Here is a 71,135-nt window from a genome sequence, read left to right as displayed (position 1 = left end):
ATTTATTTAACTAACAAGCAACTTAAGCAAGTTAAATAAAAGCAACCTATAAACTGGTTCTAAGCGAGATTAACATGATTTACACAGGAACAAGAATCAAATTGCTGAATGTGAGCTTGCAAAAGAGCATTTATTAGCAACAATAATAAAAGGAAACCTATAGCTAGGAACCAAACAAATGCAAAAACATAACTTGCATGTATAAACGGGTAACCAAATTTTACCAACATGATAAGATATGGATAAGGCATGTAATAAATATTTATCAACATTTATTGACGACATGAGCTATTTTATTTAGCCTTAGCAAGATAAACTAACCAATTAAAGATCTACAACATGCACACCTCTTCTGGTCATGAAACTTTTACAGCGAAATATAAATGCAAAGACTAGGCTAGTGTATAAATATTGCATGCTCAGAATTTATAAATTAATTAGCACCAACACAACAAGTTTTAATTAAAATTAAGCATGTGAGAGCAAGATAAATGTATAGATCACTATATTCTGTAGATACATAGCCAAATTAAGTGTTTGGAAGACATCACAACATCATACAAGAGCAGTGGAAGCACATTTTCCATTTTAGCATTTATATATTATTTATAAACTATTTACTTAGCATTCTACGAGTTAAATCAATAACTCAGTCATACTGCACTCAATGAACTTGAAATTTTTACCACAGCACACACATCACAAGAATAGCCTACCATAAAAATTTCATATCATTTAGAGCATTATAACTGCAGTTATGAAAAAGACAAGCAACACTAGCATTAAAACCTTAACAAGCACAAATCTATTTTTACAGCAAATATTTTCAACTAACATCCATCATATTATGATTCCACTGCATAGATCTACTCACAAGGATTCCAAAACATCTTAATTTGCTATTTTACAATTTTTCTACTATTTACTATGCATTTTCAAAGTTTCAAGCGATTTGGTCCCTGAAACACTATTTCTATGAGTCTATGACAGTGCAGAAACCCCCCTGCATTTGTCTGAATTGCTGCACGATGCCCTCCACGTGAAGTTGGAACAGAGGAGGTGCTAACGAGCTCGGTTTGGCAAGGGGAGGCCATGGCGGCTGCAGTGGGGTGGTGGGAAAGCAAAAGGGGCTCGCCTAGGGCCGATTTGAAGCAAGAGCCGGGGTCGGAGGTGGTCTGTAGGGGGGCAGCGGCGGAGCAGCAGCTCGAGAGCTGCGAGGGCGAGTTCATTCCGGTGAGGGGGCAGCCGATGTAGGTTGGGGAAGGGGCCAGGGAGGATGAGGGCGTCGAGAGGGAGCTCACCACGGCCTTGATTCGGGCGGAGGAGAACCGGAGGAAGGGCTCGACGTGCAGGGCAAACGACGGCCATGGCGAGCGACGTTCTTGCCAGCGGCGAGGCCGGTCGACGGCGCAGCGGAGCGGCGCGGAGATGAGCCTGGCCAAGGGCGTCTGCGGCGCGTAGTGGCTCGCAGAGGCGCGGCACATGGGCTTGGGGTGGCCGCCGACGGCGACAGCGGCAGAGCAGGGGAGCGGCAGCTTGGCGCTCGGCTCGTGGCCGTAGCAGCCATGGCGCGGCGCCGGGCCGATTCGGCCGGGGAGAGGCTCGGTCGGGCTCGTGGAGAGGCTGCGGAGCTTCGGGGCGAGGCGAATCGGCTCTGGGGAGTGGAAACGGGGCGGGAAAGTGAGGGTGGTCGGCGCGACGTCGACGGCGCTCCGCTCGGCTCTGCTCGTCTCGAGCTCAAGGAAGGAGAATAGGAAAGACGAAAGGGCAACGTGGCCTCGCGGAGAGGATAAGGACGTGCTCGAGCGGAGGCCGAGGATCGCCGACGCGTGGAGTCGTCACTGGCATGGGCGTGCAGCATGGGCGCCGGAAGCTGTGAACAGAGGGAGAAAATGGTTCAACGAAACTTAGCTCGATTTTGACCGTCCAAAACTCAAAATTTCATATAGAAACTCGAAAAATTCCAAGAATAAAAGTTGTTCAAAATTTGATTTCCTCCAACTTTTGTTTTAGGCAAAACTTCATTTGAAAATTAAATCATGGTTTAAAATTTGAAATGTTAAAACCAAAGCATTAATGTCCTATTCAAAGCAAAATTAAAAGTTTTCTTCACTTTTTGCATAGCAACATCAAAATCCACCAATATGAAAGTTGTTCACAATATAAAACTCTAAACCTTTGTTTTTAGGCAAAGGTTTATTTGAGCAAAAATTTAAAAGTTATTTTTAAAACATGTTTTATTGGATTTGAAAAATAGTCATCATTTCATGTGTTAACAAGCTAGCAAAATGTAATTAAATTTTTTTTTTGCATGCACGGTTAGTGTTAATGACGATGTTAAACACATGATTACTCCTAATTACTAGGAAGTAACACATGAGGTGTTACACCAGGCCCAGCCGGCCCATGCGCCCGAGCTGACGCAGCCGCCGCCGATGATCACGTATCAACGCCGCCGTCGCACTAGTGGCTAAGATCTGCTCCTTTAGATATTTTAATTGTTTCCATAAATTAGTTGGTTTGTAAAAGGATATAAATATCCCTAAACAATAGAGAGAGAATCAAGCAAGAGCAATCATATCGCTCGGCTTCCCTTAGGGAGCCGGGAGACCCCCAAACCCTAGCCGACATCTCGTGAACAGTACACACGGGTGAACAGTACAAGAGGGGAGGAAGAAGAAAAGAAGAGGAGGAAGAAGAAGAGAGTGGATATGATCCCCCTCTATATTTTCGGGCTAGATTCGCCAATGTCAGCAGTTTGTGTATTGCTGCAAAAAAGTTGGGACGGAACTGTTCCAACGTGATGTACTGTAGATCGAGGCACCATCGCACCTTCAGGCTTCAGCTCTGTACACATTCGGAGGCTCTGCTAGCGAGTAGCGACTGATCCCAAGAGCAAAACGGCCCTCAGGCAGTTAGGCCTCAGTTTCCGAGAGCTCAGGCTCTCCATTTCAATTTGCAGAGCCGCCCCCACAAGGCGGCAACAGATCAGGATAATTGGTGTCTCGCTCACTGACATTCTGAAACAAAAAATCCAATCGTATAGTCACTCCATGCTTTGAACTCTCTGGTATTTGATCTTTTCTCAGCAGCTTGTGTGACATTAGGCTGATAATGCGCCATGACTCTAGTAGCCTCTTCACAATTCAATAAGACTCTTAAATATTTTAACTCAAAATTATATAGAATTAGAGTCCGACCCTTTTGGGGTCCAGCTCTTAGATTTTCTAGACTAAAATCTAAAGCCCTTTTACCACCACTAGGCATTATGTAAACATAGGGACACTTGTTCGTTCATAATCAAATGCTAGCTTATGCTAGGGATGTACTCTCTTACTTGGCCAAAACATAGGAACTTTTCCAAACAATATATTCCCAGCCCAAGTCGGACATTTTAGCAAAATTTTGTTCTAGACTTGGGATTGAAACCACACATGCTACTAAATTACAGTTTGGCTTAGTGGCAGTAGTATATGCCACGAAACATTTTGCATACATTCGAGGAAAATCATGCTTATATGAAAAAAAAATTAAAAGAAATGTTACCCTATAGATAGCTTCAACCCTATAACGGCATAATGCATTTAAAATCCTTTATTTTCGTTTTAAAAGAGAGATAAATATTGGTCAGGGACTCAACTGTAATTTAGTCCCCAACACTGATGAGCCGAAACTCCAGCAAGTGAAGGTGCCTCTCCCTCTTCCTCCGCCTGCATCCCACGCGCACCGCCGACTCGTCGGCGAGCGCCTCTCGGCGATCTCATGGTCTCCGGCGGCAGGTGAGTTCCCCCGACCGGGAACGCCCCCCGTATTCCTCCCTCTCCCGCTCATCCGCTCACCTCCGGCCGTCTCCTCCCTTGGCAGCGATATGGATTGCCGCAACCTCAGCGAGGTCGCGGTGGCCTGCCCCTCCGACGACGCCCTCGTGGAGATCCTCTCGCGCGTCCCCGCCAAGTCCCGCTTCCGATTCAAGTGCGTCTCCAAGCCCTGGTGCGACCTCATCGCCGACCGCCTCCGCTGCGGGAAATTTCCCCAAACCCTAGAAGGGTTCTTCTTCGGAGGCAGCAGCGGCAACAACTTCAGGCATTTCGTCGACCTGTTAGGGAGACCTTCGCCTCTCGTCGACGCTTCGCTCTCCTTCCTCACTGAATTGCTTGAGATTGAGAAGATCGACCTTCTGGGCTCCTGCAATGGGCTCGTCCTCTTTGGGCACAGACGGGTTTCAGACATGTATGACTCCCTGGGCTATATTGTGTGCAACCCTGCGACCCAGCAATGGGCGGCCGTGCCTAGCTCTGGCTGGACTCCATTTCCATTGGACGATTTGGATGATGAACGCACCTGCACCTATCTGATTTTTGATCCGGCTGTCTCCTCGCACTTTCAGTTGGTCCAGTTCAAGCAGGATGATGAGGGAGTGTGTCTCCAGTTCAGGCGAAATAATGATGATGATGAGGGAGTGGCAGAGGTGCGGACCTACTCGTCTGAAAGCGGGGTGTGGAGTGATAGGGCAAGCGAATGGGGGGCACATGGATGGATAGTATCATATTTAGGGAGTGCACTTGTTAATGGCATGCTGCATCTCATGGTTGGTCGTGATTATGAAAGGGAGGATCAGATAGTTGCAGTGGACAGGGAAGGGAAGAAATGTAGGAACATCCGCTGGCCAAAGGAGCGTGGTGATATTGTTTTTGTTGGTCAATCCCAAGGGCGCCTGCATTGCTTTAGTGCACGTATAAATGGCACTATCGAGATGGCTGAGCTATCTGTCTGGGTTCTTGAGGACTATGATACAGAAGAATGGGTTCTGAAGCACACTGTGAACTTTGCACATCTGTCTGGAAAATCGGATTGGCCAGATGTCTTGAACTGCTATTTTGTTTCCATTCATCCACATTGCAATTTGGTTTTCTTTGTCCGGAACGGGAGCCAGAAACTGGTATCATATAACATGGATAATAAGGAAGTGCGTGTTCTCTGCACTGTTGGACGCGACTTTGAGTGTATGACCCAGTATGTTCCATATTTCTCGGCGATATCAGTGCTTGCTAAGAAGTACTGAAATTGTTCGTTGCGGGATACTCCTCGGTATGTTTAACAAGAAATCAAGAATCGATACCCTAATAAGTTTAGACCAGCACTACCAACTTGGATATATCTACTGCAATTAGATGATGTATTTTTGCTGCTGCTTGAATCTGTCCCTTATGCTATTGGTCCAAGTGCTACTGCCAGTTAAGGCATGCATGTAAGGTAGCTTTATGCATATAGCTATCTAAATGCATGACAAACTTGTGTAAGATGCTACCCAGCATTTCAGAATTGTAACCATCTTACATGCTTAGATCATTTTTTTGTGGGACTTGCTTTTAGCGGCTGATTACTGATAATGAAAATTTCTTATCTATTTATTTATGCTGAATGAACACGTGTATCTTGCATATGCTGCAACTGATGCATGTATCGGAAATGTTTGGACTAAAAGCTGTCAGAGCAATCCTAGCTGATGTTGATAGCACGGTATATATATAGAGAGTATAATCTGTAGCCGGCTACAGAATAGTTTATTCCGTAGCCAGATCATGTGACCAGCCACACCCACCGAACCGGAAACTTTGGGTGGGCGCTCTCCGATCCAGCCTTCATTAATTGCACCAGAGCCAAGCGCAGGGATCCATGCAACCCCATCGACCATGCACGCTGATTACTGGAAAATCAAAGCAGCCGTTTAAATATCGTTGATTAGCTCACGACGAGATTTTGGAGATTCGAAATTTGCGTTGCAGGGTGCATGCAAAGCATACGTGTGTACACGTTGATTAGCTAGTGGATTGTGGCCGGGTTGGTTACGGGAATATATGAAGCTGGTTTAGTAGTTACCATACTTATTCGGAACGAAGTTATTCGGAAAAGGCCAGAGTGGCACTAATTGAAGAGAAACTTACCTAACATCGGTTGAGATGGTTTGGACATATCCAACGGAGGCCTCCTGAGGTGCCGATACGTAGTGGGGTTCTAAAGCGTGTCGATAAGGTAAAGAGATGTAGAAGTAGACCTAAACTGACATAGGACGAGTCAGTTAAGAGAGACCTTAATGATTAGAATATCTCTGAAGAGGTAGTTTTAGATAAAAGCGCTTGGAGACTAGCTATCAGCGTGCTTGAACCGTGACCTTTGTGTCTTTTGGGTTTCATCTTTAGCCTACCCCAACTCGCTTGGGACAAAAGGCTATGTTGTTGTTGTTGTTTAATAGTTACGATAGTTAAGTTACGGGAATATGTGAAGCTGTCACAAGTAACCGGTTACTAAAATGAAGAAACCTATTTACTGTTAAATATTTATGATAATTTGAATGGATTACGTCAACATTTAGGATAGGAGTTACCATACTTTGGTGTGGAGCGTTTCCGAGGAACCTCATGCAATTTTTTCTTGAAATAGTTACGACAATTTGAATGGATGAAAAAGATCACAAGGATAAGACTTACGACAATTTGATGCCAAATTACTATAAATGACAAGAGGCAAATTTATTTTGAAATAGAATATGTTGTACTGAATGGTTTTGAGATGAGATTAAAGTGTATTCTGAAGTAATCTTTTCCTGTAATATGGCCCCTGATTCTGAATTGAAGAAGTTCAAAATGATTGTTACGTTGATGACGTTATTCTGGTAAATACCTTTGTGGTAAACTAATGATGCTATTCTGGTAACTACGATTGTGGTAAAATGAAGAAGCTATTGTCATAAATAATTTTGTGGTAAATTGATGAAGCTATCCTGGTAAATAGACTGTGGTAAATCGATGACTCCATGCTAGAAAATATTACCATCACATGGCACTCAGCTTCTCGTAACTATTTAGTAGTAAATTTGTTCCGTCTTATATATAGACATATAGTATTTGGTCCATCGTAACCTTTTGATGCTAACTTTGTGGCCTGGTACATCCCTCACGTCAATATAGTAAATGCTTCCTTGAAACAACGTGACGCCTAATTGTGGTTGCTCCCCATCCTACCTTCCTAATGTAATTTGCACAAAATATACTGGCATGCACATGTATAAAAAAGATCAGTAGGGGGCAGGCATGTTTTCTTTAGTAGTAAGATAAATGCAGCGGTAATCACGGACATGGATTATGCAAGCGCAGCTCATACATAGCATGCATCACGTCGGCTTGTTCTGCATGGCTAGCTGGCTGCCTGGCTCCATTGCATTATTATGGTAATTAAAGCGGAATGGACGGGTTAGCCGTGTGAGGACGCGCCACTGAGCTAGGTTACTGGGTTTGGTTCAGTCAGTTGGACTGGCTATAGAATAAGTTACTCTATGGCTGGCTACAGAGTATATGCTCCCTATATTAAGAACTACTTAATGGCCTGTTGGAATATGGGAATTTCGGTTATCTAGGGTTTAATTCAAATTTGTGCTTCCTAAAAATTCTGAACAATGCCTGCCCCCTACCCAAACAGGGGAGTAGAAATGGGATTTCAAACACTTTCAAAGAATAACAGGGGGTTAATGTATAAATATAAAATTTAGCTCTGTACAGTTCGGTTCTCATCTGATGTTTTCTTATTATACAGTGCATGTATGGGAAAGGTTTACAATGAAAGATCTGTCATGTTAATCTCAGAAGTTGGCTACTAACTGTCGATTGTGCGGTATACCTGGTCTTTCTTGCAGACCAAAATTTCGTACAGTGCTGACAACCAATAACTGAAACCTTATAGTAGCAGACTTTTGTCCCGAGCAGAGCTTGATTGTAGGTGCTGATTACTTAAGTGTTTTAGCAAAAAAAATTTTGTGTGGGAGACTACTGTGTTATTGTCAGCCACAGATAATTGCTCTTTGTTACAGCAATCTAGGTGGGCATCTATGTTGTGTCATTGTGTGCAAGTACAGCTGTACAAATTTGCTTTATCTGTGCACTCCTCTGCTGGTGTGGTACTTGAGAAGTTTGAAGGTGCTCCTCCTGAGATTGGATCGTAAAAGGATTCATCATAGTTCTTCGTTGCTATGAGCTTAAGGGTTTGGAGGTTGTTCTTCAGATAGAGTTGTACAAGATAAGAGAGGGGTGCCTAGGGAGCAAAATTCTGGAAGTTACAGTAAAGAATTAGAGAAAAAAGGTCCCCCATTTTCATGTGGTGCTGAGATCATGTTGAGTCTTGTCAGCACAAGTTAGAACTGGAGGGAGTATCTATCTTCCTCTATGTGAAGCAACTTGAATCCTATTTCAACACCCGTAGCTTCTGTACACACAAATATCCAGCATCTCTTAGGGCCTGTTTGGATCCCCTGAATTAGGCTGATTTGGAATCAATTTCATGCCTGGCCTGTTTGGCTGCCCCACGAATTGGAAATGGAGATTCTAGCCCTTTCCATAGTTTCGAATGTTGGCTTGGATCAAATTCGCGGCCTGAAAAGCGGAAACCGATTCCTTCCGACTCGCCTCCATTCCCGAGTGGCGGCTCCTCGAATCGCTCTGCTCTCGCCTCTCCCTCACGCCATGGCGATTAGGGTTTCCTATTGCTGCCCCCTCTATTGCCCCCATCCTCTAGCTACTTCCCACCGGATCTGCTCTGCACATCCTCAGGCCAGCGACCTCCGCTATCGCATCATCCTCACGCCGGCATCGCGGAGATGCACCTTCTGGTGGCTGGACGACAATAAGAGCGATGTCATCTTCGGCTAGCTCAGGTAATCAGTTTGTTGGTGGTTGTTGGGTGGGATTCGAGGTGGACATGGTTGGTTGTTGCCTAGGGTGATCTAACTTGGAACTAATCAATCGATTTGGGTTGTGCTGGATGCTTTCTGAATTTTATAATTTCACACTCCACTTGCTGGAGTAAAAACGCCTCTGCTCTAGTAGATCGTTAACTTATATTTCGTGATTTTATATCCCTAACCCAGTAGATAATTGCATGGTTTTCATGGCGTTGCCTAGGCGACAAGGCACTCTCGCCTTAGCCCGCCTAGGCCTCTGGGTGGTGGTGACTCGCCACACCTCACCTTACCGCCGTAAGAACAATGGATAATTGGTTTCCAGTGACAATGGGTGTCGAGTGAAACACTCCTAGCTTGGGTTTAGAATTCAGCTTGGCATCTAAATTATGATTGCTTGATGTTACGACCTGTTCAATGCATATCTAATTTGAACTGTACCACAGGTTCTAAAACACCCCCTGCCAAGATTAATTGCCTTGGTTATTTCTGAATGTCGTAGGAATAATTCATTCCAAATGCATGTTCAAATTATCCAGAATCTCGTGTGCCCTCTCTCATTTGTTGTTGCATACATAAAAATATGGCTAGTGTTCACACAGTGTAAGGATCGTGACCCAAGAAGGGGTTTGAATTGCGATTTTTTCAAATTTCTATCTAGTCCTTAACCTAGACTAGTATTGCCCAATCTATAAATTTGAAACCTAGTCACTAGAACATGCTAACAAAAGGTCCTTAGGTAGTTAAACACACTATCATGATCATTTTGTCTAAAAGGTTTCACACTAGCAAGATTAAACCTAAGCAAAAGATCACACTACCAAGCAAGTTGTTCTAATCAATCTATAAGCAATCAAAAGCAAGAATAACAACAAAAGGATTTAATTGCTTGAAATAAAAGTAAGAGACACGAGACAACCAGATTTTTTCCCGTGGTATCGAGGAGTTGACGCTTCCCCCTAATCCACGTTGGAGCACCCACACAAGGGTATAGCTCCCTGTAACATCCCAAAAAAATTTACTAAAATAAACCGTGCGCTAAAGTTATTTTTCGTCGTTGAGCTCGACTCCCCCTTAAACCCCGAACCCTAGTCCTAGAATTTCTCCTGAACAACCCGACACCCGATTTCAACGCACATCCCATCCATTTCCCATCTAGCGCGACGTGTCGCGTCCGACCGCCGCGAATCTCTCCCTCTCTTTCCCCTTTTTCCTCCCTCTCCTCCCTGGCGCGCACCCGACCGCGCACGCCGCCCGCTGGCCCGCGCACCCCGCGATCGCCGCCGGCGCGTGCCCGCTTTTCCCCCTCCCTCTTTTTTTCCCCTTCCCATTTTTTTCTCTTTTTTCTCTATTTCTTTTCCCTTTTCCATTTTTTCTTTTCTTTTCTTTTCTCCCTCCCTTCCTTCTCTCTTTCGTCCCTTCCTTCCCCGTCGCGCCTGCCCGAGCAGCACCCCGCCACGCCTCTCTGCTCCGCTCCCGCGCGTGCGCCCGAACGCCGCTCACCCCCTCCCCGCTCCGCACGCCCCGGCCCTCCGCTCGCCTGACTCGCACGCCACCCCGTTCCCCTCACGCGCGCCCCACTCCCTCCCAGGCCGAGCACCGCGCCGCACCAGCCCGGCTGTGCACGCGCGCGCGTGCGCACGCGCTCGCCGCGCCGCGGTACGCCGAGCCGCGACACCGGCCGCCCGCACACGCAGCCGTGCCGAGCCGCCGCCCGAACGCGCGCGCCACCCGCCGCCCGAACGCGCGCGCCACCCACCGCCTACCCCCGCTTGCGCGTGCACCGCGTGCCCGCACCCCCGCCGCTGCCACCTCCGCGTGGCCACGCTGCACACCGAGCAGCAGCGACGCGAGCTCCGCCGAGCCATGTGCGCCGCCCCGCCACCTTTGCTGCCGCCTTCCTATGCCGCACAGCGCCGCTGGCCCCGCTCGCCGCCTGCCCGAGCGGTCAAATCGCCGATGTGCCACCTCGCCGGCCGCGCCGCCGCGTCCCGATGCCAGCAAGCGGCCGGAGCGCCATAACTCTGCCCCGCACCGCTCGCCGGACGCATCTACCCGCCACCACCGCGCTCGACCTCCCCACCGCCTTCCTGCCGCTATAAATAGACCCCAGCCCCGTCCTCAAGCTCCACAACCGCCTCGAGCCGCGCCTCCTCCCAAGCTCCAGCGCGCGCCGCCTCAGCTCAAGGTGAGGCCGGGGATCGGACCCCGCACCTCCCCATTCCGTTTTCCCCCTCCCTCCATCCGCTATCATGGCCCAGGGCCACCGGCCAAGCACCACCGCCGCCCATTGCCGCCGGCCACCGTGGCTAGGCCACCCCGGGCCGCCTCGGGTCGAGCCACAGCAGGGGACCGGGTCCTCCCGCCTCACTCCTCCTTTTCCCCTCACCCCGAGGCCAGGCCCGCGCCCTGAGCCGCCGGTCGGGCCGCTGCCGGCGAGCCCTCCCCACTCCCCTGTTTCCCAGCGCGGGGGGGTGGAGGAAGAGGGCAGGGCATTTAGCCCAAAGGCCCCTCCCCTTCCCTTATTTAGTAAAGAAACCCCCCACTCTTTGCTATTTTGCAAAAGAAACCCTGCTCTTTACCCTATTTCAAAATAAACCCTTTTCACATACAAACATAATTCCAAATATATCCTTAACCCTTCCAGAACAGCCTAGATGTTTTCAAAAATTACAACCAGGCCCCTACCTCCTCCGGAATAATTACAACTAGGCCCCTGACCCCTTATCCGACCCCGAACCTTTACTAAACCTATCATTTCATGTACCAAATGACCTCTGATCAACCCGAAACCTTACCACGCCTCACTTAACCAAGTCTCGGCCATGCCATTAGGAAGCCACTCAAAGATGTTACTTCTATCTCCATATCTTATGTGTTCCCGATTCGAGCTCAACGATAGATCTTTGTTTTTCTGTGTATTGATTGTGTGCCTGTTTGTGTGCGCTGTAGATCACGGAGTGAACGAAGAAGAGCCCGTCAATGAGCAGTACTATGAGCAAGTGAACGAGGACCCGTTCCGCGACCCCGAGCCCGAAGGACAGGACCTCCCCGAAGGCTACGAAGACGGCAAGTTCAATCCCATCCTTTGATGCATGGTTCTGTCCTAGTTTTTATAAACACAACCCAATGGCATGCTTTATAAAATTGCATATGTTTTGCTTGCATGAAAACACGGTTGGTTAGCCACCCCTTGATTTGTGATGATCATTCCTTGACCACCTAGATTAATGTCTGATTTTTGCTTGGACGTTAATCGATATTAGAACGCTTAGGACTTTACTCGTAATATGTTTTATTTAATAAAGAAAATGTGTGCGTGTGGGATGGGATAAATGTGGTGTTTTTGTAAAGAAAGTTCAGACGGGATGGATGGCATTTCTACGGATTTGCCAATTGGTGTGCTCGTGCCAATGTGGCAGGGCAAAGAAGGGAGATATCCATCTTGTCGTGTCTAAGGACCGAGTTGGTGTGTCATCTCACCTAACTCCTCTATCGTGCAAACCACTCGACCGTTGAATGGGCAACGGCGTAGCATGAATCCCACTAGTTGGTGTGATAGCCATCAGGAGGGCTGAGAGCAACGGGTGACCAAGGAGAAGGGATATGCTCAGTGTGACTTATACCCCGGTTATACCTCAGAGTTAGGTCGATGACCCCTTGGTGAATCCCGTGATGGCTAGTCAGGCTTAACTAAGGTGGGTAATGGCTATGTTGGGATCTACACCGACACGACGGTGTTCGAGATGTGGTATCCTACTTGTGGGTAAATTTGCACACCTCTGCAGAGTTAAAAGCTATTCGAATAGCCGTGCCCACGGTATTGGGCGAGTTACGGTGTGGTCACATAACTAGTGTTTCTTGGGATGGGATGGTGTGAGTTGTTTTGGAATTGTGTCCGGCAGTTGTGCCGTGTGCTACGACGGATGGGGAGTCCGGTAGCAGTTTAAAACTTAAAACTCCGTGTTAATCAAAACTGGTTTCTGAAAGGTTTTCTGCTAAATAAACCCCTGCATAAAATTTTGCTTTCTGCAAATTAAACTGTAACCTTATCCTTGATATACCTATGCATATTATTCTGATATAACCCCCTCCATGGGTGTGATTGGACTTGCTGAGTACGTTTGTACTCACCCCATTCTTACTTTTTACAGAGGAAGACCCAGACTTCGTACCAGTCGACGCTGAGTAGGGTTATCGTTCTACAGCCAACCTTTCCTGTGGGACCGGCCCTGTCCGAGATGTTTTCGCTGACGCAGTACTCTGAGCCCGAGTTAGACCCCATGTGGGTTGCAGTCTGGTGTTATGTCGTAGCTTGGTCACTTTTCATTATCATCTGTATCGAGTGTCCTCCAAGGTTTGTACGGTTATGAACCATCTGATGTAATAAATGTGGCATCAGCCTCCAGGGACTGGTGCTTTGTATCACATTTAAGTTCTCTCTTATGAGGGGACGCTTCACTCCCTTGCTTCACCAAGGAGAAAGAGATCACTAAGAATGTTCCTTCTCCATCTCCGGAACGGCGAGCTTCACACCGTGTACAATCTTCTTGTCTTGGGGCTCCCACAAACTCCAAGAGCTCACCAAGAACCTCCCGATCACCAAGACTGGCTAGGTGCCATCAAACACCAAGAGTAACAAGCTCCTAAGACTTCACTTGACCTACACTCAGTTGGCCCTAGCTCAAGCACACTTGCTACACTTGCTAAGGATGAATTCTTCAAGGTTGAAGCACAAACAATGTACTAGATCTTTTCTCTTTTGCTCAAAACACTTTCTCTTCATCTCAAGGGTGGCCTCAGGTATTCAAGGTGTCAAAAGGCAACTGAAATGAGCCAGGGGGTGCCCTTATATAGAGTGGGAAGAGTTACATAGCCGTTGGAAGTCCACTGCAAAAAAAACGTGACCACTGGAAGAACTGACGGGTGACAGATTTGAGGCGTCGGTTCAACCGGTCTCTCTGTGTCCAATTAGTAACCGTTGGGGTTTCTGACACAGTATCCAGGCTTGCGTCATTGCACCGGTGCATGCTCCGTAGAGGCATCGGTTCAACCAGTGCTGAAGAGGTTCACTGATCAACTCAAACAAGTTCCCTGGAACATAGTACATCCAATGCACCGGTGCTTTGATTCTAAAGCGTCGGTTCAACCGGTGCTGAAGAGGAGTTGAGGTCCACCAAAACATGCTCTCTGGAACAAAATACTTCCATTGCACCGGTGCTTATCTTTTGACCATCGGTTCAACCGGTGCTATAGAGTTTTTGACTTGATTCCTGCCTTCATCCAGATAAGATAGACCGACAGGGCATCGGTCCTTCCGCCAAGCATCGGATGCTCCGATGCTAGGGCATCGGTTCAACCGGTGCTGCTGTTTTTCTTTGATTTCAACTGAATTGACTTGGATTCGAATGTGACTTCGATTGTATCTTCTTCCAAGCGTTGTGTTAACTTCTATTGACCATCTTGGGCTGTTTTTGAGCGAGTGTGCAAGATTTCTAAGGCCAACTCAATTTCGGTCAAGCTACTAACTCATGAACCCCTCTTAATAGTACGGTCAAGAACTAAAAACTATAAACCCTAGCTAAATCAAGTGTCCTTCATCTCCTTGTGACACTTGAGACTAGAAAGGTCCTTAATCTTTCAAATTGAGTCCTTGGCACGCATGAATGTTTCGAATTGAGGGGTCTCCTTTCATATTTCATATGAGACTAATCCAGTCATTGCTTTTTCCTTTAAAACACACGTTAGTCGCATACGGTTGTCATTTATCACCGAAACTTACCATTAGCATCTATCGGCCTAGATGCGCTTCAATCTCCCCATTTTTGGTGATTGATGACAACACAAAGTAGAGATACATACTATATGAAATTGAAAGCGATAAACAAGCATGCATTACTCGAAATAAAGCACATGTAGGGACATGTCAACACAGAGCATACACAATATCCAAATAACATGTCCATACACAAAATCCATGAAGATCCAATCACGCCACAAACCACCAAGCTCCCCCTATCTCTACTCCCCCTATCTATCTCCCCCTTTGGCAACAAAGCACCAAAAAAAGAAGGCGATCTAGTCCTGAGCTGGAGAAGGCGGGGTCTTCAGGCTGGGTCCAGTGGAAAACTGAGCGGCGGAGTCGTTGGCATCGTCGTCCGTCCAGTCGTCGTCGACTGAAGAGGACTTCTGCTCGACCGGAGTCGTCGGAGCAGCAGAAGTAGCTGGAGTAGCGGTAGTAACCGGCTCGGCGACGAACGTGGAGTCCGTCGGAGGGGCAGACGTGACGGGAGTCAGGTCTGGCTGAGTGGGGCGCACAACGGACAGTGTAAGGATCGATGGACCAAGAGGGGGGTGAATTGGGCCTATTTCAAAAATCTAAGACAATTAAAACAATCTTAACCTATGCAATGCTAGTAAGGCTCAATTCACCAACCGGCTAACAAAGCAAACTACACAAGCTAACAAAGATATGAAACTAAGCAAGGTAGAGCTAAGCTATGATCTCTAAGGTCAAGCACATGAATAATTGCATGAAAGTAAGTGCTTGAAAAGAAAGAGTGGGTAAGAGACAACCGGATTTTTTTCCCGTGGTGTCGATGTGTTGGCACACACCCCTAATCCACGTTGTGACACTCACTAAGAGTCTTGTCACCTCCCATGTCACCGAGACTTGGGCGCTCACTAAGAGTCTCCGTTCACCATCCCGGCGTGGTGGAGCTCAAGCCACGTACAACCTTCTTCGGGCTCCCACAATCCTTGGCAAGCTCCGGAAGAAACACCTTCAATCACCAAGATCGCCTAGGTGCTGCCAATCACCAAGAGTAACAAGCTAGGGCCTTCACTTGAGCAAGAACCGATCACCAAGAACGGATGCACACAAGCTTCTCTCTACTCAAGTCCTTAGTCTTGCTTCTTGATTGATTGAATGAACAAATATGTGGAAGATGAAGCTCAAGGTGGCTCTCAACAAAGTATGAGTGTATGAATGTTGCCTGGTGTTAAGAGTATGCAAAATGACCCATTGGAGGGGTATATATAGGCAGCTCACACGAATAGAGCCGTTGGAGAAAAGTTGTCAGAAAACTGCGTAGCGTCGGTTAATCCGACGTACCTCCAATAGTCAGCATTGGTTTAACCGATGAATGTAAACTGCCCATTCTGAAAACTAGCCGTTACAACTTGGGCAGATTAACCGACGTATCATCAGTTTAACCGGTGAGTGTAGTTGTCCACTGATCAACTGAAAAACCAAGTCTCTGGACAACTGCACCGACGTTAACTCAAAACCATCGTCGGTTTAACCGGTGAGTACAACTTCTGAAATCCCTGGAAAAACCATCTCACTGGTCAATTGCACCGACGTCTCATTTCTAACAGCGTCGGTTTAACCGGTGTATTGAACTTGAAATGCCCTGGAAAAACCAACTCTGGACTAATGCACCGTCGTCAATTCAAACAACATCGGTTTAACCGGTGTATAGAACTTGCCCAGACTCTGCTGACTTCGTTTAACCGACGTATAGAAAAGTGGAAGCGTCGGTTAAACCGGTGTATAGACTTTTTCTGATTTTGCCTTTTCTGATTTGAGTCTTGAGTGAAATCCAAATATTCTTGAGATATAAGTTGAAAACCACTTATTTGAACTTCTAGAAACCTGAGTGACCATAGTGTGCATCCATTTTCAAATGATCATGTCCATGCTCAAGTTACTTGACCTTAACCCCTCTTAATAGTGCGATCACTACAAAACTATAAAACCTATACTAACCTAAGTGTCCTTCTCAGCCTTATGACACTTAGGACTAGAAAGATCCTTAGTCTTGACATATTTTTGAGTTGAATACCGAGATCGCCTTTTTGGATAACGAAATTGAGGGGCCTCTTTTGACATATGACCAAATGAGCGATAATGATCTATTAAGCTGCACAAACTCATTAGTCACATTAATGGTTGTCATTAATCACCGAAACATACCTTGAGGGCCTAGATGCTTACAATCTCCTCCTTTTTGGTGATTGATGACAACACAAACATAAATAACGAGAGAACGAAAAAGATAAAACAGGATAAACACAAGCAAACTCGAAAAAGGACCAAAAGAGCTCAACGGCTCAAACGAAATCCATAGATATGTCTCAAACCACAGCATACTCAAGCGCCAAAAGTCATATCCATGAATTAACACCAAATGTGATACAAAGCATCAAAGTCCTGATAACTACGAGCTCACTCTATCTCTACCCTCCCCTGACTCTCTCCCCCTTTGGCGTTAAAGCACCAAAAAGGCGAGCTACTGATCCGGCTGTCGAGGTACGGCAAGGATGCGGTCCGGATCGTCGTCGTCGTCGTCGTCGTCGGACGGAGAGCCCTCTGTGATGGACGGGAGCTGCTGGTCTGAACTGCCTGCTGGATCTGAACTGACTGGGGGTGTAGCTGTCGTCGAGGCTCTCGTACTGGCACTGCCTGGAAGAGGGTCCGTAGAAGTGGTAACCGTCTCAGCATAAGATGTGTCAATATCTGAAGTAGTAAGTGCTTAAGCTGCCGGCTGTGTCGACTGCTGAAGTAAGGAACCCTCTCCTCCTCCCCCTGAAGGTAGTGTCTGTGGTACGACGGGGAGGGCGACTGACTGGACTGCCGAAGGAGACTCCTGGAACAGTGAAGTCGCTGGCAGTGGTGAGAAGAGTGGACGACCGGCAGACCCAAGTAGTGCGGACATCGAGAACGTGGTCTCCGGTGTCGCTGAGGTAGCTGGAGCTGCAGTAGGGGCTGGAGCTGGAGTGACTACAAGCTGAGGTGCTCCAACACCCTGAAGGCCTGGTTGTCCTGGCTGCTGCGGGACGAGTCCGGTGTGAGTGTACAGCTGAGTAATCATCCTGAACATCGCCATCATGCCCTGCTGCATCTGCTGAAACTGAGCGTCTGTCCTCTGTGATACTCGATCAATAAGGCCGACAAACCGCTCCTCCGCTGCAGCACGCTCTCGGGCGGCCTCTCTCTGTATGGCTGCTAGCTGAGCCCCATGGGCTCTCCTGGCCTCCTCCTGTGCAATCCGGTCCTCTCGCTGCTGAGTAACAAGCTGCTGAAGAAGAGAGGTGAGCTCGGACGGCTGAGTCACCTGTGACTCTGTGACTGTAGCAGCAGCGGGTGACTCTGGGGCTGGCTCTCTGGACCCCCCTGCCTCGTGGTCGTGACTAGCTGGGGCTGCTGCAGGAAAGTACTCGACGTCCTCGGAGGAGTCTGACTCAAGCTCAGACCAGTGTATCTCATCGTCTCCTTCGGGAAGCTGTGCCTCGGCAGCTAGCAGTGCCTCATCCTCCTGTGCGACACGGGCCTGTGCCTCTGGTGACAACTGTGCCATGGCAGCTCTCTCGGCCTGTCTGCCTCTCCTCTGGTCCTGGGGAGCTGTCGGACAGTAAACTGGGAACCGGGGAGCCTCATCCTGACGGTACACACTGCTGACAGGTGACTTTGCTGATACAATCATAGAACAAATATAGCTAATCCAGTGTGCATAAGGGAACTGCCTCACGACCCCCATCCCGTCGGTGATCACATCCTCGATCTCAGCCAAAATAAAGTCAACAATATCGAACGGCTCGTGAGTGAGGATGTGAAGTAGTAACAGCTGCTGCAAGCCTGTAAACCCCTCTGGGTAGCCACTCCTCAGTAACAACGTCCTCCGGAGGGCCATGTGAACTGCGTACGCCTATGGGGTCAGCAAGCTGGGCACTCTGGCATACGACGCTGGAAACGGCTGGCGGAAGCACTGAGAGATCGCCTCGTGAGAAGGTGCAATCCCACCAATCATAGCTCTGCGCGGTGGATCTGCGTCTCCGTATACCATCTCATGCAGGGAGACATCAACCAAGTCAACTCCAAGTATCCCTGCTATCGTCGCTCTCGACAGACCAAAGACCTGGCCTCCAAAAACAAAGTGTACGGCTCTACGCTCGGGAGCGATCCAGGCAGTGGCATAGAAAACTCTGACCCAGTCCTCGATATATCTGTTCTGCTCTATCTGAAGTAACCTGGGCAGGCCTCTGAAGTGAGCGAAGTGCTTTCTGACGTCTGCACCCCCTGCGGCTGTCCTCAGTGACACCCAGTCAAGCACTCTGTGCGGGAAGATCCTGTGGCCCCGCCTCTGATAGGTCTCGTAGAAACTGGCCTGAAGAAGCGTCCAAAACCTACGGTCGACCCTGCTGTCATGGGTCACGGGGAACCGGTCCTCCTCCCCAACACTCCACATGAACCTCTTGACCTTTGCCGCATTGGCCTTGGTCAAGTTCTGGAGCAGCACACTTGGCTCCAGACGCACAACAGTGTCCATACGGAACACTGCGCGCTCGGCCTCTAGGGCCTCGGCTCTACGAGCTGCTGCTGCTGCTGCGGACCTGCGAGGCTCCTGTGGCTGATGACCTCCTCGCGTCCTCGGTCCAGTACGACGATCGGTCACTGGCGAAGTCTCTGCTGCTGGGGACGTCTGCCGAGTGCGGCTAGACCGTCGTGGAGTCAGTGACCCCTGAGTGCTCTGCCCCTGAGACTGCTCACACTGCTCTGCCTCTGAATCTATATCTGACTCTGCAGCTGAATCTGAGTGATCTGACTCTGCTGCTCCTGCCTCGGTCGTGGCTCTGGTGGCCCTGGCACCTCTGACTCTGCCCATACCTCGGCCCCTGGCTGGCGGATCCCTGATCGCGAACGGGCGACCACGGCCTGACGCCAGCTCCTCGGCGGCCTTGGCCACCATCTCAGCCCTTTCGGCCTCTCTCTCTGCGCGAGTCCACTTGCGGACGGGCTTCTCGACAACAACCTCCTTCCCCTTTCTCTTCTCGTGACCCATCTCGACTGGTAGTGGCTAGAACATGGTGCGGGAGTGTAGGAAAGCGAACGCGGCGCAAAAACAGCGCAAGAAGTGGCTCGGGCAAAACGCCGAGCACCCTGCGAGCACTGAGCGAGAAGGCGCTGCGGCTGCGGCTGTGGCGAAGGGTGCTGCTGCGTGGGCGGCGCGGGTGGAGTGAGCGGCGGTGGCTCAGGCTGCGCGTGGCGACGGCGGCGTGCGTGGGTGAGCGGCGGCGCGAGATCGGTGGGTGAGGGAGCGGCGGCGGTTCGAGACGGATGGACGCGGGTGAAACAGAGAAGAAAGAGAGGGCGGCTGCACGAGCAAGACACATATATGACAAGTGGGCCCGCGTTTTTCCTTAACGCCGGTTAAACCGATGACTAGGTTTAGAACACCGGTCGATTGCATCGGTGCAGTTCACCCGAGACTCAGCACAAAATCCATCTGAACGCCGGTTGATCCGACGATATGTAAATTGAACTCGCCGGTTGAACGCTGCTAACACCGGTTGATTGACAGGTCAGATCTGTGTTACATTCACCGGTTGATCCGATGATCCGAAATTTGTATACGCCGGTTGAACGCCTGGTTTGACTGAGCTGAGGCTGAAACTTAGTAACGCCGGTTAAACCGATGAGTTAAAAACCTTTGAGCGTCGGTTTAACCGGTGAACCCAAAAAAACCTTCACTCAGCTCACACTTCTATGCTAAGTCCAATAAACTTATAAAATTCAACTAAACACAAGTTAATGGACTTGCATAGGCGACTTTACCCCTCAAAAATAAATAGGATAGCACACTAGCTTAAATATTTTTCTTTTTGAACACAAGGAAAAGCCGCAAAGCGAGACAAAGCGCTAAATAAAAATGTATGAGCCATGTCATAGGAATATTGAAGATAGAAAGCTTCAAACTCATCATGACATTGCTCACTAGGCAATAACGTACCTAACACTTTGCTCTTTTCACTTTTCATGAATTAAGATCTTGTATTTGAAACAAGTCTCATTTTCATCAAGTGATCTCCTTTGTGACCCTTACGCATGCAATGATGGTGCAAGTTACAACCACATGCGAAAGAAGAATAAACATGAAGTGCACATCTATATGACAAGGAATGCATAACAAGAATTTAAATTCTACTTATCAAGTTTGAACCCACAGGAAGCTTCTTTATGATGAGCCTTTCTACAAGCCTAGAGGAAAACCAGTGGACCACCACCTCTAGCTAAACCCTTGCTCATCACTATCTTACCATGGTTAGACAAGTGTCCTATATGTATGCATTTTTCTATATGACATGGCAACTTACATGACGTTTGCCGCATCTAACACATTAAGCTCATTCCTTAGCCTTACAAAAGTACTCTCGTCTAATGGTTTTGTGAAGATATCCGCCAATTGCTCCTCGGATCTCACACCTTGAAGAGATATGTCTCCTTTGGCTTCGTGATCACGCAAGAAGTGATGGCGAATATCAATGTGCTTTGTGCGAGAGTGTTGAACCGGATTTTTGGCAATTTTTACGGCACTTTCATTGTCACAAAGGAGTGGTATCCTATCTAGTTTCACACCAAAGTCAAAAAGGGTTTGCTTCATATATAGGATTTGGGCACAACATGCACCGGCCGCTATATATTCCGCTTCCGCGGTGGACAAAGCCACGGAATTTTGCTTCTTACTCGACCAAGTAACTAGAGAACGCCCAAGCAAGTGGCAACCCCCGGAGGTACTCTTGCGATCCACACGGCTTCCGGCAAAATCCGAATCCGAGTATCCCAAGAGATCTAAGCTAGCGCCTTTGGGGTACCATAAGCCTATGCTAGGGGTGTGCTTGAGATACCGAAGGATCCTATTCACAGCCGAGAGGTGTGATTCCTTTGGGTTTGCTTGAAAGCGGGCACACAAGCACACACTAAACATTATATCGGGCCTAGATGCGGTAAGTTAAAGCAAAGACCCTATCATAGAACGATAGAGGGATTGATCAACCGGTTTACCGTCCACATCCAAGTCGAGATGCCCATTAGTTGCCATGGGTGTCTTGATTGCCTTGCACTCATCCATCTTGAACTTCTTCAAGATATCTTTAGTATACTTTTCTTGATTGATGAATGTCCCTTCCTTCAATTGTTTGACTTGAAAACCAAGGAAGAAGGTCAATTCGCCAATCATGGACATCTCGAATTCCCTAGACATCATGGTAGCAAACTCATGGCTTAGTGAATCGTTAGTTGAGCCAAAGATAATATCGTCAACAAAAATTTGACAAATGAAAAGATCCCCGTTGACGTCTTTTGTGAACAAAGTGGTGTCCACCCTCCCGATCTTGAAGCCTTGCATGATTAGGAAGTCACGAAGCCTCTCATACCAAGCCCTTGGAGCTTGTTTGAGCCCATAGAGTGCCTTGTGCAACCTATAAACATGATTAGGATTCCTCGGATCTTCAAACCCGGGAGGTTGCTCAACATAAACAAGTTCGTTAATTACGCCATTTAAGACTGCACTTTTCACATCCATTTGATATAACTTAATATTATGATGTGAAGAGTAAGCAAGAAGGATGCGGATAGCTTCAAGTCTTGCGACCGGAGCAAAAGTTTCACCAAAATCCAAACCTTCGACTTGAGAAAACCCTTTTGCCACAAGTCTTGCTTTGTTGCGTATCACCACCCCATGTTCATCTTGCTTGTTCCGAAAGACCCACTTAGTGCCGATGATGTTCTTGTCTTTTGGAGGAGCTTCGAGGACCCAAACTTCATTGTGGGTGAAGTTGTTCAATTCTTCTTGCATGGCTATCACCCAATCCGAGTTCTTAAGTGCTTCCTCTATGCTAGTGGGTTCAATACAAGAAACAAACGAGTAATATTCGCAAAATGAAGCATGCTTAGAGCGAGTTCTTACTCTCTTGGAAGGACTACCAATGATTTGACCAATTGGATGATCCTTGGAGATACGACCATGCTTCACTAGCGGTACTTGCATGGATGCTTGTTGGGGTGGATCATGGGTGACTTGTGCTTGTGGTGGAACATTTTGCTCTTCTTGTTCTTGGACTTGGGGTGTTGGCGTTGGCACATTTTCTTGAGGTTGTGGATCATCTTTCTCTTGATCTTCATCCACTTGGGGTGCCGTAGAGGTGCTTGGTGTAGATAAGGAAGGTCCTTCCCCTTGATCATTGCCTTCATACACCTCTTCCGGCTTGATATCCCCAATGTACATCTTCTTCAAAGCTTCATCAATCTCCTCATCACCTACATTGTCATAGCCAACAACCTCCTCTTGGGAGCCATTAGATTCATCAAACTCCACATCACATGTTTCTTCAACTAACCCGGAGGTTTGATTGAATACTCTATATGCTTTGGAGTTTGATGCATAACCAAGAAAGAAACCCTCATCACATCTACTTTCAAACTTACCGAGCCTTTTTTTCTTATAGATGAAGCATTTGAAACCAAAGACTCGAAAGTAGGATATATTTGGTTTCTTCCCGGTGATGAGCTCATATGGAGTTTTCTTGAGGAGTCGGTGAGGATACACTCGGTTGGATACATGACACGCCGTGTTGATTGCTTCCGCCCAAAACTTCTCGAACGTGCCATAATCATCCAACATTGCTCTTGCTAGGGTGATGAGTGTCTTGTTCTTTCTTTCCACTACTCCATTTTGTTGAGGCGTGTAGGTGGCGGAGAACTCATGCTTGATGCCCTCTTCATCGCACCATTCTTCAATCTTCATATTCTTGAACTCAGTGCCGTTGTCACTCCGGATCTTCACAATTGGGGAGTTGTACTCCCTTTGAGCTCTTCTTGCAAATGTCTTGAAGATTTCCGGAGTTTCACCCGTATCGCCTAGAAACATGACCCAAGTGTAACGTGAAAAATCATCAACGATTACTAGGCAATAGAGGTTACCACCAATGCTCTTGTATGTAGTTGGACAAAAAAGATCCATGTGTAGTAGCTCGAGCGGCTTGGCGGTGGACAACATCGTCTTGATGGGATGATGTGTTGCAACTTGCTTTCCGGCTTGACATGCTTTACATAATTTGTTCTTGTCAAAAGTAACGTCCTTCAAGCCGGTGATCATCCCTCTCTTGTGGGCTTTCTTGGGGTTGCTCATGCCAATATGAGCAATTCTTCTATGCCAAAGCCACCCAAGAGACGACTTGGTGAAGAGGCATGTCATGGTGCTTGTTTGCTTTGAAGAGAAATCCACCAAGTAAATGTTGCCATGCCTAAACCCCGTGAATACCAATGACTTGTCTTCTTCATGAGTTACTATAACACCATTCTTGTCAAAGGTACACGTTAGTCCAAGATCACATCATTGAGCAATTGAAATAAGATTAAAACTAAGAGCTTCTACAAACAAGACATTAGAAATAGATAAATCTTTAGAGATTGCTATTCTACCCAAACCTAAAACTTTTCCCCTTGAATTATCACCATAGGTGACATATTCATGATCACCGGGGTCTTCAAGAGTGGTGAACATGCTATCATTGCCGGTCATGTGTTGAGAGCAACCGCTATCAAGTACACAATGTTTTCCACCGGCTTTGTAGTTCACCTACACACATGAGAATTCACTTTTGAGTTTTAGGAACCCAAACAAGTTTTGGGCCTTGCACATGTGTGACAAGAGCTTTTGGGACCCAAAGTTGCTTGGGGAGCTTCTTCTTTGACTCCTTAGCAATTTTGCCAATGAATTTGGCCTTCACCTTGCCCTTCACTTTACTCAAGAGAAAATGGTTATTTTGAAACATTGATGAGTAATTCTTTGGTAAAGTGGGAAGAGGACGTGATGGTAAGGTGCACTCCCAAGTGTGGTGCCCGTTGACTTGGCAATGTTGGCAATATGAACCAACTTCCTTGATGAAGCTAGTCTTGATCTCCGGAGAAGGAGTGGTGCCTTGATTTGGCTCTGGAAATGAACCAAGACCTCTCTTGCCATAGTCACGTGCATTGTTGAAGAGAATTTCCTTGTGGATGTATTCTCCTCTTGAGAGCTTCTCCACACTACTCTTGAGGCTTGCCACTTGATCCATCAATTCCTTTTCCCTAGAAGGAGCAAGCTCGGGCACAATATTAGTGGCATTTGCATTGATGAGTAGGTCATCACATGAAGTAGAAGCATTGACCTTTTCAATGGTTTTATTGACAAAGTTCTCAAGACATGGGTCAATTGCTTCATAGGCAAATTCAAGTTCTTGATACTTGTGAGCCAATTCCCTATGCTCTTGTTTAAGCTTTTTGTGGCTCTCTCCAACTTGCTTAGCAAGTACAAGTGACTCATTGTGCTTTTTGAGCAAGTCATTGTACTTGCCAAGCAAGTCGGAGTGGGCAAGCTCTAACTTGGCATGAGTGCTCTCAAGAATCTTAACTTTGCCCTTTTCCCTCTTGATGACGGATGTATACTCATTAATGAGGTTAGTAAACTCATAAGGGTCAAGCTCTTCATCATTATCATCTTCACTATCCACCTCACATACCTTTGTGTTACCTTTTGCCATGAGGCACATGGGAGGCGGAGGTAGTGGTGGTTCATCATTTGTGAGGGCGATGGTGACGATTTCTTCTTCATCACTTGAATCTTCGCTTGATGAGACATCAGTCACCCACTCTTGTTTTTCCACCAAGAAGCTTCTCTTGGTGTGCCCTTTCTTCTTTGGGAAGAGCTTGGTCTTCTTGTCATGGCTCTTCTTCTTCCCAACCTTCTTGTTCTTGTTCTTCTTTTCATCCTCTTCATCATCGCTCGAATCATGGCGATGTTTGCTTTTGTTTTCCTTCTTTCTCCTGTCCGGCTTAGGGCAATCGGGATAGATGTGGCCTTTTTCTCCACAATTGTAGCAAGTTTTGTTCTTGACATCTCCCCATGGCCGGAACATTCTTTTTTTAGGGTCAAAATTGTAACCCTTCTTGTTTATCTTGTCGCTCAAGCGTGTGAACTTTCTCATCATGAGAGCAAGTTCTCCATCTTCTTCATCATCGGATGAGCTTTCATGATAATCTTCTTCTTCATTGCTTGAGCTAGATTCTTGCTTGACCATCTTGAGCTTGCGGTGCTTGTTGGCCTTGGTTTTGAGAGCAATTGACTTGCTTGTTGTTGGCTCTTCGGACATACCAAGGATACCCATTTCATGAGCGCGAATTTCGCCCACAAGCTCTCCCACTTCCATTGTATCAAGATTCTCCTTTTGAAGCATAGCATTGATAATGTTGTACTTGGGCTTCGGAAGGAGCATGAGAATCTTGCGGTTGATGGAGCCACTGTCAATTTTAGAAACTTCAAGAGCATTAATGTCCTTGACAATGACATTCAAGCGAGAATACATATCATTGCAATTTTCATGAGCAAGCATCTTAAAAGAATCATACTTTGCTCTAAACAAGTGATATTTTTGTTCACGGACTTTTGTGGAGCCTTCATGAATTTCAATTAGCTCTTTCCATATATCACTTGCTAAGTCCATGCCATTTACTCTAGCAAAGGCTTCCTCACTAATGGCTTCGAAAATTGCATTTCTAGCATTTGCATTCCACTTTAGTTGTTCCGTGGTGGGAGTTCCGGTGAACCCGGTCTTTGCTGCCAACCACACTTCGGGGGCAATTGCATCAAGGTATGCGGCCATGCGAACTTTCCAATAGGCAAAGTTCTTGCCCTCGAAGTGAGGCGGCGAACCACCCATCATGGTCATAGCTCTAGGCGGTGAAGCCTAATGATCCAAATGAACAATGAGGCTCTGATACCAATTGTAAGGATCGATGGACCAAGAGGGGGGTGAATTGGGCCTTTTTCAAAAATCTAAGACAATTAAAACAACCTTAACCTATGTAATGCTAGTAAAGCTCAATTCACCAACCGGCTAACAAAGCAAACTACACAAGCTAACAAAGATATGAAACTAAGCAAGGTAGAGCTAAGCTATGATCTCTAAGGTCAAGCACATGAATAATTGCATGAAAGTAAGTGCTTGAAAAGAAAGAGTGGGTAAGAGACAACCGGATTTTTTTCCCGTGGTGTCGATGTGTTGGCACACACCCCTAATCCACGTTGTGACACTCACTAAGAGTCTTGTCACCTCCCATGTCACCGAGACTTGGGCGCTCACTAAGAGTCTCCGTTCACCATCCCGGCGTGGTGGAGCTCAAGCCACGTACAACCTTCTTCGGGCTCCCACAATCCTTGGCAAGCTCCGGAAGAAACACCTTCAATCACCAAGATCGCCTAGGTGCTGCCAATCACCAAGAGTAACAAGCTAGGGCCTTCACTTGAGCCAGAACCGATCACCAAGAACGGATGCACACAAGCTTCTCTCTACTCAAGTCCTTAGTCTTGCTTCTTGATTGATTGAATGAAAAAAATATGTGGAAGATGAAGCTCAAGGTGGCTCTCAACAAAGTATGAGTGTATGAATGTTGCCTGGTGTTAAGAGTATGCAAAATGACCCATTGGAGGGGTATATATAGGCAGCTCACACGAATAGAGCCGTTGGAGAAAAGCTGTCAGAAAACTGCGTAGCGTCGGTTAATCCGACGTACCTCCAATAGTCAGCGTTGGTTTAACCGATGAATGTAAACTGCCCATTCTGAAAACTAGCCGTTACAACTTGGGCAGATTAACCGACGTATCATCGGTTTAACCGGTGAGTGTAGTTGTCCACTGATCAACTGAAAAACTAAGTCTCTGGACAACTGCACCAACGTTAACTCAAAACCATCGTCGGTTTAACCGGTGAGTACAACTTCTGAAATCCCTGGAAAAACCATCTCACTGGTCAATTGCACCGACGTCTCATTTCAAACAGCGTCGGTTTAACCGGTGTATTGAACTTGAAATGCCCTGGAAAAACCAACTCTGGACTAATGCACTGTCGTCAATTCAAACAACATCGGTTTAACCGGTGTATAGAACTTGCCCAGACTCTGCTGACTTCGTTTAACCGATGTATAGAAAAGTGGAAGCGTCGGTTAAACCGGTGTATAGACTTTTTCTGATTTTGCCTTTTCTGATTTGAGTCTTGAGTGAAATCCAAATATTCTTGAGATATAAGTTGAAAACCACTTATTTGAACTTCTAGAAACCTGAGTGACCATAGTGTGCATCCATTTTCAAATGACCATGTCCATGCTCAAGTTACTTGACCTTAACCCCTCTTAATAGTGCGATCACTACAAAACTATAAAACCTATACTAACCTAAGTGTCCTTCTTAGCCTTATGACACTTAGGACTAGAAAGATCCTTAGTCTTGACATATTTTTGAGTTGAATACCGAGATCGCCTTTTTGGATAACGAAATTGAGGGGCCTCTTTTGACATATGACCAAATGAGCGATAATGATCTATTAAGCTGCACAAACTCATTAGTCACATTAATGGTTGTCATTAATCACCGAAACATACCTTGAGGGCCTAGATGCTTACAGACGGACGGAGCACCTCAGGCTGTGAGGGTGACTCAAACGTGAGTGACTGAGCTGATGGGTGCTGTAGCTGATGCAGAACCTGCTGCTGCCTGAGGAACTCTGCACGCTGCTCAGTTGTCCAGACACTAGGCTGTGGAGCATGAGCCGGAGCAGTAGTGGAAGTAGAAGCAGGGCTGGCAAACAACCCGGTCTGAAGAAGTGGTGACATCGGGAAGGACGCCAAGGGTGTCTGCACGAACCCGCCAACAGGTGGAGCAGGAGCTGTGGGGTCGAACTGGAGCTGCTGGGGTGTAGGGAGTTGAGGCTCAGGCAATCCAGTGTGACGGTACAGCTGACCGAAGCATCCCGAGAAGAAAGTGAACATCTGTTGCTGAATCTGGGACTGCTGCTGAAGCTATAACCTCATGGCCTCCTGCTGCTGCCGGATCCCCTCAAGTACTAGAGTCTGGGCCTTCTGCTGGCGAGCCTGCTCGGCTTGCATGCTCAGCTGAGCTGCAGCAAACCTGTCCTGCTGGTCTGAGAGCCTCTGAAGAATGGCAGCGAGTGCATCGAGCTGAGTGACCTGAGCAGTGGTAACCGGAGGAGCAGGGGTGCGGGCTGCACCAGAGGATCCTGCCTCATCATCATGAGCACCTCGAGGGACGGTAACAGTGGGTATGAAGTCCTCGTCATCCTCCGAGTCCTCTGAGTCTGTGACTAGGTAGTGTGGGAGCCCCTCTGCTGCTACAAGTGAAGCATCCTCATCTGCAGTGGGATCATCCACAACTCTGCCCTCAGCCAAGACACGCTCATCCAGAATCCGCTGTGCTCGGCGCTGGCCTCTCGAGCCACGACGACCGTCTCGAGGAGTAGCAGGTGAGTAAAAACTGAAGTGCGTCCTCGACTGCTCCAGCTCATCCATATGCTCATTCTGACTGAGCTGAGCAAGTATCCAGCAGATCCAATGAGCAAAAGGATGGCGATGGTGAACTGTCATCCCATCCAGAATCACGTCCTCTAGCTCGCAGATAAAGAAGTCGACGAGGTCGAAGTCTCGTCCTGTCATGATGTACAGTAGAAGCCACTGCTGCAGAGCTGTGATCCCCTCATTGTATCCAATCCGGAACAACAGACTCTTCCTCAAAGCTAAGTGGATAGAGTGTGCCACGGGAGTCAGTCTGTCCGGAGTCCTCGGTGTGCCAGGTAGGAAGGGATGCTGAAAGAGAACGCTGACCTCCTCGTCAGACGGGACGTGAGACTCATGAGGACGACGAGGAGGCACCGTGTTGCCATAAGCCTGATAGTGCATGAAGTGTGGCTCCTCGGCAATCTAAACTCCAAGCAGGGTAGCCAAACGTGCTCGAGTCAAACGATAGTGCCTCTCCTGGAACATAAAGTCAATAAACTGCCGGTCCTCCTCAATAAACAGAGTGGCGTAGAAGACTCGAACCCACTCTCGAATGTATCTGGACCTCTCATTGAGTAGAGCAGGCAATCCATCATATCTCTCGAAGAAAGGAAGCACTGGAATCCCACCTGCTGCCACACGCATAGCCACCCAGTGAAGCATCTTGTGCTCATTGATCTTGATATCCAACTGGCAGTAGGCGTGGTAAAAAGACTCCTGGAGCAAAGTGTGAAAGCGACGATCAACTCCAATATCTCTCTGCTCGGGAAACCACTGCTCCGGGGTGACATATCTCAATCTCTTGACCCTAGGTCCTGGAATACCCCTGAGATCAAATAACTCAACCTCGGGCAGCTCCTCACCACTGTCCTGACCTCCTGTCTCAGTGCCACTGCCGGTGTGCTGCTGCTGTGCATGACCTGCTCCCCTCTGAGTACTACCACCTCGAGTCCGTGGACGAGAGCGGGACTCAGGTGTGGTCTGTGCTGTCTCTGGCTGACGAGTACGTCCTGAACGACGTAACTGCTGCTGTGGCTCCCTGTGAGTCTGAGGATCTCTGATCCTGAGTGAACCCTGCCTGTCTGCAGCATCTGCAACTGCCTCAGCTTGCTCTCGCTCGCGGTCCTCACGGGTGCGCTTCTTCTTCTTCTGCACAACCATCTTACACTTGCCCTTCTTGTCACCAGCCATTTGTCATAGAAGCATAGCATGGAATGATATGAACCCAAAGCACGAAATCTAGTGGATATTCGTCGAAACATCACACTTTAAAAAGGGATTTGCATGATCAAGAAAGGGTGTGTGTGTGTGTGTATGTGCATGTGTGCAAAGGATGATGTATCAAAGGAACTTCACATGCCAAAGAGTGTGTAGGCCATACCCTTGCAAATCAGGGAAGAAATCGAAGAAAAAGCCTAAGAGGCAATTCCTCGAACACGTTGTGTGCACTCAAATCAGGGGTGGAGAGGACTCAAAAATGGGCTCGTATGAACGCGCGTGGGAGATAGTGCGGAGCAGGAGAGGCTGCGCGCGCGTAGAGAGTGCGTTGGCGGCGGTGGTGAGCAGCGGCGCGGCGAAGAACAGGCGGCGCGCGGGTGGTAGAGGCACGGAGCGGGCGTGGCGCGGTGGAGCTGTGCGCGAGCGGCGGCGGTGTGGCGGCGCAGGGGCGCACGAGTGGAAGCGGTGGGACGAGCGCGGCGGCTGTGGCGTACAGGTGCGGGGCGTCGGTTTCGCGAGGAAGAAGGAGCAGTGACTGACGCACGGGGCCCGCGGAAGGGTTAGTGAAAACAGGTCCGAAGGTGCTGAAGATAAGAGCATCGGTGTATCCACCAGTGTAACTTTGACCAGATCCGGTTGAGATAAAAACGTGGGCAACAGGGGCACCGGAAGAACCGCTACTGAGGCATCGGAACATCCGACGGGCGTCGGTGCATTGGCAGGAGTAAAGTCCAGAGACTCTGCAAGGGCCATTAGTCCACACAGTAGCACCGGTTGAACCGATGCTGAGGCGTCGGTTCATCCGCCAACAATCGGATGCACCGGTGTCCATCGGTGTAACGGTCAGAGGTTGTTCCAGAGACGATGTAGAAACCGAGCCACGAAGACTTAAGCACCGGTTGAACCGATGCAGTGAAAACAAGGCGTCGGTTTAACCGGTGGTTAAGGAAATTTTCTGCTGAATTACAAACTCTACTTCTGATCCAAATTTCAAAAAACAAAGCCATAAACACTCAATTTGGACCATTTTCGAGAGACAACCTCACCCCTCAAACACTCATACTTAGTGCTCGCAAGCTTTTACATAAACATAGGCAAATTAAGATCCAAGCGAGGTTTTAAACACAAAAACCAAATGTATGAGCCACTTTTCCTATGAACTTAGAGATTGAAAACTTTAAGTTCGATAGGACGTGACTCAATAGGCATGAAAGCGCAATATTGATCTTATCACTCTTGTGGAGATGATATATCATATTTAGCATGAATATCTTTCTCGAAGTGTGATTTGCTCCCTTGTGATGCTACTAACGTGATGCAATGCCAATCCAAGGCTAGAATTTAAACATGGATGCATTCTATATGACAAGCACATGCATTGCAAGAATTTAAATCTATCTTGTCAAGTTTGAACCCTTGGCAAGCTTCTTCATGATGAACCATTCTTCATGCCATGAGCAAAACCAAGACCACCGGCTCATGCAAGACTCATGTTCATCACTATCTTGACAAGGTTAGACAAGCCCCTAGCATTTGCACATATGAAATGCATCTATATGACAAGTCAATTATATGACATTAGAAGCATTTAGAACGTTAAGCTCACTTCGTAACCTACAAAAGGTGCTCTCATCTAGAGGTTTGGTGAAGATATCCGCCAATTGATCTTCGGAACGAACACCACAAAGTAGTATATCATTCCTTGCCACATGATCTCTTAGAAAGTGATGGCGAATATCTATGTGCTTGGTACGAGAGTGTTGAACCGGGTTATTAGCAATTTTAACGGCACTCTCATTATCACAAAGGAGCGGGATCCTATCTAATACTACACCATAGTCCAAGAGGCTTTACTTCATGTAGAGGATTTGAGCACAACAAGCCCCGGCGGCAATATATTCCGCCTCCGCGGTTGACAAGGCCACGGAATTTTGTTTATTTGACGACCAAGAGACTAAGGAACGCCCTAGCAAGTGGCACCCACCCGATGTACTCTTGCGATCCACACGGCATCCGGCAAAGTCCGAATCCGAGTATCCCAAAAGTGTAAAACTAGCGCCTTTGGGGTACCACAAGCCTATGCTAGGCGTATGCTTGAGATATCTAAGGATCCTCTTAATGGAACTAATGTGTGATTCCTTAGGATTAGCTTGAAAGTGGGCACACATGCATACACTAAACATGATATCGGGTCTAGATGCGGTTAGGTAAAGAAGCGACCCAATCATAGAACGATATAGAGTTTGGTCAACCGATTTACCTCCCTCATCCAAGTCAAGATGTCCATTTGTTGGCATTGGAGTCTTGATCGGCTTGCAATCATCCATCTTGAATTTCTTGAGAATATCCTTTGTATACTTTTCTTGATGGATGAAAGTCCCTTCCTTCAATTGCTTGATTTGAAACCCAAGGAAGAAATTGAGCTCACCGATCATGGACATCTCGAATTCCCTAGCCATCATTTCTCCAAATTCTTTGCAAAGAGTGGGGTTAGTTGAACCAAAAATGATATCATCAACATAAATTTGACATACGAATAGCTCTTCATTGATGATTCTTGTGAATAGAGTTGTATCCACTCTCCCGATCTTGAAGCCCTTGTTGAGAAGGAAGTCACGAAGGCGTTCATACCAAGCCCTTGGCGCTTGCTTGAGCCCGTAGAGCGCCTTGTGCAACCTATAAACATGATTAGGATATCTAGGGTCCTCAAACCCGGGAGGTTGTTCAACAAACACCAACTCATTAATAAAGCCATTTAAGAACGCACTCTTCACATCCATTTGAAAGAGTTTCATGTTATGATGTGAAGCGTACGCTAAAAGGATACGGATGGCTTCAAGTCTTGCAACGGGGGCAAATGTTTCACAAAAATCCAACCCTTCAACTTGTGCAAAGCCCTTTGCCACAAGTCTTGCCTTGTTGCGAATCACTACACCATGCTCATCTTGTTTGTTGCGGAAGACCCACTTGGTACCAATGATATTCTTGTCTTGAGGACGTTCTTCAAGAACCCAAACTTCATTGCAGGTGAAGTTGTTGAGCTCTTCTTGCATGGCCATCACCCAATCCGGGTCCTCAAGAGCTTCATCTATATTTGTGGGTTCCAAGCAAGAAACAAACAAGTAATGTTCACAAAAGAAGACATATTGACGTCTACGAGTTCTTACTCCACCGGAGGGGTTACCCATGACCAAGTCAATGAGATGATTCCTTGAAGTTCTTGTATGCCTCTCTTGTGCTTGAGAAGTTGATTCTTCTAGTGGTTCGCCATCTTGATCTTGAGCTTGGGCTTGTTCACTTGTGATGTGCGTGTCATCAAATGGAAGTTGTTCTTCAACCACTTGTTCACCTTGGGCATCATGGAAAGGAGGTGAGGCACCATCTTCTTCATCGGATGACTCATCATGGTGATGTGGTGGTGTAGACTTGTCTTTATCCTTTGAGTCATCTTTGGAAGTGACTTCAACTTGAGTGGATGAGACTTGTAGCTCATCTACCTCCTCCTTTGGCTTGACTTGCCCAATAGTGATGTTCTTCATGACTTCTCGAAGTGGTTCATCACCTATATCATCACAAGAGAAAACTTCCCCTTGGGAGCCATTAGTCTCATCAAACTCCACATCACAAGTTTCTTCAATCTTGTTAGTAGCACTATTGAATACTCGATATGCTTTGGAGTTTGATGAATAACCAACAAGAAAACCAACATCACTTCTACTTTCAAACTTGCCTAGGTGCTTCCTTTTCTTGAATATGTAGCATTTGCAACCAAACACCCAGAAGTAGGAGATGTTGGGCTTCCTCCCAATGAGAAGCTCATAGGGTGTCTTTCCCAAGAAGCGGAGGAGATAGACTCGGTTGGATGCATGGCATGCGGTGTTGATGGCTTCCGCCCAAAATCTTTGTGAGATGCCATAGTCATCCAACATTGCTCTTGCAAGAGTGATTAAAGTCTTGTTCTTTCTTTCCACCACTCCATTTTGTTGGGGTGTGTATGTTGATGAAAACTCATGCTTGATCCCCAAGTCGTTGCAAAGCTCTTCTACTTGAGTGTTTCTAAACTCCGTGCCATTGTCACTCCGGACCTTCACAACACTTGACTCAAATTCATTTTGAGCTTGCTTGACAAAAATCTTGAAGATCCCCATAGTCTTGCTCTTGTCCTCTAAAAAGAAAGTCCAAGTATATCTAGAATAATCATCAATAATTACAAGACAATAGAGATTACCGCCAAGACTTTTGTAGGTGGTTGGCCCAAAGAGATCCATGTGTAGTAGCTCCAAGCTTCTTGATGTTGACAAATAAGTCTTCATGGGATGTGATGATGCAAATTGCTTCCCGGCTTGACAAGCACTACACAATTTGTTTTTGTCAAAAGTAACATCTTTGACACCAACCACCATACCTCGTTTGAAGGCCTTCTTGAGTTTGCTCATACCAATATGAGCAATGCGGTGATGCCAAAGCCAACCCATGGAGTTCTTGGAGAAGAGACATGTCGCCAAGCTTGCATCATTAGATGAGAAGTCAACAAGGTAAATGTTACAATGTCGAAATCCTTTGAATATTAAGCTCTTGTCCTCCTTGCTTGTTACTACAACCTCACTATCACTAAAGGTGCATATTAGTCCTAAATCACAAAGTTGAGCAATAGATAACAAATTGAAACTAACCGATTCAACAAGCAACACATTAGAGATAGAAAGATCCTTGGTAATGGCTACCTTACCCAAACCTACCACTTTTCCTTTTGAGTTATCACCAAAGGTGACATGTTCATAATCGCCCACATCTTCATCTAGTGAGGTGAACATCTTTACATAGCCGGTCATGTGTTGTGTACATCCGCTATCAAGCACCCAATGCTTTCCACCAGCTTTGTAGTTCACCTACACACAAATGAATCACTTTTGTGGTTTGAGAACCCAAGCAAATTTGGGTCCTTTGACATGAGTTACTAAAGTTTTAGGAACCCATAGTTGGCGTGGTAGCTTTCCCTTCATGTGAGTGCCAATAAATTTTGTCTTAACCTTGCCACTTTTAATCTTGCTTAACAAGAAATGATGTTCATTGAATTGAGACTTGTAATTAGGAGGCAATGTAGGAGGTGGACGAGTAGGAATTGGACACTCCCTTGTGTGATTCCCGGTGATTTGACAATATTGACAATATGAGCCAACTTCCTTGGTGAAACATGCCTTGAGCTCCGGCGACTTGGGACAATTTTCCGGAGGGTTGGGAAATGATCCAAGTCCATTTGTCCCATAGTGACTTGCATTGTGGAAGAGAATCTCCTTATGCAAGTATTCTCCCCTTGTCACATTGAACATGTATTTAGTCATGCTTTCAAGTTCCTCCTCAAGTTGTTTCTCCCTATCATGGTTAGTCTTTGAACAAGAAGGAGAAGCATGATGACAAGTAGTAGGGTGAGGCAACTCCACAAAATCATCACAAGAAGTAGCTATATTGACTTTGATGACTTTCTTTTGAGTTTCTTTTAGTTCTTCATCCAAAGCATCAAAGGCAAGGTCAAGTTCTTGATACTTCATATTTAAGTTAGCATAATCAAGCTTAAGCTTCTTGTTGCATGAAGTAAGTGACTTGTTAAGCACAACTACTTTCTCATATTTAACATTCAATTTATCATGCATAACAAGTAGCTTGTCATGCTCCTCTCTAAGTTGCTTGTTAGGAACAATGCTTGTATCATGAGTTTCTACTACCTCATTATGCCTAACAATCAACTCATTATTTGAGGCCTTAAGCTTGGCATATTCAATTTCAAGAACTTTACATTTTGATTTGTACTTCTTGATCACTTGTTGGTACTCATCTAGGATGTTTTGCACTTCATTAGGAGATAAGCAATGTTCACTTTCATCACTAGAGGAGTCATCATCATCACTCACCTTGGAGTTACCTCTTGCCATGAAGCACATGGGTGGTGGAGGTAGAGGTGTCTCATCATCATCATCTTCATCATCATGCATGGCAATCCCCACAATTTTTTTCTTGGATTCATCATCACTTGAGTCATTATTTGAGGATTCACCATCCGTGATCCATTCTCCAAGGAAAGCCTTGACCTTCTCTTTGCTTGTGAAATACCCTTTCTTCTTGTGGTCCTTCTTTTCATAACTTTTCTTTGATGTCTTGTATTGATTGTCATCATCTTCTTGTTTCTTGTTGAGTTTTGAAGGCTCCGGACAATCATATGAGAGGTGGCCATATTTGCCGCAATTGTAACACATTTTCTTGACATTTTCCTTGCTCTTCCGGGTACGAAACTTGTTTTTCTTGGGGTCATAGTTGTACCCTCTCTTGTTCAACCTTGACATCATCTTGTAAGTCTTCCTCACGAGAAGTGCTAGTTCAACATCACCATCTTCATCACTTGAATCTTCGTTAGCTTCATCTTCGCTTGAGCTTGGTGATGGAACTTTGCACTTGTTCTTTTTCTTGGACTTATGATCACTCTTAGGTTTGAGTGCAAGATCTCTCTTGTCTTGCAGTGGATCAACTTCTCCCAAGAGGAACATCTCATGAGACCGAATCTTCCCAACAACATCACTCACTTCAAGTGTTTCAAGATCCTTCTCATAGAGCAATGAGGTGACGATGTTGTACTTGGGCTTGTGTAGACAATGAAGGATCTTTCGGATGATGTCACTAGTAGACAAAGGAGAAATTTCAAGAGCATTAATGTCATAAACAAGCACATTCAATCGAGCATATATTTGTTCAACCAATTCATTTGGAAGCATTTTGAATTCATTAAGTTTTTCCTTAAGCACTTGATATTTTTCTTCGCAAAGCTTTCTAGAACCAACGTAAATAGCTTCAAGTGCTTCCCAAATTTCATGAGAGGTCTTTTTGCTGTGAACACGAGAAAAAATCTCCTCACTAAGAGCATCAAACAAAGCATTCTTAGCTCTAGCACCATATTTGACTTGATCTTCATTCCAAGGACCAACAATAGGTTTTTCCATGACCGCTCAAGCGATGGGATTAATAGCCTCAAGGTAACCCGCCATGTGAGCTTTCCAATAAGCATAGTTTCTCCCATCGAGCTTGGGTGAACCACCACTTCCCCCGACCATTGTCTAGGATTTTAAGCCTAAAAAGAGAACCCTTGCTCTGATACCAATTGTAAGGATCGTGGCCCAAGAAGGGGGGTTGAATTGGGACTTTTTCAAATTTCTATCTAGTCCTTAACCTAGACTAGTATTGCCCAATCTATAAATTTGAAACCTAGTCACTAGAGCATGCTAGCAAAAGGTCCTTAGGTATGTAAACACACTATCATGATCATTTTGTCTAAAAGGTTTCACACTAGCAAGATCAAACCTAAGCAAAATATCACACTACCAAGCAAGTTGTCCTAATCAATCTACAAGCAATCAAAAGCAAGAATAACAACAAAAGAATTTAATTGCTTGAAATAAAAGTAAGGGACACGAGACAACCGGATTTTTTCCCGTGGTATCGAGGAGTTGAGTCTCCCCCCTAATCCACGTTGGAGCACCCACACAAGGGTATAGCTCCCTTGCTTCACCAAGGAGCAAGTGATCACTAAGAATGCTCCTTCTCCATCTCCGGAACGGCAAGCTTCACACCGTGTACAATCTTCTTGTCTTGGGGCTCCCACAAACTCCAAGAGCTCACCAAGAACCTCCCGATCACCAAGACCGGCTAGGTGCCGTCAAACACCAAGAGTAACAAGCTCCTAAGCCTTCACTTGACCTACACTCAGTTCGCCCTAGCTCAAGCACACTTGCTACACTTGCTAAGGATGAATTCTTCAAGGTTGAAGCACAAACAATGTACTAGATCTTTTCTCTTTTGCTCAAAGCACTTTCTCTTCTTCTCAAGGGTGGCCTCAGGTATTCAAGGTGTCAAAAGGCAACTGAAATGAGTCAGGGGGTGCCCTTATATAGAGTGGAAAGAGTTACATAGCCGTTGGAAGTCCACTGCACAAAAACCGTGACCACCGGAAGAACCGACGGGTGACAGATTTGAGGCGTCGGTTCAACCGGTCTCTCTGTGTCCAATTAGTAACCGTTGGGGTTTCTGACACAGTATCCAGGCTTGCGTCATTGCACCGGTGCATGCTCCGTAGAGGCATCGGTTCAACCGGTGCTGAAGAGGTTCACTGATCAACTCAAACAAGTTCCCTGGAACATAGTACATCCAATGCACCAGTGCTTTGATTCTAAAGCATCGGTTCAACCGGTGCTGAAGAGGAGTTGAGGTCCACCAAAACATGCTCTCTGGAACAAAATACTTCCATTGCACCGGTGTTTATCTTTTGACCATCGATTCAACCGGTGCTATAGAGTTTTTGACTTGATTCCTGCCTTCATCCAGATAAGATAGACCGACAGGGCATCGGTCCTTCCGCCAAGCATCGGATGCTCCGATGCTAGGGCATCGGTTCAACCGGTGCTGCTGTTTTTCTTTGATTTCAACTAAATTGACTTGGATTCGAATGTGACTTCGATTTGAATGTGACTTCGATTGTATCTTCTTCCAAGCGTTGTGTTAACTTCTATTGACCATCTTGGGCTGTTTTTGAGCGACTGTGCAAGATTTCTAAGGCCAACTCAATTTCGGTCAAGCTACTAACTCATGAACCACTCTTAATAGTACGGTCAAGAACTAAAAACTATAAACCATAGCTAAATCAAGTGTCCTTCATCTCCTTGTGACACTTGAGACTAGAAAGGTCCTTAATCTTTCAAATTGAGTCCTTGGCACGCATGAATGTTTCGAATTGAGGGGTCTCCTTTCATATTTCATATGAGACTAATCCAGTCATTGATTTTTACTTTAAAACACACGTTAGTCGCATACGGTTGTCATTAATCACCGAAACTTACCATTAGCATCTATCGGCCTGGATGCGCTTCACAAAGGTACTAGACTACTAGTACTATGGGGTTTAATGGTTATATCCCTGTCTTTGTGTTTTTTCAATAGTGTCAAGTCCATTGTTTGTTTCGGTTTCTAGTTCAGGGTCAGGTTCATGTTCAACTAGACTCTGCAGTTGACTGATTCAGTCAAGTGTGTTATGGACAAGTCAAGTCTGTTAGGGAGACTCCTTCATGGTTAGTGTTAGCAACAGTTGTGGTGAGATGTAGTCCTAAAGTTAAATTTGTTGATTTGGAAAAATAAGGTCAGATGAACTTTAACAAAGTATAACAGTGCTTGCATGATGGTTGGTTCACAAAGTGTCTAAATGTGCTTTTCTGTCACATCGTTGCTATTAGGGAGACTACCATGCAGTCCTTCCTCCGCTCCGTCGGCGCGTGGCACAGCCACGACGACCTCACCAAGGACTGGATGAAGCAGATCCGCGACCTCACCTACGACATCGAGGACTGCATCGACGACTCCGGCAACCGCCTCCACGGCCTCCCCGCCGGCATGCCCTGCTACTTCCTCCTCAACAACGTCTTCGAGGTCCTCACCTGGTGGCCCCGCTGCGACGTCGCCGCCTGGATCGCCATCCTCAAGATGCGGGCGCAGCAGATCGGCGAGCGCCGCGGGAGGTACGGCGTCAACAGCCCGGAGGCCGCCGGCGCCGCCCCGCCCGCCAAGGCCGCCGTCTTCGACGCCGCCGACAACCAGGACGGCCGCCTCCAGCTCGTCAGCACCAAGGACCCCGTCGGGGTGGACCAGCACACCAGGGAGCTCACCCGGCGGGTCACCTGCATCGTCGGCTTCGGAGGGGTGGGGAAGACCGCCATTGCCACTGCGCTATACAGGTCGTTCAAGGAGAAGTTCGCCCACAGCGCCATGGTCACCGTGTCCCAGAGCTCCGACGTGGAGGCCCTCCTCAGGGCCATCAAGGCCCAAGTCGAGCCCAAGGCCAGGAGCAACCAGCAGCAGCAGCACGGCGGCGGCTCGGAGAGCGTCACGGCCGCCGGGAAAGGCGTAAGATACCACGTCACCACGGCCATGTCGGGCGTAGTGGCCAAGTGCTACAGCGCTGGCACATCAAGGGGAAAGAATGAAGGCACCAAGCAACAACTCCACGAAGATCTCAAGACTCTTTTGGAGAAAAAGAGGTACTGCAATTGTTGGTATTATTATTATTATTATTATTATTATTATTATTATTATTATTATTATTATTTGTCGGGTACCATGATTAGGGGCACCCTAATCAGGGGACTAAATGGCCCTAAAAACGCAAAACACGGCCCACGAAGGCCTACAACCTCTTTCATATCCGGCGGAAAGAAAAGGACTCAAAGGAGCCCAATCCACAGCCCGTGTACCTAGAGCGGCCCCTCCGAGTCCCCTCGAACCCGCGGGGCAATCTCCGCCTCGCTCGAGGGCCACCCGCCGAGACCCTCGAGAAGCGCCTCACGTTTCCGCTTCGCTCGAAGGTAGTGAGCCTACCCTCGAGAGAGCGTACTGACTCCGCCTCGCTCGAGGGTAGGGAGCCTACCCTCGGGGGAGCGGATCGTCTCTGCATCGCTCGAGGCCACCCCTCGACGGAAAGGACAAGCGGTCCTTCCGCTCACCCGCCCGTCGTACGGAGGCATTAAATTCCAACCACTCCTCTGCAGCATCCGGGTTAGACGGCGTCAGACAGCCACTCCGCGCAGTGGCTGTGACCGGAGTCCCGTCCGCCAACTCCGGTCACTGCTCCGCCATTCTGGACGCTGTGGCGACAATGTGGGAACCTGCGACGCAGTGCAAGACGTGCTCGGCACTGCTCCAGCCACTGTTCTGCCAACTCCCCATACCTCCTTCATACTTTCCCCTCCGCGGAACCCTCGAACGGCATGGGCACGACCCTCGGAAGCGGCTCCAGCCTTGACCAAGACAAGACCCTGGCCTGCATGACCCTCGGAACGTCGCCACGCCAAGCTTGGAGGACGGTACCCCCTACAGCAACCACCACGCCGCCTGCTGGAGCTACAAGGACGCCGGCGCGATCTCCGCAAGGCTAAGGACGACGCCCAGGACGACTGCCACGCCAGGCGCCATACCCCGCAGTATACTTTCTACAGTGCTCGATCACTGCACCCCCATGATTCGGGGAGAAGACGACGATTTCCGCGATCTCATGTGTATGTACACCGTCCCTCCTTGTGTCTATAAAAGGGGGAGGCGGTCACTGTCCTCTCCAAGGGGGTTCATCTGGCAGAACACAACACTCAACACTACTCACAGAGCACATACGCTCTTCTGAGCCCCGATATTGGCATTCGCCTCAATCAACTCCTCCTCTAGCAGAGACCTGGGAGATTCCCTCCCTCTCTCGCCTCGCTTGTACCCCTACTACAGTCATCCCCGGTGCAAGACAATACAGTGCTCTCGCACATCCCTTTGCTGAACGTACGGCCCCACGGCCGGAACCAGGATAAACCCGTGCGTTACTGTGTTGCCTCTTGCATCAACCATCTGGGACGAGAAACACGCAGCATCATCACTAGTTGGGTCCGGACCACCGGGTCAGGATACCGACATTATTACTACTACTAGTGAAGATGTAAGTACCACAAACACATATTTAATTTTTCCCTATGAAACAACGATGTCATTTATTTTTCTTTCAAAAATAATACGGATCTTTTTTTTTCTTCCATAAACAATGGTGTCAATTATTTTTCTTTTAAACAAATAATGACACGAACTATGGGCGAACGCATGTGCAAAAAAAGAATAAAGTCTGTGCAAAAAGAAAAAATAATACGCAGTACAAGTGGTAGATATATAGAAAATTAATGGTGTAAAAAGTATTAGGATTTTTGTAAAAAATATTGGCAAAACCAATCTTTTTCTCTCTTTTACCAAACCTTTTAGCCTGACAAATGGGTTCTCCGCGAGAGGTAAGGTGGACCTAATTTTGGTGAAAAATAATTTAGTTATTTCAAGTTTTATAGTATAGAATAGATATAGATAAATATAGAATAGATTATAATTATTGTTATTGTTGTTGTTGATGTGTGAGAGAGCACTATACTAAGCTTCAATTTATCACTGACGATAGATACTTTTGTCCATCCTGAGGGAACATGGGTCTCCAAAAGTGAACAAAAATAGAACAGAAAAAATTGGTTTTAGGATCTTTCCAAAAAAAATTATTACTGGCAAGAAAAATATGTGGGGCCAATGCTTGATTTCTTTCCGTGTTAACCATATAACACGTTTTTTCTTTTTCTTGAGATTACATAGTACAATTCAAACATTCACAATCCACGCACAATCACACCTCTATGAACACACATACGCAAACTCTATCCCTATGAATATCTTCGAAGACTGAGCTGGCAAATTTTTGAGATTGACTGATAAGGACACACCTACGATGCCCGGGAATGTGTCCGATCTTTCACAGTAAAAGAAAACAAGAAAACAATATCTCTGTGTTTCACACCAATATTGAGTACGTACTGCTTTAGCAAATGTATCTCGGCACAACAGCACTTGATAATGATAATAATAGCAGCACTTCAATTCCTTTGAAAATGAAATTAGGCAGCAGCAACGAAACAATGTTTAAATCCTCCAATAGATAATGCAGGAAATACTCTATTCAGCTTTCTCGACACAGCAACAGCGACAAGAGAATAGATGAGTCTCACGGCAATGATCAGTTGCAATTAAGATTAATTTAACCAATTCTCCCAGCAGATCAAGTATATTATATATTATTTTACTCGGCCAAGTAGATGCAGACACTCGAGTACAGCAATAAATTTCGTGAGACCAATTCAACACCAGAAGTAGCAACAATAGATATAGGGGGATCGGCTTACAATGAGAGATGCAATCCAAACCCTAGATAATTCTTCCACCCGCGGTCACGAAAAACCACGATCAGAAGATGGGGATTCCAACGAAGAATCCGGAGCAGCGCACCCAGAAAACAATCCTGATCACGCTCCCAATCACGATCCAGAAGAATCGGCAAGGTAGATGAGATCGGACGGCGTCTCACTGTTCGTAGGAGAAACTCTAGACAAGAGACACAAATAAAATCCAATCTAATCCCCCCTTACATAAGGCGGCCCTGGGCTTTTATTAATGTGCGCGCAGGCACCTGGACTCCACTAGCCCAAAACCAGGTTCAACCACACAAGTGCACGCAGGCACCATGACCCAAAAACAATAAACTAATGCGGCCAGAATACTAATGTCCATACTTAACAAACTATGTTTTCAATTAAACAAATATGAATGCACGGACGTACTTAGATATGACTAACATTTATATCCACACGCATGGTGCCTATATAGATATATTTGCTTGATATATTTTCTTCTTTCTTCACTGTTGCACTTGTAAAACTGATAGGCGACGATCCATCGACAATAAATTTCTCCATGTTTGCAATATATTTCTCATCAAGAAATAAGGCTCCAAATCTAACATCAGATGATTTCAAATAATTACTGGCTGCTATATTTGAAAGAACATTAGACTTGTCGGCAACATTTTGAGGAGCCATGGGCTCATCATTGACGAAGTCACCACAGGCGTCTCACTGTCGACGGGAACGTCGCCTACCACTGAATGCACAATGCTGTTAAATCACAGAATATTCGTTTCTATGGGAAGTCGAATTCAAGACCTCAGATGCTACCAAGGCTCCTGTAACCACTAGGCTACAGACGCTTTCGCAACCATATAACACGTGATGTTAATAGTACGGTGGATAGGAGCGTGACATCAAATCTTGCTCGCCCAGTCACCCCTCCGGCCCTCCCTGCCTCCCTGCGTTCCGTGGAGCCGTAGTGCCCGCAGGCCGGGCATCCAGGCCTGCTGGGCCATTGCGGTGGTTGTTTGCTTCAGCTGCCTGGTCCCCGTGGCCCTGTCGGGGGCAGCGCCACCTGCTCATGTGTCGGCAGGTCACCGACGGCCGCCGGCTCCCGGTCCCGGAGGATTTTTCAACTTACTGTATACTGTAATCACCATCATGGATGTGAACCATGGAGCCAGTTTTTCACATGTCACAAATATAAGTTTGATCGGGTTTGTCTATAGAGGGTCGCTGGCATATTCATCACTTCACTGACCTCTGAAACTCAAATCCCGTTGCTTTTTAATCAACCGAGAAAAATATTTGCTAGAAATTCATCTTTTTCGGCATTGTTTGCTTCTCTGAATTGTATAACCTTTGCTCCACAAACTTACGACGAAAGTGCAATTCTGAAATGGATCAAAAGCAGTGCCATCCTTGCCGAACAGAACTACACCAGCAACTGTCTCGTTTTGATTCACACAAGAAAAGTAGTCTACATTCACTCACTTTTCTGCTCCACTTTTAACACTCTTTTCCTGCTCCACTTTTAACACTCTTTTCCTGCAGTTACTTGGTCTTGATTGATGATGTGTGGTCTGCAAATATGCTGGAAAACATAATAAACGCACTTCCTGTTAATGAGGACAGCAGAATCATAGTGACGACGCGGTTCCATTCTGTTGCCACAACGCGAAGGGAAGGCGACATTCGAAGAGTCACAGGTCTTGATGACAAGCAATCCCAGACGTTGTTCGAGCAGGCCTTTGCTGAATCCAAAGGAAGCAAAGATGTTACCATTGTATGGTCAGAATTCTCTGCTACAACAGCCAAGACAGAAGACGGTGACGGTAGTGTGCATTCACCTAGCAGGCAGGGCAGTAATTCTGTGAACGAAGGAAGCAAATACGCCACTGTTCCTAATGAAGTCTGGAGGATGGGGGGGGGGGGGGGGCTGCCATTGGCCATAGTTACCATGGCTGGCCATGTGGCCTGCAACCCGCACAAATCACTCAAGGGTTGGTCCGACGTTTGCAGCTACCTTTTCCCTGAGTCAGGGCAAGATCACAGGAAAGAACTTAGCATATTCCCCAAGGGTCACAGGATCAGCAGGAAGCGTCTGACAAGGCGGTAGATCGCCGAAGGCTTCGTCTGCGAGAAGCATGGGCTGAGCGTGGAAGAAGTTGCAGAGACATACTTCAATCATCTCATAAGGAGGAAGATCATCCGACCAGTGGAGCACAGCAGCAATGGCAAGGTGAAGAAATGCATTGTTCATGACATGGTTCTTGAGCACATTGTGGCCAAGGCAAGTGAGGAGAACTTCATCACTGTGGTTGGTGGCAACTGGCTGATGCAGCCACCTAGCAGCAAGGTCCGTCGGCTGTCCCTCCAGGGCAGTGATTCCAAGCGTGCCAAGGATACGGAGAAGATGAACTTGTCGCATGTCCGGTCGGTGACCATGTTTGGAAGTCTGAACAACCAGTTGCCTGCCCATCTGTTCAAGTATGGAATCGTGCAGATCCTGGATCTTGAAGGCTGCACCGGTTTCAAAAAGCACCACATCGTAGAGATTTGCAGAATGGTTCTGCTCAAGTATCTCAGCCTGCGGAGAACCGACACTAAATGCCTTCCAAACAAGATCAGAAGGCTTAAGAATCTTGAGACTCTGGACATAAGGGAGACGGATATTGTTGGGTTGCCTAATCCCATATGCCAGCTTGAACGGCTGGTTAACATACTTGGTGGTAATAAACAAACACGGAAGGCATTGAAGCTTCCTGAAGAGTTGAAGAAGAGAAAGAAGATGAAGGCTCTGCGCATACTGTCAGGGATTGAGATTTCTGGGGGGTCAGTGGATCTTCATCATTTGACTGAGCTTAGGAAACTTGCAATCTACAAGCTAAAGACCATGGGAGGCACTGCAAGTTTCAAGGACTTAATCTCCTCCATTGAGTACCTCGGCGGCTACTCTCTGCACACCCTTGTCATTGATGATGAGTCGTCAGAGTTTATCAAATCACTAGATGATCTGTCGTACCCTCCGAAATTTCTTATTGCCCTTGAGTTATATGGAAAGATGGTGAAGCTCCCCAACTGGATGAAACAACTCAATGTTATCAACAAGTTAACCCTCTCAGTAACAGCTCTCCGGACAGATAACTTGAAGGACCTCAGTAAGCTAGAGGCATTGTTTTATCTCACCTTTTCTTTTCGGGCAAAAGAGCAGGATCGACAGACACTGGCCATGGTTGCAGAAAACAAGCTGTACTCTAACGGGAAGGTCACAGTCCCAGAGAGAGGATTCAAGTCTCTTAAGCTAATGTGCCTCTCTGGTTTTCTCCTGCCATTACTGAGCTTCTCGAGAGGGGCCATGCCTGAGCTGGAAAGGCTTGAGCTACGTTACAACATGCTGGAGGGCCTTTCTGGAGTAGAAAACCTTGCGAAACTCAAGGAGGTGCATTTCACATCAGATGCCAAAGCTGATGAAGATACCATGACCAAAGATATAGTAGAAGAGATGGGGATTGCACTGAAGATTAATGGGAAAAAGTCCAAGATAATCGTTCATCAGTGACAGAAGACGATCGAAGCCAAACTGTGCTGCTTTTGTGTATGCCCAACTTTGCCGTAATTGTATATTTTGGCTGTTCGCACTTATTTTTCTTGCTACTTGGATGATGCTTCACCTGGGTAGATCGATCCTATGAGTGTTTAATGTTTTACTGGTTGTGTTCAATTGTGTGAAATAAGTTTTATCAACAGCATGAACTTGTAAATTTGATGTAAGAGAGAATAATGGAAGTGTATCGTCTGCGTTTGCCTTTGGACATCAATCAGAAGTTGAGCAGCAGACCCTGTTGCTTTTTTCACGCCGTAGCAACGAACTCGCCGGCGAGAATGGTGAGGGAGAACTGGATGAATTGCAGAGGTAGCAACTGCTCTTCTAAAACGGTGGCTGGGGTGACAGGCAGGTTGGCCGGCGGCGACGGTGGTGCCCTCGGGCGCGGCGGCGAGGGCGGTGCGACGCAGGCCCCCGCTGCCGACGAGGCCACCGTCACAGCGGCACGCTGACGTGCAGAAGACTCGTGGCGCTCCGTCGCCGGAGCCAGGACACCGGCGGCGCACCGCCGCACCGGGCTTGCCGGCCGGCGCCGCGCGTGGGTCTGCTGCTCGTCGCTGGGAGCCTGGGATGGACAAGGGGACAGGAAAATAAGCTGATGTAAATAGGAGACGATTTCCGAATTATCTGAGCCGCACATCCGTGACTGGACGGACGAGAGGGACCCGGGGCCGGACGGTATTCGAAACACCGTCCACCTCGGGTCGGTATTTCGGACACCGTCCAGCCCCGGGGACGCGGCCTGCTCTTGCCCTCCGCGGCTCGCCGGCGCACCGCGGTGTTTCGGGCTTCGGCCGTCCACTTTGGATCCTCGAGGGCTCGCTGCCGCCGCCGCAGCGTAAGTCCACCATGGTCTCCGTCCCCTTGGCTCTGTCGAAGACCGAAGTGTGTCTCCGGCTCTCCGCACGCCCTGACCATGGGCGCGGCGCGGCGGCGGACCTGCGCCAGGGCGTTCGATTCGCGCTCAAGGCGTGCGGTCGTGAGGTCGGCCGTCGGCCTTCGGCGGCGCCGGAGGCTGAGCGCGTGCGGCAACCCCACAAACTCGTCTCGGCGTGCCACTCTTCGCCGCCGCCGGCGGACCACCGGTGTCTGAAGTCTGAACCTGGGGTCCCAAGAAACGCCGCGTACATGGGCAGCTGTTCGCGCTTATTTTTTTTGCTACTTGGATGATTCTTCAATTCACCTGGGTAGATCGATCCTGCCTGAGTGTTTAATGATTTATTGGTTGTGTTCAATTGTGTGAAATAAGTTGGATCAATAGCATGAACTTGTAAATTTGATTGAAGAGAATGGAAATGTACTGTCTGTGCGTTTGCCTTTGGGCATCAATCAGAAGTCAGTGTTTCAACTCTTATTAGCCCTGTCGCTTTCCTAGTCACGCTCGCGTCGTAGCAACGAACTCGCCGGCGAGAATGGTGACGACTGGATGAGTTGCAGAGATAGCAACAGCTCTGCTATAACGGTGGCAGGGGTGACAGGCAGGTTGGCCGGTGGCGACGGTGGTGCCCTCGGGCGCGGCGGCGAGGACGATCCGCTGTCGACAAGGCTACCGCCACAGAAGCACGTGTAAAGGACGCGTGCGCTCCGTCGCCGGAGCCAGGACAACGGCCGGCGGCGCACCGCCGCAACCGGGCTTGCCGGCGCCGCGCGTGGGCTTCTCCTTCTCGTCGCTGGGATGGACCACGTGAGGGGACGGGGAAATAAGCTGAGGTAAATAGGAGACGATTTCCGAATTATCCGAGCCGCAGATCCGCGATTGGACGGACGGGAGGGACCCGGGGCCGGACGGTATTCGAAACACCGTCCACCCCCGGTCGGAATTTCCGATACCGTCCAGCCCAGCCCCGGGGGGTCGCGTCGCACGGCCTGCTCCAGTGCTCCTGCACGCCGCGGCTCGCCGCCGCGCCGCCATGTTTCGGGCTTGGGCCGTCCACTTTGCCTCCTCGAGGGCTTGCCGCCGCTGCGGCGCAAGTCCACCATGGTCTCCGTTCGTTCCCGTGGCCCTGCCGAAGACCAAAGTGTGTCTCCGCACGCGGCGCGGCGGACCTGCGCCACGGCGTTCGATTCGCGCGTGCTCAAGGCCGTCGGTGTCGGCGGTCTCCGCGGTGGAGGGGTCTCGTTTCCGGGAGGGGCGCCCATGGTCTCCGTCCAGGCGGCGGTGGAGGCGGCCTGCCTGGCCGTGCAGTGCATCTGGTGTAGTCTTGGTGTCACCACCCGTGACGATCCCAGCTCTGCTGGCGACATTGAAGCAGAGCACATGATGAACGGCAGAGGCAAGAGGACGGCCCGGCCCAACACGCGCGTTACCGGCCCAGAGTGGACCCAGTAGGATCCTTGGCGTGTGTGAGTTTGTTCCTGCGTGAGATATATCTGTCCGCGTGCGCTCCTGCATGGGGAAGCATGAATTGAGTTGTAAACAAACCTCTCGTTATTAATCTGTCCTCTGCCGTTCCTCCCTATCCTCGCCTCATCCTTCCTTGATTCCTGCCGGTAGCCTAACATATTGGTATCAGATTCATCTTCCGATCCTGGAGTTTCCCCACCACCATTACACCAGATTCCAGAAGAAAGCAAGAGCCATGGACCCGAACACCAAACTCATCCTCGACGAGATGAACAAGCGCTTCACCGAGCTCGATTTGAAGTGGGAGCAGCGCTTCAATGAGGTGGATTCCAAGCGCGATGCTCGCATCTCCGTCTTGGAGGATGCGGTGGCAGCCATCGACGCCTGGAAGCCACGCACCGATGCAGCGACCGCGGGGCTCTGCGATTGGAGGCCGTGGCTTGAAGCTTCCGTCGAAGATCTGAAGCTCGAAGTGCACAAGCTCCACAAGGCTTGGGACCGCGTCGCCATGGATCCAGGTTTTTTATTCTAAGTATTTTTTTTCGGATGCAAAATTTTTTCTATTCTGGATGCCAAATTTCTCTTTAGAAAATTTCTCAATTTTTGTCTCTCAAATTTTTGTTTCTAACTTTTTCTCGTCAAAATTTTTTCTCTCTCCAAAATTTCTCTTATAAAAAAATTTCTAAAATCGGAAAACGACAAAAAAATTACTAAAAATATAAAAGAGTTGCTGTCGGAAAATCGACCGTACGGACTCCTTCCGTACGGTTGACCATAAAATAGCCACACCCCGTCACCACGGCCATGTCTGCCGTAGTGGCCAAGTGCTACAGCGCTGGCACATCAAGGGGAAAGAATGAAGGCACCAAGCAACAACTCCACGAAGATCTCAAGACGCTTTTGGAGAAAAAGAGGTAATGCAATTGTTGGTATTATTATTATTATTATTATTATTATTATTATTATTATTATTATTATTATTATTATTATTACTACTACTACTAGTGAAGATGTAAGTACCACAAACACATATTTAATTTTTCCCTATGAAACAATGATGTCATTTATTTTTCTTTCAAAAATAATACAAATCTTTCTTTTTCTTCCATAAACAATGGTGTCAATTATTTTTCTTTTAAACAAATAATGACACGAACTATGGGGCGAATGCATGTGCAAAAAAAGAATAAAGTCTGTGCAAAAAGAAAAAATAATACGCAGTACAAGTGGTGGATATATAGAAAATTACTGGTGTAAAAAGTATAAGGATTTTTGTAAAAAATATTGGCGAAACCAATCTTTTTCTCTCTTTTATCAAACCTTTTAACCTGACAAATGGGTTCTCCGCGAGAGGTAAGGTGGACCTAATCTTGGTGAAAAATAATTTAGTTATTTCAAGTTTTATAGTATAGAATAGATATAGATAAATATAGAATAGATTATAATTATTGTTATTGTTGTTGTTGATGTGTGAGAGAGCACTATACTAAGCTTCAATTTATCACTGACGATAGATACTTTTGTCCATCCTGAGGGAACATGGGTCTCCAAAAGTGAACAAAAATAGAACAGAAAAAATTGGTTTTAGGATCTTTCCAAAAAAATTATTACTGGCAAGAAAAATATGTGGGGCCAATGCTTGATTTCTTTCCGTGTTAACCATATAACATGTTTTTTCTTTTTCTAGATTACACAGTACAATTCAAACATTCACAATCCACGCACACTCACACCTCTATGAACACACATACGCAAACTCTATCCCTATGAGTATTTTCGAAGACTGAGCTGGCAAATCTTTGAGATTGACGAAGTCACCACAGGCGCCTCACTGTCGACAGGAACATCGCCTACCACTGAATGCACAATGCTGTTAAATCACAGAATATTCGTTTCCATGAGAAGTCGAACTCAGGACCTCAGATGCTACCAAGGCTCCTGTAACCACTAGGCTACAGATGCTTTCGCAACCATATAACACGTGGTGTTAATAGTACGGTGGATAGGAGCGTGACATCAAATCTTGCTCGCCCAGTCACCCCTCCGGCCCTCCCTGCCTCCCTGCGTTCCGTGGAGCCGTAGTGCCCGCAGGCCGGGCGTCCTGGCCTGCTGGGCCCTTGCGGTGGTTGTTTGCTTCAGCTGCCTAGTCCCCGTGGCCCTGTCGGGGGCAGCGCCACCTGCTCATGTGTCGGCAGGTCACCGACGGCCGCCGGCTCCCGGTCCCGGAGGATTTTTCAACTTACTGTATACTGTAATCACCATCATGGATGTGAACCATGGAGCCAGTTTTTCACATGTCACAAATATAAGTTTGATCGGGTTTGTCTATAGAGGGTCGCTGGCATATTCATCACTTCACTGACCTCTGAAACTCAAATCCCGTTACTTTTTAATCAACCGAGAAAAATATTTGCTAGAAATTCATCTTTTTCGGCATTGTTTGCTTCTCTGAATTGTATAACCTTTGCTCCACAAACTTACGACGAAAGTGCAATTCTGAAATGGATCAAAAGCAGTGCCATCCTTGCCGAACAGAACTACACCAGCAACTGTCTCGTTTTGATTCACACAAGAAAAGTAGTCTACATTCACTCACTTTTCTGCTCCACTTTTAACACTCTTTTCCTGCAGTTACTTGGTCTTGATTGATGATGTGTGGTCTGCAAATATGCTGGAAAACATAATAAACGCACTTCCTGTTAATGAGGACAGCAGAATCATAGTGACGACGCGGTTCCATTCTGTTGCCACAACGCGAAGGGAAGGCGACATTCGAAGAGTCACAGGTCTTGATGACAAGCAATCCCAGACGTTGTTCGAGCAGGCCTTTGCTGAATCCAAAGGAAGCAAAGATGTTACTATTGTATGGTCTGAATTCTCTGCTACAACAGCCAAGACAGAAGACGGTGACGGAAGTGTGCATTCACCTAGCAGGCAGGGCAGTAATTCTGTGAACGAAGGAAGCAAATATGCCACTGTTCCTAATGAAGTCTGGAGGATGTGTGGGGGGCTGCCATTGGCCATAGTTACCATGGCTGGCCATTGTAACGTCCTGCCTCCCCAAGGCCGGGCTCGCTTACATCTGGCTGCTTTCTAGACATAGATTGTCCTCACAGACCAACATCAGTCTTTTCTGCACACTTTGTGCTCACTCGTGCGCACCCGGGAAGAACTTCCCGGTCGGTCACCCATCTCCAAATTTCTCCGGGCCAAGCACGCTTAATCTCGGAGTTTTTTGGAGACCGGCTTCCGGAAAAGAAGTTGCGACTTGTTAGTATGAGCATCCTATTAATCCTATTAAACCCTGGGCCGGGGTGTCACAGTCATGTGGCCTGCAACCCGCACAAATCACTCAAGGTTTGGTCCGACGTTTGCAGCTACCTTTTCCCTGAGTCAGGGCAAGATCACAGGAAAGAACTTACCCAGGAGGAAGTGGGCAGGATCATCAGCTATTGCTACAATGATATGCCTGCTGAAATCAAGACATGCTCCCTGTATTTGAGCATATTCCCCAAGGGTCACAGGATCAGCAGGAAGCGTCTGACAAGGCGGTGGATCGCCGAAGGCTTCGTCTGCGAGAAGCATGGGCTGAGCGTGGAAGAAGTTGCAGAGACATACTGTAGCAAGCACTGTAGACAGAGTGGGAGGTGGGGTAGGGAATAGGGATGGGGGAGAGGATGCTCGATCCGCTGTGGTCAGTCTAAGGAGGAAGATCATCCGACCAGTGGAGCACAGCAGCAATGGCAAGGTGAAGAAATGCATTGTTCATGACATGGTTCTTGAGCACATTGTGGCCAAGGCAAGTGAGGAGAACTTCATCACTGTGGTTGGTGGCAACTGGCTGATGCAGCCACCTAGCAGCAAGGTCCGTCGGCTGTCCCTCCAGGGCAGTGATTCCAAGCGTGCCAAGGATACGGAGAAGATGAACTTGTCGCATGTCCGGTCAGTGACCATGTTTGGAAGTCTGAACAACCAGTTGCCTGCCCATCTGTTCAAGTATGGAATCGTGCAGGTCCTGGATCTTGAAGGCTGCACCGGTTTCAAAAAGCACCACATCGTAGAGATTTGCAGAATGGTTCTGCTCAAGTATCTCAGCCTGCGGAGAACCGACACTAAATGCCTTCCAAACAAGATCAGAAGGCTTAAGAATCTTGAGACTCTGGACATAAGGGAGACGGATATTGTTGGGTTGCCTAATCCCATATGCCAGCTTGAACGGCTGGTTAACATACTTGGTGGTAATAAACAAACACGGAAGGCATTGAAGCTTCCTGAAGAGTTGAAGAAGAGAAAGAAGATGAAGGCTCTGCGCATACTGTCGGGGATTGAGATTTCTGGGGGGTCAGTGGATCTTCATCATTTGACTGAGCTTAGGAAACTTGCAATCTACAAGCTAAAAACCATGGGAGGCACTGCAAGTTTCAAGGACTTAATCTCCTCCATTGAGTACCTCGGCGGCTACTCTCTGCACACCCTTGTCATTGATGATGAGTCGTCAGAGTTTATCAAATCACTAGATGATCTGTCGTACCCTCCGAAATTTCTTATTGCCCTTGAGTTATATGGAAAGATGGTGAAGCTCCCCAACTGGATGAAACAACTCAATGTTCTCAACAAGTTAACCCTCTCAGTAACAGCTCTCCGGACAGATAACTTGAAGGACCTCAGTAAGCTAGAGGCATTGTTTTCTCTCACCTTTTCTTTTCGGGCAAAAGAGCAGGATCGACAGACACTGGCCATGGTTGCAGAAAACAAGCTGTACTCTAACGGGAAGGTCACAGTCCCAGAGGGAGGATTCAAGTCTCTTAAGCTAATGTGCCTCTCTGGTTTTCTCCTGCCATTACTGAGCTTCTCGAGAGGGGCCATGCCTGAGCTGGAAAGGCTTGAGCTACGTTACAACATGCTGGAGGGCCTTTCTGGAGTAGAAAACCTTGCGAAACTCAAGGAGGTGCATTTCACATCAGATGCCAAAGCTGATGAAGATACCATGACCAAAGATATAGTAGAAGAGATGGGGATTGCACTGAAGATTAATGGGAAAAAGTCCAAGATAATCGTTCATCAGTGACAGAAGACGATCGAAGCCAAACTGTGCTGTTTTTGTGTATGCCCAACTTTGCCGTAATTGTATATTTTGGCTGTTCGCACTTATTTTTCTTGCTACTTGGACGATGCTTCACCTGGGTAGATCGATCCTATGAGTGTTTAATGTTTTTCTGGTTGTGTTCAATTGTGTGAAATAAGTTTTATCAACAGCATGAACTTGTAAATTTGATGTAAGAGAGAATAATGGAAGTGTATCGTCTGCGTTTGCCTTTGGACATCAATCAGAAGTTGAGCAGCAGACCCTGTTGCTTTTTCACGCCGTAGCAACGAACTCGCCGGCGAGAATGGTGAGGGAGAACTGGATGAATTGCAGAGGTAGCAACTGCTCTGCTAAAACGGTGGCTGGGGTGACAGGCAGGTTGGCCGGCGGCGACGGTGGTGCCCTCGGGCGCGGCGGCGAGGGCGGTGCGACGCAGGCCCCCGCTGCCGACGAGGCCACCGTCACGGCGGCACGCTGACGTGCAGAAGACTCGTGGCGCTCCGTCGCCGGAGCCAGGACACCGGCGGCGCACCGCCGCACCGGGCTTGCCGGCCGGCGCCGCGCGTGGGTCTGCTGCTCGTCGCTGGGAGTCTGGGATGGACAAGAGGACAGGAAAATAAGCTGATGTAAATAGGAGACGATTTCCGAATTATCTGAGCCGCACATCCGTGACTGGACGGACGAGAGGGACCCGGGGCCGGACGGTATTTCGGGGGACGTCTATTCCTAACGCGCGCGACTAGCGGCGCTGCCATCGCAGAAGCCTCTTGGCCGCTGCGCCCCCGCTTCCCCGGCTCCGGCGCCGCCGCTGGCGCCTCCGCCGCCGCTGACACTAATCAGCTTATCCGCGCTCCCCCGCCCGGTGCCTGGCCTACCACTTGTCTCCCCGCCGCCCCCTGCCGGTGGCGTCCTCACCGCCGACCGCCGCCGCCCGCAACCCGCCTCCGCCGCCTGGCTTCTCTACCACCCCACCCCCTCTTCTAAGGTCGGCGGTGACCACCAGACCCTGGCAACCCGGACCCCGAAGACCCAACCTCCGGCCGCCGTCGCAGCCTGCTCGAGGAAGATGAACAGCGGCCTTCTTCTGCGACCCGAGCGATCCTATTCACGCGCGCGATAAATAGATTCCCCGGTATTTCGGACACCGTCCAGCCCCGGGGACGCGGCCTGCTCTTGCCCGCCGCGGCTCGCCGGCGCACCGCGGTGTTTCGGGCTTCGGCCGTCCACTTTGGATCCTCGAGGGCTCGCTGCCGCCGCCGCAGCGTAAGTCCACCATGGTCTCCGTCCCCTTGGCTCTGTCGAAGACCGAAGTGTGTCTCCGGCTCTCCGCACGCCCTGACCATGGGCGCGGCGCGGCGGCGGACCTGCGCCAGGGCGTTCGATTCGCGCTCAAGGCGTGCGGTCGTGAGGTCGGCCGTCGGCCTTCGGCGGCGCCGGAGGCTGAGCGCGTGCGGCAACCCCACAAACTCGTCTCGGCGTGCCACTCTTCGCCGCCGCCGGCGGACCACCGGTGTCTGAAGTCTGAACCTGGGGTCCCAAGAAACGCCGCGTACATGGGCAGCTGTTCGCGCTTATTTTTTTTGCTACTTGGATGATTCTTCAATTCACCTGGGTAGATCGATCCTGCCTGAGTGTTTAATGATTTATTGGTTGTGTTCAATTGTGTGAAATAAGTTGGATCAATAGCATGAACTTGTAAATTTGATTGAAGAGAATGGAAATGTACTGTCTGTGCGTTTGCCGTTGGGCATCAATCAGAAGTCAGTGTTTCAACTCTTATTAGCCCTGTCGCTTTCCTAGTCACGCTCGCGTCGTAGCAACGAACTCGCCGGCGAGAATGGTGAAGACTGGATGAGTTGCAGAGATAGCAACAGCTCTGCTATAACGGTGTCTGGGGTGACAGGCAGGTTGGCCGGTGGCGACGGTGGTGCCCTCGGGCGCGGCGGCGAGGACGATCCGCTGTCGACAAGGCTACCGCCACAGCGGCACGTGTAAAGGACGCGTGCGCTCCGTCGCCGGAGACAGGACAACGGCCGGCGGCGCACCGCCGCAACCGGGCTTGCCGGCGCCGCGCGTGGGCTTCTCCTTCTCGTTGCTGGGATGGACCACGTGAGGGGACGGGGAAATAAGCTGAGGTAAATAGGAGACGATTTCCGAATTATCCGAGCCGCAGATCCGCGATTGGACGGACGGGAGGGACCCGGGGCCGGACGGTATTTGAAACACCGTCCACCCCCGGTCGGAATTTCGGATACCGTCCAGCCCAGCCCCGGGGGGTCGCGTCGCACGGCCTGCTCCAGTGCTCCTGCACGCCGCGGCTCGCCGGCGCGCCGCCATGTTTCGGGCTTGGGCCGTCCACTTTGCCTCCTCGAGGGCTTGCCGCCGCTGCGGCGCAAGTCCACCATGGTCTCCGTTCGTTCCCTTGGCCCTGCCGAAGACCGAAGTGTGTCTCCGCACGCCCCGACCCTGTGCGCGGCGCGGCGCGGCGGACCTGCGCCACGGCGTTCGATTCGCGGGTGCTCAAGGCCGTCGGCGGTGTCGGCGGTCTCCGCGGTGGAGGGGTCGCGTTTCCGGGAGGGGCGCCCATGGTCTCCGTCCAGGCGGCGGTGGAGGCGGCCTGCCTGGCCGTGCAGTGCGTCTGGTGTAGTCTTGGTGTCACCACCCGTGACGATCCCAGCTCTGCTGGCGACATTGAAGCAGAGCACATGATGAACGGCAGAGGCAAGAGGACGGCCCGGCCCAACACGCGTGTTACCGGCCCAGAGTGGACCCAGTAGGATCCTTGGCGTGTGTGAGTTTGTTCCTGCATGAGATATATCTGTCCGCGTGCGCTCCTGCATGGGGAAGCATGAATTGAGTTGTAAACAAACCTCTCGCTGTTAATCTGTCCTCTGCCGTTCCTCCCTATCCTCGCCTCGTCTTTCTCTCTTCCTTCCTTGATTCCTGCCGGTAGCCTAACAGATTGGTATCAGATTCATATTCCGATCCTGGAGTTTCCCCACCACCATTACACCAGATTCCAGAAGAAAGCAAGAGCCATGGACCCGAACACCAAACTCATCCTCGACGAGATGAACAAGCGCTTCACCGAGCTCGATTTGAAGTGGGAGCAGCGCTTCAATGAGGTGGATTCCAAGCGCGATGCTCGCATCTCCGTCTTGGAGGATGCGGTGGCAGCCATCGACGCCTGGAAGCCACGCACCGATGCAGCGACCGCGGGGCTCTGCGATTGGAGGCCGTGGCTTGAAGCTTCCGTCGAAGATCTGAAGCTCGAAGTGCACAAGCTCCACAAGGCTTGGGACCGCGTCGCCATGGATCGTTCCGGATCTGATCCGGGTATCCTGGAGAAACCATTGTCGGCGTCCGTGCCCCCACCTGCCGGATTCAGCGCCGACGGCCCTGATGGGCACCGCGTTGTTTCTCACCACCGGGATCTTGAGTTGGGGCAGGTTTTCACCCATACTCATATCCCGGTCAAGGGTACGTCCCTCAACTACTTCCCCTCCCCTAAGCCTTTTGTTGGTCATATTGATCCTGAATTGCGCTCGATCCATAATGATCGTGCCAGTGCTAGTCGTTTGCCCAAAATTCCGTTCCCCTCGTTCGATGGTCCTAATCCTAAGTTGTGGATTTCTAGATGTGAGAACTATTTTGACATGTACGCTGTTCCTTCTGATAAGTGGATTCGTTGGCCATTCGTTATCGATTGGCTCTCGGAGGCCGCTAAGCGCGCGCGCGCGGCGACCCCGCAAACTCGTCTCGGCGTGCCACTCTTTGCCGGCGGCGGCGGACCGCCGGAAATTTTGTTCAAGTTTTTTTTTTTGAGATTAAGAAATATTGTTCGAGTGGTGCCTAGTTGTTCTTTTTTTTGGGCTGCGTTCAGTCTGTGCCAGATCGTTTGGGCTGTGCCAGGATCCTTTTTGGGCCTGGTTGGGCCAGTTCCAGTTTTGGGCTGGGCCTCGCATATCTAGGCTCCGGAAAGAAATTGCGGCCCTCGTCTCCGTCATCCGAGTGAGAAAAGAAGGCCCACTCTGCCCAGTCCCCACACGGCCACTGGCCACACCGCACCAACTCACCGGCCCCCTCAAAAAAAAACCAACTCCCCGGCGGGCGGCGGCGCCGCGCTCGTGGCGATCCCCCGGCAGTCTCCGGCGGCACGTGGCAGGTACGCTCCGCCCCGCACCTACCCTCGCTGGGTCGTTCACCCGTGCGCGCGCGCTCATCCCCTCACCTCCATCTCCTCGGATTCGCAGTTCAGCGGCATGGACACGGAGGACGACGGCCTCGACGCCGAGGCCGAGCGGGGTGCTGCTGCCACGGCGGCGGACGGCCTCCCCGACGACGCCGTCGTGGAGATCCTCTCCCGCGTCCCCGCGAGGTCCATCCACCGGTTCAAGTGCGTCTCAAAGCCCTGGCGCGACCTCATCGCCGACCTGCTCCACCGGAAGCGGCTCCCCCAGACCCTCGAGGGCTTCGTCTGCTGCGCCGGCGCGGGCGCCAGCTTCCACGGGCGCTTCATCAGCCTGCCTGGGAGTGGAAGATCCGCTTCTCCCGTCGACCCTTCCTTCTCCTTCCTCTCGAAGCTGTCCGGGATCGAGAGCATCGAGCTCGTGGGTTCCTGCAATGGGCTCCTCCTCTTCAAGCGGCGGCCGGAATCGCGGCGTCGGCAGACCGGACTACGCCGTGTGCAACCCCGCCACTGAGCAGTTGGTGGCCGTGCCCGGCCCTGGCCGTCCCTCTCCTGGTCCGGTATCAGAAGTGCGCACCTATTTGATCTTCGATCCAGCCGTATCGCCACACTTCCACTTGGTCCATATCTGGCAGGAAGATTTCCTGGGTGTGATTGAGGTGCGTGCCTACTCGTCTGAGACCAGGGCGTGGAGTGATTGGGCAAGCCAACCGAGGCGATCGCAAGATGGTGGTGGATGGAAACGATGGGTTAATGGTGGAGCCATACTGACATCAACTGGTGCCTGTGTTAACGGCATGGTGTATTTAATCATCTCCAACATGCAGGGGAAGTATTTGATAACTATGTTGGATAGGGAAGGGAAGATGTGTGGGATCATTCGCTGGCCAGACAATCGTGATTTTCCTCGTTTTGTCGGCCAATCCCAAGGGCTCCTGCATTGTGTGGGTTTACTTTTGGAACGGGAAGAAAATTGTTTAAAGTGGGCTGGACTGTCCATTTGGGTTCTTAAGGACTATGATACAGAAGAATGGGTCCTCAAGCACAGGGTGAGCTTCTTGGAGCTGTTTGGACAAATGAGTTGCCTGGATGGTTATAATAGCAATGTGCTTGCCATTCATCCGGATTGCAATTTGATTTTCATTCTTTAGCATAGTAGCCAGGAGCTGATATCATATGACATGGACAGTAAGGAATTGCATGCTTTCCACACTCTTGGACACAACTATGGGTCTCCTACTCCATATGTTCCCAGTTTCCTGAAGTTGGTGCTTGCAAATGAGCATTGAAATGTTGCTTTTGAGGTACTCATGGGGATATTCTTCAGTAAATTGATCCCCATGTATGGAGAAGTTAGCAACCTGGGTGAATGAAATCTGTGAGAACTGAGCAAATACATTGCTGGTGACTTGGACAGATTCGCTCTCAGTTGAGAGACATCTGTGTAAGGCAGTTTTACATATGCTAGTTACCTTATTAAATGAAGTTGCCCTGCTTGTGATGATTTAACTTTAAGAGCTCCATTTACCAACTTTAAACTGCTATCTTTTGTGATGTCAGAATTCTGATCTTCTTGTATACTTATATATTTTTTTTGGTTGGCCTTACTAGTCAGTGATTACTAACTGTGAGCTTTTGGTTTCCTCAGTCCTGTATGTGCTTATTATGCTGAATGAACGAATCTTCCATATATTGTAAACACTGCATGTATAGGAAAGGTTTTACTATAATTTTCAGTCAACAGTCCTATTAAGCCCAAAATTTTCCCAATTATATAGTTTCCAGACCATTTTTGGCAGAGGTTCAGAAGATGAATGTATTATATTTTTCTGTAGCAGTAGTTGGGACAGTAATTTTGCAATTACTTGGTGTACAAATTAACAGCAGATTTTTCTTTCGTCTGTCCGGTGTTTGTTTATTTACATTGAAGGATGAAAGGTTATCTTCCATATGTTTCCAACAGTGCATATCAATCAGAAGTTTAAAGTGCAAGCTTCCTAGTTGATTATGTGGTATAGAACAATAGATTGTTTGCATTGCTTTTGCATGTATGCTACTGAAGAATGACTGGATCCACATTAATATAGGAGATTTCAGAGATAGCAGAGATTTCTTGTTTTACAAGTGCTAGTGATTCTACATATGTTATGTATTGTTTAGACAAAAACTAAACTGTGTTTGACAGCAGTTTGAAGCTTTAGAAAGTAATGCATACAGTGTCAGTGCTCAAGCGTACAGCTCTGGTAGCAGAACATTTGACAGAATATTGCACATCTTGAAGTAACACTCCTACACAATTGAACTTGCATGTATTTCCCTGATGATACCAAAGTCTGATTGACGATTGTATGAGTCCATCGCATGTTAAAGCTTGTTCCTGTTCTTGCTAAATTTGTCCAGCACCTTGAGAACTTGCATGTTATTTTACAGGTCACAGTAATTCTGAATGATTTTGTTAGGATATAACACTAATCACTAGAGCATCACCTGAACTAATGTCATTTTAATTACCTATTTGCAAACTTTCTTCCACTTTGCAAGTCCTGAAATCTGATTTCTGCTTCTTCAACCCTGTGCAGAAGCTTAATCTGTAAGGCCTTCTGCAGTTGGCAGTATCACGGAATTCCTTTTACAGGCTGTGACCATATTTTCAATCCTTCAGTCCTTTTCGAAATTCACATTCCGATTTGCATTCATGGTGCAATGTTTGCCTCTTCCTTCAATTCCTGAGACACGCAGGATGGCTGGGCTACCAACTGGACAAATTGTGGCAGTTTCAAGTGGGCACCACGTTCCCAAGGTGTTCAGAAATATTCAGTGATACGAAGTGGGTCATCCCTACAATCTATTTAGTTGCCTAACTTTATGAACTCATGATAATGTGCTTTCTGGGTCTCATACGATGTGTAAATGCTGCAGTAAGGTTATATGTTCCAATTGTCCCCTTTTCTGTTTCTGGAGTCAGTCATTTTCTGTACTGAAATATCTTTTTCGAAGCATTACTAGCGAGTGATACTCTCACTGCAATTTTTGTTTCTTCAGCACCATTCAATATTTTCCAACCATACATAATAGCAGAAATAAAAAACAGAAAGCTAGAGCAGAGCTTACTTGTCGATGCTGACTCGTCGCTGAGTACTTGGGGCCTATTTTTCAGCATTGTTCTATAAGATGGTAATTTTGTACTCTCCCATTTTTATGTGCTGTATTCAAATTTTTGTTCCCAAATGGCTCATTTCTACAGCTCAAATCTTTTTTAAAGATTTACAGCTCAAAATCTTCAGTCGTCTGAAAAATGGCAAGATTTTGAGCCGAAATGGTGTGCAAGGATTGACTGCGCTATGGCGTTTTCCACCTGCTACGTATTAATCGAACTTGACCTGCACCCCAGCATCTAAAAGTAGGTGTCTTTGTGCTTCATTGTTCGTGCATAAACTCAGTTGTGTTGGACATTTCATTTCAAGTATTTCCTATGATCATCATTTTTGGAGGTGAAAGAGATCCAAATGGAACTTTTGGATGGCAACAGCAAAGGTAGCCAACATTACACATGATTGAAAGACCAACAGCACACAGTAATTTTAAAAGATCAATAAGACACAATGATTAAGGATAAAATTTTCAAAGGGGTTGTTCTCAATTGAGGGGGGAAAAGGTTGGTTTCGTTATTAGCTCTTCTCGTGTGCTTAATTTTAGAGCATGTTTGGTTGATGTCCACACATTGCCACACCTCTTTGCTAAACTATGCTGCTAGCAATTTGTTTATCACATCTTAGATAAATTTTGGGAAATCTGTGGTGTCTATAACACGTGGGACACAAAGTAAAAAAAAAAAGAAAATCATGACGAGCTATGGTTACCCAGAGAACTAAGCACATGTTCAAGAAATTTCGACAGTCTAGTTCTTAGTCCAGCAAGTTGTGGTCTGGTGGATACTACCTCCTAATTGCCCAACGCAGCCTAATGCTCTGTGTGTGTGTGGTGGGGGGGGGGGGGGGGGGGGGGGGGGGGGTTTGGAATCCTACCGTAGGATACTAGGGTCAAATAGAATTCAGATCGGTATTTCGATACATCGCTTGGTTAATTTCAAAATTTTGGGCCTCCATTTGGGTGCTGCTGGGCTGCGCACGGCTGTTCCAACCCCGCGGTACCAGCGGTTTTTTTTATTTTTTATTTTCATTTTTTACAAAAATATATTTTCGATTTGGAAATTTACAGGAATATACCCCGGGCGTCCCGCTGCCGGGCGGCCGGGACCTGGCCGCCCGGTAGCGGGGCGGCAGGGGCTTTTGTGCAAAATCTTTTGCTCAAATAATTGTGCGGAGGTCCCTGGGGCCGGTCGCCCGGCTGCTGGGCGACCGGCTCTCCCCCCATATATAAGGGTTGGCTGGTCCCCCACCCCTCATTTGCATCACTAAAATTCCAGAAATCAAGAAAAAAGAGGGAGGGAGGGAGAGCGGTGAAGCCCTGCCGGATTTTCGAGCCGGCGACTGCAGGTAACCAAAATTCTTCTACGCTTTACAAATAGATTATGTTGTAATTATTTTTGTTGAAACAGTAGATTAGCAATCGATTTAATTATTGTTAAGAGTGATTAGTGGTACATTTAGGTGCAGTTACTTGTAATGATTAGCGTTGATACAGTACATTTAGTGTTAGATTAAGTATTAGAAAGTACTAGAAAATTGTTATAGAAGTATTAGAAAGTCTTAAAAATTGGAAGATAACATTAAATTTTTTTAGAAAATGTTAGAAAATTGTAGAAAGCATTTTGTTGAAACAGTAGTTTAGAAATCCGTTTAATTATTATTAGGATTGATTAGTGGTACATTTAAGTGTAGTTACTGATAATGATTAGCGTTGATATAGTATATTAGCAATCTGATTGCTCACTTGTGATTGCCAGAGCTCTACACCATGGCATCCTCAGGATCCACCTACATTCCATGGAGTAAGGTGACGGAAACAGTCCCCCAAGGAGTCCAGGTGCCTATGTGTTTTTGCGGATCCTTTTGCAAACTAATGAAATCAAGGGTTTTGGGGGATGACTTTGGCAAGAGATTCTTCATGTGCAAGAATTACGAGTACGACCCGCCCAAGCATTACGGCAAGGACCGAGCAAAGGTACTACAAAACACTATCAGAGTTTGTCACTTTCAGATCTAGTAATGATTTCTAACATGATTTGGGGGAAGACTCCACCGCCTCTATGTGATTTCGTGCAGTGGTTAGACACCGAGCAATCTCAGCAGGATAATGACCATGTGGAGCGTCAAGCAAGGTGGGCTGCACAAAGGTGGCAACGAATGCTGCATGAAGAACAGATGGAGGAGAAGCGCAAGAAAAACCAGGAAGAGATTCAGAAGAGGATTGCAGAAGTGGAACGTCAGAAGGCAGAGGAACGTGAAACTGATAGGGAGAGGAAGCGAGAGAGGGCCCACCGTGCTAAGGAAACAGGGTCTGAAGCTATTAGGAAGGGAAAATATCTCCGGTGCACTCAGTAAAGCACTACCATGTAATCCCGGTATTTTACATTTACTAAGGCATGTTAGGTTTACTCACAACACGAGGTTATCGTGTTGCACATGCCATGATTTTCATTGTTCAAGTACCTAGTAGTACGAACGCCTTAGGCCTCTACTTTGTAATCGTAGCATTGTTTACAAAACTGTATTGCAAACCGAAAATTTATGATTCGTAACTACCCTTCTATTTTCAGTACACTACATTCAATGAGCAATCTCATTGAACCAACCTACACATTTAGAACTACAACCAAGAAATCTTACTACACAAATACCTTCGTAATATTACATGCTACAATCTGGTGCAAATACATATCCATACATAACGAAATATAATTATCACATACAGGTCGGAATACATATCCATACATCTGGTTCAAATACATATGCACACATAACGAAATCTAGACGCGACGGGCTCCAAAATCCGGAGGCAATCCATCGGTGGGATTTCCAGAAGGTCCAACCTCAGCACCAGCATTATCTTCTTGCATTTTAGGGCACTTCTTGTAAGTGTGACCATCTGCTCCACACAGGTTGCATCTTTTTTTTTCTTTTCTGCCTCAGACTCATCCATTCCGTTACGGATACGAAGTGTATGCCGTTGACCTACCCCTCTTCTAGCATCTGGATTGGTAATGTACATTGGAGAGATATTTGGTGTAGTGAATGATCCCAGACTGGCTATGCCATATATCTCATGGCCCCAAGTGTGCACAACGGTTTCTTTTCTGTAATATTGTGAAACAAAAACCTCAGGATCCAACCCAGATTCTGAACATGCCGCAATAACATGGTAGCATGGGAAGTGAAGAAGCTGTGGCTTCTTGCATCTGTAAAAAACCTTGCCTTCCGGCGTTATCAAGCAATCCTGAACGACCCTTTGTCTGCGGACACCCTATCCTGTCCTGTCATTGCAAGAAACCTCAAACCTTTGATCATTTGTGCCCATGGAGACCACTCTGTGATATTGAGGCTTTTCAATCTTTTCTTTCATGTAGTTAGTGACCTTATTAGAAAAAATCACTCCTGGATCATTAAGTAAGACAGCAGCTGCCTGGTACCGCTCTCTGAAGTACCTTGTGCATCCGTACATGATGAACTCAACTATGCCAACAAGAGGAAATCCACGAACATGACGTATTACCATATTGTAACACTCTGCGTGGTTGGTTGTCTCGATCCCATATCGACGACCACCAGTGTCGTATAGAATTGACCACTTCTCCTTAGGTGCATCCTTAATCCACTATGTGAAAGGTCCGCCGCCGGAACGTCTCCGGCTGGAGGTTGAGGCCTGTTCCTTTAGCAGCTCGGTGCACATGTTATCTAGCACCTGCCACAATGCATCAAACTTCCACTGCTGATTCTGAGTGCACAATCTCTTGAACAAATTCATAAGTTCCTTATTCTTGAAGCGCTCATAAAAGTTTGCACCCATATGCCTTATGTACCACCTACTCACAACATCTGGTCATAGAGGAGGCTGTCCTCGACTTCCTTTATGTAGTTGTCTTATTGCTGCTAGAAGACCAGCATGTCTGTTACTGATGAGGCAAACATTAGACCTTCTAGCAACAACGTGAATCTTCACACGTTCAAGGAACCAATACCAGCTCTCTGTGTTCTCATTCTCAACAAAAGCAAAGGCGATGGGAACCACCTGCTTGTTGCAATCAACTCCAATCGCTGTCAGTATTGTCCCCTTATATCTTCCTGTCAAGAATATGCCGTCAATACATAGAACAGGAAGACAATACATAAATGCCCTCACACATTTTATTTTGCCCGCCAAGCCTTTGCATAGCTGATTTTGTATTGAAAACGGTCGTCAATGTCCCTAATTATCAATTTTGGCTCATAATCAATTTTGTCCAGAATCACCCCATACATCTTCTTGGCCACGAAAATAGATGTGATGTAACGGTGAGTTTGCGCAACAGCAGTTAATCTACATGTATGTGGTGTAACAATTGAACACTCCAGTGTGTCTTGTACTTGCCCTTGTAGGCATGTACTTGCCATGTACAGTCGCCATTGACACACTTCACCTCATATTCTTGGCTGCTAGACTTCACAACTCTGAATTCCTTCCTCAACGATATAGCCCAAAGCTTCACAGCATCTTTCACAGCTTCAATGCTAGAATATTTTGCCCCCTGCACAACCTCATTCTCTCTGTATTCGTACTCATTACTCCTAATGTCCTGTATCACTGGATTTCCAAAACCCTTGTCTCGCCATTCACCTAGCAACAGGTAGTCCTCATCGTCTCATGAGTCCCCACATTCTTCCATCATTCGAGCCTCTTGGTCTTCATTCTTTATAGCTTCCACTATTCCAGGTATCCGCTCCCCCTCATCAGCTAAACCTTGCGGCTCAGGTTGAATGACATGCACGTTCTGATCTTCTTTTTCTCCTACCTGATCAGCCATACCTTGCGGCTCAGGTTCTGTGACATGCATATTCTGATCTTTATTTTCTTGTTCCACTGCTTGGTTCATATGAGATGATGTACTTGTTGACCCTTCACCGAAATGGGCTGCCTTCTGGTGAATCTGAATTAGCATTGTAAGAGGCCACCTGCGGTCAATAGCTGCTTGCATGTAAGTCCGCCATTCTTCGGTGTTTGCTATAAGCATCAACTCCCAGAAATCCCCTTCAGTTCCCCAATTCGTCACAGTCTGAACGGTTAGGAAATGAGTCTTTTGATTCACATTGAATATCTCGTGAAGCCATTTGCGTATGGAACCAAAACTCCTGTCTAAGGGTTTATCTAATCCGCACTCTCTTCGTTGAAAAGGTGATAGATCTACTCCATACACATCATGAGAAATATATCCGTCACTATAATGAACTAGAAAATGAAGCTTGCTCGACATATCTGGACACACAATCATGATATTAAATTGATTGCTAATCTACTGTTTCAATAAAAATAATTACAATATAATCTATTAGTAAAGCGTACAAGAATTTTGGTTACTTGCAATCGCCGGCTCGAAAATTCGACAGGGCTTCGCCTCTGTCCCTCCATCCCTCTTTTTTCTTAGTTTCTGGAATTTTAGTGATGCAAATGAGGGGTGGGGGGACCAGCCAACCCTTATATAAGGATGGGAGATCCGGTCGCCTTGCAGCCGGGCGGCCAGGGCCGGCCGCCCCGCTGCCGGGCGGCCTGGGGGGGCCGGCCGCCCCGCTGCCGTGCGACCGGCCCCCAGGGACCTCTGTGCAATTTTCTCCGCGAATTTTTTTTTCACAAAAGCCCCTGCCGCCCTGCTGCCGGGCGGCCGGGTATATTCCTGTAAATTTTCAAATCGAAAATATATTTTTATAAAAAACGAAAATAAAAAATAAAATAAAAAAACCGCGCGGTACCAGGAATTGGGCTGGGCCTCACAACTCTGGACCATAGAGAAATACCCGAAATGCCCTCATCGTCTCGCCAGTCGCCACACTCTGGTTCATTATAGTGTGGTTTTTATATTTTTATATTTTTTATTTTCGTTTTTTACAAAAATATATTTTCGTTTTCAAAATTTACAAGAATATACCCCGGCCGCCCCGCTGCCGGGCGGCCGGCACCCGATCGCTCCGCTGCCGGGCGGCAGGGACTTATCTGCAAAAAATTTCTCAAAAAAATTATGTTCCGATCCCTGAAGAACCGATTGCCCGACAGCGGGACGGCCGGCCCTCGAGTCCGACCGGCAGCGGGGCGACCCCCTCCAGAGACCTGCTACCTGTCAGCGGCAGCTCGAGGCCTACCTCCCAGCGGCAGCTCGAGGCCTGCTAGCTACCTGCAGGCTCGGCCGATACTCATCGAACAACGCGCGCCGTGCGTGCGCACATGCATATTTTTGGCTGCCGATACTCATCGAACAACGCGCGCGGTGCGTGCGCACATGCATATTTTTGGCTGCAGGTTCCGACGGCGACGCCTGCCCCTGCTTCCAGCAGCGTCGAGCTGTGCGTGCCAACGATTCATCAGACCTCGAGACAAATCTGTTGGTTCCTGCGCCCTTGTTTTTTGCTCGGGGTCCTACGTCCGCTCTAGAAGCTAGTCCAAAAGGGCATATTATTCTCTGGAGCAAAAGAACACAAGTGCCCTATCTAGTTGCACACATATATAAATCCAAATTGAAACCACTTTTGTCAAGATAATGTTTAGCAAAAGAGAGGAATCTGCCAAAATTCTGCTCGCATTAGGTGATTCCTCGTTTTTTGCCAATTCAAATCCTTGATGTTCACTTAAAGCTAAGAACCATCCGCTACCCTTTTCTTCTTCTTGTTATGCTCCCTTTATTTAAGCTTAAATATATCAGGGAGAAGCGCAAAGCATATATGCTCAATCAATAGTTCAAGAGAAGAAAAATAGCAACATGTATATCCGAACACATTCCATTTTGGATTACTTTATAACAACATGACTAATATGACAGCTGCACATGCATGTTTGTGGTGCTTTTTATAGGTCCTGATTAAGCTGGTGTATGTATTGTGTTTTCAGAGCCTTGAAATGACCATAAGCAGAACCAAATAAAATTATATAAAAAATGCTAAGACAAAATGGGAACTTTGTAGCAAAGCCTGATGTTTCAGACAACTGAAGTTTGCTGGAGGTATTACATTAGGCGAGACTTTATAAATCCTACCAATTGCTAACCCGATGGTGCGTGCGGTTGGCCACCGTTAATGGTCCCTTAGCTTGATCTGCACTACTTTTGTCTGACGAGTCGATGTCTGACGAGTCGATGCCTGACGGGCCGCCCGGCATGCATGTAGCACCTCAGTCCTAGGTTGCTGTACACGCCCTAGCCTCACGTATACCCAGGTTGTGCGCGTACGCGTGCCACAGCTCGACGCTGCTGGAAGCAGGGGTAGGCGTCGCCGTCGGAACTGCGGAAACCTCCAGCCAAAAATATACATGTGCGCACGCACCGCGCGCGTTGATCGATGAGCATCGGCCGAGCCTGCAGGTAGCTAGTAGGCCTCGAGCTGTCGCTGGGAGGTAGACCTCGAGCTGTCGCTGGGAGGTAGCTAGTACCTCTCTGGGAGCCGGCCGGCCCCGCTGCCGGCCAACCGGTTCTTCAAGGATCGGAACGTAATTTTTTTTGAATTTTTTAGATAAGTTCCTGCCGCCCGGCAGCGGGGCGGCCGCAGTATATTTTTGTAAATTTTGAAAACAAAAATATATTTTTATAAAAAACGAAAATAAAAAATAAAAAAATAAAAAAACCGCGGCATTCCGTTCGGTATCCTCTCCCACCTCGCACACTCGCCGCCGCCTTCCGCCGTCGGCCTCGTCCCGTCCTTGCCACGGCCTCCAGCGGCGAGATCCAGCCGGGAGCGGGCAGTTCCTCGCAGGCACCGGAAGATTCGCCCCCACCGCCGCCTCCCTCGTCTACCCAACGTTCAAGTCGAAGCACCGCGGGGGCGACCCGGGCGACCGGGATCCGGGGTCCCGCCCACCACCGTGGCAGGGACCCGGGCTCCCGGCGGACGCCGACTCCCGCCGCCCGGGTGCAGCGCGCTCGTGGCGATCCCGCTAGTCTCCTGCGGCAGGTACGCTCCGCCTCGCACCTACCCTCGCCGAGTTGATGTAGTATTTTTCTTCCCTCTCTCGTGCGAGCGCGCTCGTCTCCTCCGCGCCTCCATATCCTCAGGTTTGGACTTCGGAGTCAGCGGTATGGAGGGCTGCCGCGACGCCAAGAGGGGTGCCGCGGCTACGGCGGCGGACGACCTCCCCGACGACGCCGTCGTGGAGATCCTCTCCCGCGTCCCCGTGAGGTCCATCCACCGGTTCAAGTGCGTCTCGAAGCGCTGGCGCGACCTCATTGCCGACCCCCTCCACCGGAAGCGGCTCCCCCAGACGCTCGAAGGATTTTTCTGCAGCGACGGAGGCGGATTCGGCTGGCGCTTCATCAGCCTGCCGGGGAGATCCGCGCCTCCCGTTGACCCTTCCTTCTCCTTCCTGACGAAGCTGCCCGGGATCGAGAACATCAAGCTCTTGGGTTCCTGCAATGGGCTCCTCCTCTTTGAGCATGGCCGGAAACCGGACACGGCACCGGCCTACGCCGTTTGCAACCCTGCCACTGGGGAATGGGTGGCCGTGCCCAGCGCCGGCTGTCGCTCTCCTGATCGCCTGGAAGAGCGCACCGAGTTGATTTTTTATCCGGCTGTATCGCCACACTTCCACTTGGTCCATATCTGCCATGAACATGTTAAGCTTGAGGTGCGTGCCTACTCGTCCGAGACCAGGGTGTGGAGTGACATGGTAAGCCAAAAGAGTGGATGGCAGGATGGTGGATGGAAACAATGGGTTAATGGTGGAGCCATGCTGAGATCCACGTTCCGTGGTGCCTTTGTCAACGGCATGCTGCATTTAATCACCTTCCGTTCTGAGTATCCTTGGGAGAATCAAATAGTTGCGGTGGATATCAAAGGGAAGACGAGTAGCATCATTCCCTGGCCAGATACGAGCAGTTGCCCACTTTTTGTTGGTCAATCCCAAGGGCGCCTTCATTGCGTGGGTAGACTTGATGAATGGGAAAGAAAGTGTTTAAAATGGGCTGGCCTGTCCATTTGGGTTCTTGAGGACTATGATACAGGAGGATGGGTCCTCAAGCACAGGGTGAGCTTCTTGAAGCTGTTTGGACAAATGAGTCGCTATGTTTATGAAAGATATGAGCTCGCCATTCATCCGGATCGCAACATGATTTTCCTTACTGAATTGAGCAACCAGAAGCTGATGGTATATGACATGGACAATGAGAATTTGGATGCCTTCCACACTCTTGGACACAACTATGGGTCTCTTATTCCATATGTTCCCAATTTCTTGAATTTGGTGCTTACAAATGAGCATTGAAATGTTGATTTTGGAGTACACATGGGCATATTCTTCAGGAAATTGATCCCATGTATGGAAAATCTAGCATGTAGCATCCTTAGTAGCGAGTAATAATTACTAAATGCGAGTTCTTGGTTGCTCAGTGCTTATTTATGCTGAACAAGCTAATCTACCATATATTGTAAGCAATGCATGTATCAGAAAAGCTTAAATATAAAACTCTGTCAACTGTCATATTAAGACCGAAAGCTGCCCAATTATATAGTTTCCAGACCCGGTTTGGCAGAGACGCAGAAGATGAATGTGTTACAGTTTTTATAGAAAATTTTTCTTTGTTGCATCTATCAGTAATTGAGACAGTAATATTCAACAGCGATTTTTCTTTTATCTGTCCAGTGTGTGTTTATTTATGCTGAAGCTAGGTTACCTTCCATGTCTTACCAACACATCTATCAGAAGTTTAACTGAAACTCTGAAAGATCTCATATTAATCTTGAAAGCTTTCTAGTTGATTATGTGGTATAGATAGTATCCCAGGTCTGTGTTCTTTTTTTTCTTTGGCATGTATGCTATTGAAGAATAACTGGGTCTAGATAATTAATAGGAGACTTAAGAGTTGAGACAGCAGCGATTTCTTGTTTTGGAAGTGTT

At 47.9% G+C, this 71,135-nt stretch overlaps 5 protein-coding genes and 1 pseudogene across 5 annotated transcripts; all 6 read left to right on the top strand.

Annotated features, from left to right (window-relative positions):
• The first annotated feature begins 3,645 nt into the window (after nt 1–3,645).
• LOC120664467 (F-box protein At5g49610-like) lies at nt 3,646–5,422 on the top strand. Its single transcript, XM_039943715.1, has 2 exons — nt 3,646–3,779; nt 3,865–5,422. The coding sequence occupies exons 1-2, from the start codon at nt 3,763–3,765 to the stop codon at nt 5,060–5,062; spliced, it is 1,215 nt and encodes a 404-aa protein (XP_039799649.1). The 5' UTR covers nt 3,646–3,762; the 3' UTR covers nt 5,063–5,422.
• Nucleotides 5,423–39,318: 33,896 nt separating this feature from the next.
• Nucleotides 39,319–46,701, top strand: LOC120664460 (annotated as a pseudogene).
• A 2,803-nt stretch (nt 46,702–49,504) lies between these two features.
• LOC120664452 (disease resistance protein Pik-2-like) lies at nt 49,505–53,928 on the top strand. The gene is made up of 4 exons (XM_039943696.1): nt 49,505–49,751; nt 51,469–51,877; nt 52,162–52,456; nt 52,494–53,928. Exons 1-4 carry the CDS (start codon nt 49,642–49,644, stop codon nt 53,903–53,905), a joined length of 2,226 nt encoding a protein of 741 aa, XP_039799630.1. The 5' UTR covers nt 49,505–49,641; the 3' UTR covers nt 53,906–53,928.
• Nucleotides 53,929–56,765: 2,837 nt separating this feature from the next.
• Nucleotides 56,766–61,202, top strand: LOC120664436. Its single transcript, XM_039943681.1, has 2 exons — nt 56,766–57,403; nt 60,692–61,202. Exons 1-2 carry the CDS (start codon nt 56,962–56,964, stop codon nt 60,697–60,699), a joined length of 450 nt encoding a protein of 149 aa, XP_039799615.1. The 5' UTR covers nt 56,766–56,961; the 3' UTR covers nt 60,700–61,202.
• Nucleotides 57,679–59,853, top strand: LOC120664442 (F-box protein At4g19940-like). Its single transcript, XM_039943688.1, has 2 exons — nt 57,679–58,088; nt 58,177–59,853. Exon 2 carries the CDS (start codon nt 58,186–58,188, stop codon nt 58,624–58,626), a length of 441 nt encoding a protein of 146 aa, XP_039799622.1. The 5' UTR covers nt 57,679–58,088; nt 58,177–58,185; the 3' UTR covers nt 58,627–59,853.
• Nucleotides 61,203–68,885: 7,683 nt separating the features above from the next.
• On the top strand, nt 68,886–70,854 carry LOC120664430 (F-box only protein 8-like). The gene is made up of 2 exons (XM_039943668.1): nt 68,886–69,196; nt 69,298–70,854. The coding sequence occupies exon 2, from the start codon at nt 69,321–69,323 to the stop codon at nt 70,500–70,502; it is 1,182 nt and encodes a 393-aa protein (XP_039799602.1). The 5' UTR covers nt 68,886–69,196; nt 69,298–69,320; the 3' UTR covers nt 70,503–70,854.
• Nucleotides 70,855–71,135: the final 281 nt, after the last annotated feature.

The sequence above is a fragment of the Panicum virgatum genome, chromosome 2K (genome assembly GCF_016808335.1).
Source record: "Panicum virgatum strain AP13 chromosome 2K, P.virgatum_v5, whole genome shotgun sequence".
Taxonomy (NCBI): domain Eukaryota; kingdom Viridiplantae; phylum Streptophyta; class Magnoliopsida; order Poales; family Poaceae; genus Panicum; species Panicum virgatum.
Note: the sequence above shows the minus strand (reverse complement) of the source record. Positions and strands in the feature narration are given on the sequence as shown.

Coding starts and splice junctions, on each gene's coding strand:
- LOC120664452 (XM_039943696.1), top strand. CDS start 49,642: ATGTCTGCCGTAGTGGCCAAGTGCTACAGCGCTGGCACATCAAGGGGA. Junction 49,752..51,468: donor ACGCTTTTGGAGAAAAAGAG/GTAATGCAATTG, acceptor CTTTTCCTGCAG/TTACTTGGTCTTGATTGATG. Junction 52,457..52,493: donor AGAAGTTGCAGAGACATACT/GTAGCAAGCACT, acceptor GAGGTGGGGTAG/GGAATAGGGATGGGGGAGAG.
- LOC120664436 (XM_039943681.1), top strand. CDS start 56,962: ATGGACCCGAACACCAAACTCATCCTCGACGAGATGAACAAGCGCTTC.
- LOC120664442 (XM_039943688.1), top strand. CDS start 58,186: ATGGACACGGAGGACGACGGCCTCGACGCCGAGGCCGAGCGGGGTGCT.
- LOC120664430 (XM_039943668.1), top strand. CDS start 69,321: ATGGAGGGCTGCCGCGACGCCAAGAGGGGTGCCGCGGCTACGGCGGCG.